General features: G+C 37.5%; 6 protein-coding genes across 7 annotated transcripts; 3 read left to right on the top strand and 3 right to left on the bottom strand.

The window, feature by feature from the left end:
• The first annotated feature begins 7,511 nt into the window (after positions 1-7,511).
• On the top strand, positions 7,512-21,758 carry LOC126695641 (uncharacterized). Of its 2 annotated transcripts, XM_050392463.1 has the most exons (19): positions 7,513-7,976; positions 9,363-9,437; positions 10,060-10,210; positions 10,665-10,733; positions 10,848-11,020; positions 11,490-11,627; positions 12,262-12,387; positions 13,572-13,670; positions 15,152-15,272; positions 15,432-15,495; positions 16,246-16,300; positions 16,374-16,498; positions 16,862-16,935; positions 18,596-18,645; positions 19,365-19,451; positions 20,306-20,356; positions 20,436-20,519; positions 20,889-20,939; positions 21,372-21,758. In XM_050392463.1, exons 1-19 carry the CDS (start codon positions 7,653-7,655, stop codon positions 21,453-21,455), a joined length of 2,001 nt encoding a protein of 666 aa, XP_050248420.1. In that variant the 5' UTR covers positions 7,513-7,652; the 3' UTR covers positions 21,456-21,758. The 2 variants fall into 2 exon arrangements, with proteins under 2 accessions (XP_050248422.1, XP_050248420.1); XM_050392465.1 differs by lacking the exons at positions 18,596-18,645; positions 20,889-20,939; positions 21,372-21,758 and having other exon boundaries at positions 7,512-7,976; positions 20,436-20,502.
• A 6,043-nt stretch (positions 21,759-27,801) lies between these two features.
• On the bottom strand, positions 27,802-29,244 carry LOC126696332 (uncharacterized). The gene is made up of 2 exons (XM_050393091.1): positions 28,809-29,244; positions 27,802-28,694 (listed from the first exon to the last, which is right to left on the bottom strand). The coding sequence occupies exons 1-2, from the start codon at positions 29,242-29,244 to the stop codon at positions 27,802-27,804; spliced, it is 1,329 nt and encodes a 442-aa protein (XP_050249048.1).
• Positions 29,245-29,594: 350 nt separating this feature from the next.
• On the top strand, positions 29,595-41,427 carry LOC126695640 (membrin-11-like). Its single transcript, XM_050392462.1, has 4 exons — positions 29,595-30,027; positions 31,031-31,151; positions 31,271-31,417; positions 41,020-41,427. The coding sequence occupies exons 1-4, from the start codon at positions 29,744-29,746 to the stop codon at positions 41,179-41,181; spliced, it is 714 nt and encodes a 237-aa protein (XP_050248419.1). The 5' UTR covers positions 29,595-29,743; the 3' UTR covers positions 41,182-41,427.
• On the bottom strand, positions 34,110-36,535 carry LOC126695639 (uncharacterized). The gene is made up of 2 exons (XM_050392461.1): positions 36,234-36,535; positions 34,110-35,999 (listed from the first exon to the last, which is right to left on the bottom strand). Exon 2 carries the CDS (start codon positions 35,067-35,069, stop codon positions 34,245-34,247), a length of 825 nt encoding a protein of 274 aa, XP_050248418.1. The 5' UTR covers positions 35,070-35,999; positions 36,234-36,535; the 3' UTR covers positions 34,110-34,244.
• Positions 41,428-45,920: 4,493 nt separating the features above from the next.
• Positions 45,921-48,967, top strand: LOC126695636 (ras-related protein RABA1f). The gene is made up of 2 exons (XM_050392460.1): positions 45,921-46,360; positions 48,067-48,967. The coding sequence occupies exons 1-2, from the start codon at positions 46,140-46,142 to the stop codon at positions 48,497-48,499; spliced, it is 654 nt and encodes a 217-aa protein (XP_050248417.1). The 5' UTR covers positions 45,921-46,139; the 3' UTR covers positions 48,500-48,967.
• A 1,311-nt stretch (positions 48,968-50,278) lies between these two features.
• Positions 50,279-52,855, bottom strand: LOC126695635 (uncharacterized). The gene has a single exon (XM_050392459.1). It carries the CDS (start codon positions 52,202-52,204, stop codon positions 51,524-51,526), a length of 681 nt encoding a protein of 226 aa, XP_050248416.1. The 5' UTR covers positions 52,205-52,855; the 3' UTR covers positions 50,279-51,523.
• Positions 52,856-60,948: the final 8,093 nt, after the last annotated feature.

The following is a 60,948-nucleotide window of genomic DNA, read 5'->3' as shown; positions in this document are numbered from 1 at the left end:
ATTTTAAAAATTCTACCTTTAGATTAAATGTTCTCATTCTTCTTAACATTCAATTAATTCGACATTAATCAGATTAATTATTTTAACAATTAAACATAGAAAACTTGAAATTCGGATGTCATGAGATTTTGTCAATATGAGGAGTATAGGAACAATATAATCTAACTATCAATTTATATAAATAGGGGTAGGATCAAGCTACAACTGATGTATCTTTAAACAAAGTTATACTATCTAATAACAATTTATTGAATGAGAATTTTGAAAATCTCATTGTTAGATTGCATGTTTTATGATTATGTGTTCTTAATACTGTGCCAATCAGATGCTATTTAGTATTTGATATAGAAAACCGTCTTTATCCACAATTTTATAAAATACAAAATTTTGAAATTTAAACATTTGATTGGTGACATAGTTATTAATCTTAAATTGTTTTGATAATTTGTAAGTATGCAAGGTATAAGAAAAAAGTCTAATCTAATGATGAGTTTGTCAAAATTCATACACATTAAAAAATATTGAGTAGTGTATTATTACTTAAAGTTACATTAAGTGTAACTTAAACATAACTCATCTATATATATATATATATATATATATAACTCGAGTTCCATTAGAAACTTAAAACAATATTATCATTTCATTATTTTCTTCATAGAACTCGAGTCTTTAAGTTCCCCCCTTTAGAATTTGAGTATTTGAAACTCAAGTTCTAAAAGTGGCCACATAACAAAAATGTTTCAAAATTGAATACATAACTAATATATTTAGGGAATTAGCCTAACTGCCAAAAAAGAGTATATATTATTGGAGTTTATGTTCTAAAATCAAATTTATTGGCATGTCATAAATAATTAAATTGTTTAATTATATGAGACTATTTATAAATGAACTAATGGGACATTATCTTAGTCCATGAGATGCATAATATCTGATTTAGTCACAGAAGATATAAATCACAAGTTCTTTGTAAACTCAGAATTTTAGTTCATAGTCGGTGATGAAATTGGGCATTTCATCTGCAAAGACTATAACATATTAACTAAGATGATTTGTCTTGATCATGGAAATTGAGACTTCTAGTTGATATGTTGATATGTTTTAAAAGTCAAGACATATTGAACTAGACCGATGTGAGATTTATTATTCTCCTAACGACTGTCAAATGAATAATAAATCTTGATGATGCCGAAAAATCGTCAGTGAGCTACACGGCACTCACGTGCTCGAAACAACGCCTACACAACACAAAAAGAGAAGACCTCGCAGAGAGTACCGGTGTGGTACCGGCCAAACACCCTCCGAAGGTTAAGTCAGAACTATTCACAACTCTAGAGTGCTAGAGAGGATAAAATTATGCGTACCTTGGTTGGTGAGGGTATTGGGGTTTTTATAGTGGTAGAGGGTTGACCTCTCCTTATTGGATTAGAAGTCTTTTCCTTATAGGAGTCTCTTTAGACGTATTTTGCGAGATCATTTCCTTGTAGGAGTCTTTTTATTTAACACCAAGCGTGGGGCGCAAGATATTTCTTTATATATGCAAACGTGGAGACCAAGCAAGGCCACGTCAGGGTCGTCAGCTTCGCCTACTCCCTCGTCGGGGTCGTCAGCTTCGCCTACTCCCTCGTCGGGGTCGTCACTTTGCCTACTCCCTCGTCGGGGTCGTCAGCCTCGTTAGGGTCGTTAGCTTCGCCTACTCCCTCGTCGGGGTCGTCAGCTTCGCTTACTCTCTCATCGGGGTCGTCAGCCTCGTAGGGTCGTCAGCTTCGTCTACTCCCTTATTAGGGTCGTCAGCTTCGCCTACTCCCTTGTTAGGGTCGTCAGCCTCGTCAGGGTCGTCAGCTTCGCCTACCCCCTCGTCGGGGTCATTAGCTTCGCCTACTCCCTCGTCAAGGTCGTCAGCTTCGCCTACTCCCTTGTCAAGGTCGTCAGCCTCGTTAAGGTCGTCAGCTTTGCCCTCGTCGGGGTCGTCAGCTTCGCCTACTCCCTCGTCGGGGTCATCAGCCTCGTTAGGGTCATCAGTTTCGCCTACTCCCTTGTCAAGGTTGTCAGCCTCGTCAGGGTCGTCAACTTCGCCTACCCCCTCGTCGGGGTCGTCAGCTTTGCCTACCCCCTCGTCGGGGTCGTCAGCCTCGTTAGGGTCGTCAGTTTCGCCTACTCCCTTCAGCTTAGTAGTGTCAGCTTTCCATTTATGACAAGTTAACCCCGTCTTCCTAAAGCTGTAGACGTCCTAAAGCTGTTCGACTGCCATTTATGACAAGTGAGGCCGACGGGTCTATTTTGAACGTCGCTTCATGATACTATATTCATGAATATTCACATTCACAATTTTACCCTTATCAGTTGCCCCCCACTCCATGATCTCGTCAGCTTAAACTGACAGGTTCATGGAGTTTAAGTCCTTTTTATTTGGATAATTCCAACTCGTCTCTTTAGTAGACTTGTTCATCTCGTTATCTTTTATGTTAAAACCATCGTCTTGTAATATTAGTCATATCCTTTAGTGGACGAACTCGTCAACTTTATGGGCTCGTCAGATTTGGGGACTTGGCGCAATCGTCCATTTCGTGGGTATTACTAAGTGACTCGTCCAATCTGTAGGCTTAATAATAAACTCGTCCACTTGTGGACTTAATAATTTTTCATTCTCTTAGGATTGGGTCGTCCACTTTGGACTTAGCAATGTCGTCCGCTTTGTGGATTTAGTAGGGTCGTCCAGCTTGTGAACTTAATAAGGTCGTCCAGCTTGTGGACTTAATAAGACATGGTTGTCCACTTTGTGTCCATTTTATAGACTTCATAATTTTTTTATCCTCCTAGGATGAAATCGTCCATCTTGTGGACTTAATAAGCTTGTCCATTTTATGGACTTGATAACATTTCATCCTCTTGAGATGAGGTTGTCCACTTAATGGACTGCATATTAGGGTCGTCTATTTTGTAGACTTGGATTCCTCCACTTTGTGGACTTGTTGAGGTGACTAAGTGTTGGTACCTTGTCACCTTGTGAGTTGTCCACTTGGGGTCGTGGACTAATTGAGGTGACTAAATTTTGGAGCCTCGTTACCTTTTTGGTCGTCTATTTGTAGGCGACTTAGTATGGTGATCATCCACCCATAGTCAACTTCGGTCACGCGTCTACCCGTAGGTGACTTAGCGTAGTGACCGTCCACCCGTAGGCGACTTTGGCCATGCGTCTACCCGTAGGTGACTTAGCATAGTGACCGTTCACCCGTAGGCGACTTTGGCCATGCGTCTACCCGTAGGTAAATTAGCGTAGTGACCGTCCACCCGTAGGCGACTTTGGCCATGCATCTACCCATAGGTAACTTAGCGTAGTGACCGTCCACCCGTAGGCGACTTTGGCCATACGTCTACCCGTAGGTAACTTAGTGTAGTGACCGTCCACCCGTAGGCGACTTTGGCCATGCGTCTACCCGTAGGTAAATTAGCGTAGTGACCGTCCACCCGTAGGTGACTTTGGCCATACGTCTACCCGTAGGTAACTTAGCGTAGTGACCGTCCACCCGTAGGCGACTTTGGCCATGCGTGAATAAACTCCTCTTATTAAAATAAACCATGCGTTCATAGAAAAAGTAGTTCTTAAAAAGAAAACGAAGACCTGCCCTTTGGGCTTTAAAAGAGTTATTGTAGGAAAAACTAAAGTAAATAGAAAAACTGAGGAGTATAGCTAAAATTCACTAAGGTAAACTAGAAATAAAGGGGTGCTGCTCTTCATGCCATCCTTTTTACTGGTAGTACTTCCGTAGGTGCTTGGTGTTCCACGGGCGGTGTAGCTTCTGTCCGTTCAGCGTCTCCAGTTCTTGCCATCTTCTGCCCTCTGTCCTGTCGCGTATCCTCTTGCCTTTCTCTCTTCTCTCGAGTCAAAAACGCGTCCTCAGCATTCATGTACTTGGTTGCCCTGTAAAGCACGTCCGACATAATCTTCGGGTCGTTCTTATATAGTGAAAATAGGAACTTACCCTTCCGCAGCCCATTTGTGAAAGCGGCTACAAGTATCTTGTCGTTAGCTTCATCAATTGAAAGCGCCTCTTTGTTAAAGCGTGCTATGTAAGACCTTAGCATCTCATCTTCCCGTTGCTTGATGCTTATCAAGCATGCTGTAGACTTCTTATACCTGTGTCCTCCGATGAAGTGCGAAGCAAACTGGGCGCTTAGCTCCTTGAAAGTACTGATGGAGTTAGGCGTCAGCCTGCTAAATCATATCCTTGCGGGACCCTTCAGCGTGGTGGGGAAAGCTCTGCATATGATCTCGTCGGGTACCCCCTGAAGGTGCATCAGGGTCTTGAAGGACTCTAAATGATCTAGAGGGTCTTTGTTTCCGTCGTAGTTTTCCACTTGCGGCATACGGAACTTTGGTGGAAGGGGGAAGGAGTTGACGGACGTGGTGAACGGTGAGTCGGTTCGGTGGACCAGATCATCAAGGTCGCTGGACACCCGTCCTTTGAGGGCGTTCATCATGACGTCCATCTGTTCATCGCCTGCATCTCCGCGACAATGTGGGGTTGAGCCATATCAGTGACGGATGGACAGCTCATATCTTGTCGCTTGGGGCATTACTACCTTCCAGCCCCTCTTAGTCTCTTCGCTCGGCACTGGTACCTTCTTGATTTTCCCCTTGGGTACCCATAGCGGCATTCTTTTGTCATAGCTGTTTTTCAAGGTCCTGATTCTGTTTGGTGAGACATTCCACTGTTGCCATAAGGGTTTGGACTTGCCTCTCCAGGGTAGTGGGTCGCAGCTCGTCTCCCTGAACGTTGTTGATAGTTGCCATCGAGTGAGTAAGTACCATGCAACTCTTTGTCCGGGAAGCGATAGGCTAAAGTACGCTTCGTTCCCACAGACGGCGCCAACTGATGATGCCGAAAAATCGTCAGTGAGCTACACGGCACTCACATGCTCGAAACAACGCCTGCACAACACAAAAGGAGAAGACCTCGCAAGAGTACCAGTGTGGTACCGGTTAAACACCCTCCGAAGGTTAAGTCAGAACTATTCACAACTCTAGAGTACTAGAGAGGATAAAATTATGCGTACCTTGGTTGGTGAGGGTATTGGGGTTTTTATAGTGGTAGAGGGTTGACCTCTCCTTATTGGATTAGAAGTCTTTTCCTTATAGGAGTCTCTTTAGACGTATTTTGCGAGATCATTTCCTTGTAGGAGTCTTTTTATTTAACACCAAGCGTGGGGCGCAAGATATTTCTTTATTTATGCAAACGTGGAGACCAAGCAAGGTCACGTCAGGGTCGTCAGCTTCGCCTACTCCCTCGTCGGGGTCGTTAACCTCGTTAGGGTCGTCAACTTCGCCTACTCCCTTGTCGGGGTCGTCACTTCGCCTACTCCCTCGTCGGGGTCGTCAGCCTCGTTAGGGTCATTAGCTTCGCCTACTCCCTCGTCAGGGTCGTCAGCTTCGCTTACTCCCTCATCGGGATCGTCAGCCTCGTTAGGGTCGTCAGCTTCGTCTACTCCCTTATTAGGGTCGTCAGCTTCACCTACTCCCTTGTTAGGGTCATCAGCCTCGTCAGGGTCGTCAGCTTCGCCTACTCCCTTGTCAGGGTTGTTACCCTCGTCAGGGTCGTCAGCTTCGCCTACCCCCTCGTCAAGGTCGTCAGCTTCGCCTACTCCCTCGTTGGGGTCGTCAACCTCGTTAGGGTCGTCAGCTTCGCCTACTCCCTTCAGCTTAGTAGTGTCAGCTTTCCATTTATGACAAGTTAACCCCGTCTTCCTAAAGCTGTAGACGTCCTAAAGCTGTTCGATTTCCATTTATGACAAGTGAGGCCGACGAGTCTATTTTGAACGTCGCTTCATGATACTATATTCATGAATATTCACATTCACAATTTTACCCTTATCAAATCTCTTCTATTTACATCAACTCTAAATCCTGAGAGAATAATGGACTTGATCATGAGGTGTAGATTGCTTTGATATATCAGGAATGAGATTTATAAGTCACGATTAAAACCTCAGTATGTTGGGCAGTCGTATTTAATATTGATGGAACATATATTCTCAAGATGGAATTCATAATCTCTTAACGGAGATATAAAATATTCCCTTGAGATAAGTTTAATGGGTTTGGTTATTCAGAGTGTTGGGCCCAACCACTTTAGTAAGAAGTTACTAAAGTATATATTTATGGAATTGGATTTCATAAATATATGATGAATAACTTAAAGGATTAAACCGAGTACTCAAGGATTAAGATGTAGTAATCTTCAAAGTGACAATCTACATTCATGACTTTGTATTACTACGAATATTTTAATGAAGAGGTTGCATGTATAATAAAGTCTTGAGATATAATTTATTAATAAGGCCTAGAGTACAATTATATTCTTATAGTGGTATTAAATATAATTAATGGTAACTTTAGACTTGTTAAGAGTTGATAGAAAAGCCCAAGACCCATTGGAGCTAGAGTCTTATTTGTTCCCTTTTGGTCCCACTCCAAACCACATACTAAAGTCCAATTGGAATTGCCCGAAAGGATAACCCAATTAGATAATCAATTATATATAAGGAGAGAAACATACAGAATTATATAAGTGGTTTTTATTAAGATCATATAAGGAATGAAATGGTGTATGTGAGTGTAAGACACTCTTTTATTCTCTCCTTGGAAATTGATTGAGATACCACACTTCTTGGGCATTAAGTGGAATTGGAGTGAAGATTAAAAGTGTTCACAATTACTTCTAATCTTTTATTTTGAATTTCACCGCACCAAGGTACGCTTTCTATTCTTTGTTCTATAATTCAAGGTTACATGTTATCTTTCATAAATGAAGTAGATCCGTATTTGTTACTTCCGTTGTGTGTTTTGTATACAATGCAAAACCAGATTCTCCAACATATATATATAAAAACAAGACAAGAATTCGAGAGCCATCCTACTTAAATTTAGACATAGACATAATCAGATTTTTTTATTATTTTAAACAAGAGAGCAAGATTCGTTAAAGTAATAAATAATGGTATTGTGTAAGATTAGAGAACTCAAAAGGCAGAATATAAAGGATTTATTTTTTATTATTATTATTTTGGGTTGGTCTTAGGATACATGAAAAATGATTTGAAGATTTAAAAAAAAAAAAAAATCATGTATTCTCTCAAAATTTTGGAAACTCTAAATTTTAGTAATGATTAAGAGTTGAAGTTTTTTCCAAAAAATTTGTAATTTAGTAATATTAATTGTTTTATTTTTATGAGAAAAATATGAGTTCAAATTCTTCTCTTCACTTGTTTGAATACTTAAACAATATAAATACCCATGAAAGGAGTTGGAAATTTCCCATTATTTGATAATTGTAATTTGAAATTACACATGCCTGTTCCGAAATGGTTGATAAACTTGTAGTAATTTGGAAGATAAAATTCTTAAAATATTGGAAAAGAAAAAGAAATGAGCAAGAGAGGGGAAAAAAAGATAGAAAGAAAGAAAGAAAAACAAACAAAAAGGAAAAAGAAAAAGGTGAGAAAAGTCTTAAACCCTATCACTATCGGTCACACCCCAGAACTCTTAAACCCTATCACTCACTGCTACAGATGCAGTACAACAACCACAGCTTAATAACTTGATACTATTACTACAAACACAAGGAGCTCTGCCATTTCTGTTATACGAAATGGCGGGTTCACTGCTCCGCTCACTCTGGTCCTCCACTCGCAGATCCCTCTCTTCACCTCCTCCGCTCAAACCCCACTCCCTCTTCCTACGCGCCTTCTCCTCTTCTTCCGCCTCCGCCTCCGCCTCATCCGCCGCCGTATCCCCAATCGGCGCACTCGACCCTAGCCGGCTCCGCAACGTGGCCGTGATAGCGCATGTCGACCACGGCAAGACCACCCTCATGGACCGCCTTCTCCGCCAGTGCGGCGCCGATATCCCCCACGAACGCGCCATGGACTCCATCAGCCTCGAGCGCGAGCGCGGCATCACTATCGCCTCAAAGGTTCACCAATTTTGATTCTTATTATTCAATTAGTGGCTTTGAATTCTTTATTTGGATCTGTTTCCTGAATTTGATTATATATGTGTAAGAAACTATAAAAAAAAAAAGTAGTGCTTGAAATGTGTGATCTTCATTTCCAATCTAATACTACGATAGTCTTTAAACCTGCTCAGAAAGCTTGTTATTCCAATTTCATGCTATGACAATTTGGGTAGCTAACTGATCATCAACCGTGAAGTGCGTTGTTTGGTTAGTAAATGAGATGATTGAGAGTTCAGATGCTCAGCATCTTTACTGTAGTGTAAAGGTCGGATCCAGTGCACAAAGCTCCCACTTTTAGGGGGTCTGGTGTGAGAGAGTTGATTGGTAGGTAGCCTTTACCCTGAATATTTCTTTTGGAGAGGCTCATTCCCAGACTTGAACCTGCGACTTGTAGCTTTTAGTGGAATGCAACCAAGGCCCGACCTCTAGAATCTTTAGTGTAGTATGTTTTGGTAAATAATTAGATTAACAAGAAATGCTTAATTTACATTTAAGCGATTAATGGAAAGAGTGTCCTATATCTGGTTGGAATTCATCCTTGTTAGACCCCATATACATGGCTTCCATGGTTCTACTTTTATGAGGAAGTGAGCAAGTGTGAGTGATGTTTCCCATATAACGACATAATTGAAGTTAATTTTGTGATATAATAGAGGGTGGGAAATTTTCGTTTTGCCTTCCTTAAGTCTAGAGACAACACCCTATGTTTTTCCATGGAGCACAGAACTTTGCTAATTGCAGTTCTCAGGCTATTTCCTCTTATATCAAGCACCATACTATTATGGTGCTATCCATTATCTTACTATACCTTAGTATGACTTATTCTGTATGATCTAAACAATGCAGGAGATATTCCATTACATTGAATCTTCGTGGTAAATATTGTTTAATACAGCTTATAGGTTTTCATACATTTCTAAATTGTTGTACTCCTTACATGGTGACCCAACATTCAATATTGCTGATGATAAAATATGTGTTTATAATTTATCGGCTTCCTTTAGAAAAATGGTTTTGTAGTTGACCCTTTGTTTTGGTGATCCTCTTCTCGAATGTCTGATGGTTTTGAAATATCAGTAATGAGACTAATCCAAGATCTCTTTCTGATTGGATGAAGGTGGGGGGGGGGGGGGGGGGGGCGGGCAGAGGGATTCTATTCTTCATCTTTCTTGGTCATCTTTGTAATTTATATATTTCCTGTTTCTTCCATATTTATTTTTCTTAAGCATATGCCTTGTATACTTCCTGTGTATTAGCCCTTTTAATTTGAAGCGATTTTTATTACTGAACAAATAAGATGTTTTCCTTAGAAATGCTTTCTGATCACATAATATTTCCATGCAGGTTACATCTATTTTGTGGAATGAAAATGAGCTAAACATGGTTGATACTCCTGGACATGCAGATTTTGGCGGTGAAGTAAGACTCTATTAGGATTTATTTACACTGCAAAGGCTTTAGGACTTCTAGACTATTTCTAGCTTAATGTTTGACTGATTATTTGTTATTTTTATGTGTTAAATCCAAGTAAAAGGAATTCTATGGTTTACTAATGTGGCATGAAACTTATAAAGGTTGATGATTTAAATACCTCATATAAAAGGAGCTGAGGAGGCATGGAAATATTAAAAATTCTTGAAATTTTAATTTTGGCAAACATTATTCTGCATGGTGATGCTCTCATATTCTTTGACCTCTAAATTATTCAAAACAGTAATAGGTTATGCATGCATTTAAGTGTTAGATTTAATAAAAAGTATGATATAGTCTCAAAGTCTACCTCAATGGGTAGAAATCGTAGGCCTTTCAAGCCATAGCTCAAGTGGAAAGGTGTGGGGAGGTTAGTTTTTAGGTTTGAATCTTAAAAGCAACATTTAAGGATTTTTTTTTCCCTTCTACTTGTAGCTAGCTAATCCTAAGGTGCTCCAAAAGTGGAAGGACCCATCTTTTTCAAATACACTTCTCTACTTTTTTTTAAAAAAAATTATATTGCTAAGCTATTTTTTTGATCTGAGTACAACTCTGGTTTGCATGGATATAGGTTGAACGAGTTGTTGGTATGGTTGAGGGAGCAATTTTAGTAGTAGATGCTGGAGAGGGTCCACTTGCTCAGACAAAGTTCGTTCTTGCAAAAGCCTTAAAGTATGGGTTGCGCCCTATTCTTCTTTTGAACAAAGTAGACCGACCTGCAGGTATGGTTCTGTTACTCATTAAGTTTTGAATTACAAAACGTGAAGTCATGCCAATTACATGATGTTACTAGTTGCATTATGTCCAAGGAAAAAGCAACAGAAAAGGGTCTTTAAAAAAAAAAAAAAAAAAACTTAAAGATGAAGAGTGAAGTCATTTTGATGATGTATTATGTTTTTGCCCATCCTCTCTCTCTCTTCCAGTTTATGGTTTCTCATGTTATTTTTAATCTTGACTACCCTTTTTGACCTTTTCCCTACCTTTCCATGCTTTATTAAATTGGGTAATTTGGCTAGTATATCTTACATGAAATTGCTCAAGTTCACGCTATTCTTAGCAGCTAAAAAAATATTATACCTCTTTTGATAAAATATTATTTATTTATCAGGTGAATTTTCTATTATCTGCGTACTTCTCTTTAGACTAGTCATTATTTTTATTGTTATCATTATGCAGTTTCTGAGGAGAGGTGTAATGAAGTCGAAAGTCTGGTGTTTGATCTATTTGCAAATCTTGGTGCAACAGGTGTGAGAAATATAGGAAGCTGAAAATTTTACTCTTTTTTTCTTTTCTGACTGTCGCCAGCTTTACAAATGTGCTATGGAAAGTTAATGTAGATTTTCTTATAATTTTTTCTAGAGGAGCAGCTAGACTTTCCAGTTCTTTATGCTTCTGCTAAAGAAGGATGGGCTTCTGCTAGTTTCACCAAAGAGCCTCCTGCTGATGCAAGAAATATGTCACAGTTGCTTGATGCCATCATAAAATATGTTCCTCCTCCTACAGCTAATATTGATGCACCTTTCCAGATGCTGGTTGGTATTTAAGCGTTCATGGGTTTCTTATAGTGTTTATCTTCGTGTTTGATTTTTCTTTCTTGCTGAACTTTTTGTCCTTTTGAGGTTGCATATATGAAAGTGGGAATAGAAATATTGGTGGTAGCTTATTTGTTATTTTCTCTATCCATGATTTGTCCTTGAAGTGCTTTTAAGTTGAGAAATTATTACACAAAACACGAGTTGCATATATTTTACTAGTGTTTGGTTGTGTGTTCAAAAAAAAAAAAAAAATACTGTGTTCTGTATACATGGAAACTTTATAGTACAACTTGCTTTAAAATTCTGGGCCACATGATGGGGATCTCTTTGAGAAGGAATAAAAGAATGTAATTCTTGTGGGCCATCTGGCATAATTTGGTTTCATTTTCCCCTTGACTTGGTTTGTTTATATTTTTTTCTTCCTTATTTGGAAACTGTGAGAAACACACATGACAGTGTCATTCAGGTTTCAATGATGGAACGTGACTTCTATCTTGGAAGAATATTAACTGGACGCGTTTCTTCTGGAATCATTCGTGTCGGTGACAGAGTCCATGGACTTCGAAATAAAGATTCTGGAGTTGAGAAAATTGAAGAAGCTAAGGTGTGTATCTATCCTCATCAGACCTGTCCTTTTATGGTTTGTTAACTGGATAACAATGAGGCATATAACTTCAGATTCACTGGTACTTGCCACTATATGAGAACCACAAAACCTTCAATTTTCTTCATTTTTCTGCAGTGGCGGTGAATTTTCAATGCTCTATAGTATTATTTCATGATGTGCACACACACACACACATATAACATTCATGTCTAGAATGTGGATCCCATAGTGAGTATGACCAACTTCAACGGACATCCTGATCTCTATTGTTTTAACTCCCCTCCACTTTCTCATAGTATGCTACACAAATGGCGATAGGGTTGTGAACCTTGTTTCTTCTACTGAAGTTATTACTTATTATTTCATTTACTTTAAGTAAAGTTTACTAATATGTGCAAAAGATTCAAAAGAGTAATTGAATTACTTAAGCCAAATTGCCATTTAAATACAATTTATATGAGATATCTGATATCAATTATAGTAATAAATTCATTAAATAGGTCCAAATTCCAGACAATATGCCAAAGACCTTAAAATTTCAATATAATACTCTATTTTTCAAACAATGTGTCTTGATCCGACAAGCATTACCGGTATCATATGGGTTGACTTTGTAGTTTTTGTCTTATAGGTGGTGAAATTAATGAAAAAGAAGGGTACGGCCATAGTTCCAATTGATAGTGCTGGAGCAGGTGATATAATATCAATGGCCGGTTTGGCAAGTCCATCAATAGGCCATACAGTGGCAAATGTGGAGGTAAATGAATGCAATTTTTATTGTTCCACAGAGTCATTTATGTTCTCTTTTTGCTTCTTTTCTCCCATGATAAAGCATGAAGAAGCCCCAACCTCGTATTTTGAGGTCATTGACAGTTTTTGTTATTCCATTTTGGCACCATGTTCTTTGAATTGGCTAGTATATGTTATCTTAGCACATAAGTTGATGTGGAATTTCAAATTAAATGAAAAAAGAAACTGACACTGTTATAAAAATATTATTTTCCTTATCTTGTGGGCCCAGACATGAGTATTGTGTTTATACAAGGACATGAGGTGTTGGACATGACCACTCTTGGATATTAGGTGCTACAGAATGTGACATTGTAGGAAAATAATCATTCTAACCAAAATAACTTCTAGAGTTCTGCCCAAACCAGAGTTCATTCTATTCATTCAGATCAATCCAATCAATTTTGGGATAAATGAAGGTAATTTTGTCATTTAACACATGGCTTATAGTTATAATAGGAGAGAAAAAATAAGGACAAGGAGGAAAGCTGAAAATTGGGAGATAGAGGAGAGAAAATGGAGAAAGGAGAGAAAACTAAAGATAGAATTAGGGATTTCACTATTATGTGTTCCTTAATTTTAATTCAAATTGAAAGATTATTAGTTACTATCAACCTTTCAAAAGACAAATGGATAAAACTGACCATGGTTCTAGTATAGTGGCATTAATGGAGAAAAAAAAGTTTGATAGTGGGGTTGGCTTTCTAAAATAATGTAATTTAGATCAGAGGTTTAAGTCTAAGGCACTCAAGAATTTCTTTCTGGAGTCACAAATAATTACCCCATTTGAGGATCTTTTTGAAAATTTAAAGATTTCTAAATATTTTCCATGTTTTTGTGCTCCCCATGTTCATCTTGCAATTTTTGCATTTAGGGTTAGTACCTTGTTCGCACACACAAATACACATGCTTGGATTTGTATGGACATATGGGCATTAATTTGGCTATGGAACCTGTATTTTTGCATAATGATGTTGTCATCTTCAACGTCATTTTTAATGGTGTGTATATATATATTCAAGTTGTAGATGATAGTCTACATTATAGTGTGTTATTTGCATTTTTCAGTTATAATCATTTCAGTGTTATATTTATTGATAATCCAAATAAATAATATGGATTTGTTTTGAACTTATGATTGCATTTGCCAAGGTTATGATGGCATTGCCCACTGTTGAGTTGGATCCCCCAACCATTTCTATGACTTTTGGAGTCAATGACTCTCCATTGGCTGGTCGTGATGGTACCCATGTGAGTCATCATTTTTTCCTTTCTTGTTTCTATCAATTGCAATATGTGTTGTTATTTGCTCTATTTGCTACCATTTATCATTTATGTCTCAGTAATGCATTCTGTTGATTTTTTTGTTACCATGTTCTTAATTTTCTGGGAAGATTTTCCTTATGCTAAGAGGAAAAGAGAGAAGTCCAAAACCTTTGTTCTGTAGACAATGCATGAACAAATATGATACTAAATTGGAAAATTTACAAAAGAAAAGAAGAAATGGATTTATACATGACAATGACATGGCGATTTGTGCTTGTGTATATGACAATGACATGGTGATTTGTGCTTGAGTTTGTGTGCGTACCCTTTCATTGTTCTGTACCTTTTCTCATTTGAAAAGAGAATGTTTTATTTTAGTTTGACCTATAGGGGAGTATACCTGCCAGTGCTTAAACAATACAATTAATTTTTATTTTTTAATTTTCTTCTATAAGAATTATTCTTCTCTTATTTCTAATATTTTCACCATTGGTAGCCTTGCTGTACCATCTTTCTCTTTGTAAAGCAATGTGATCAGTGTTGATTAAATTTGAGATTATCCAAGGACCTTAGGTCAAATGCATTTCGTGGTATTACCAATGGAGATGTTCAGGGTTCAAATTCCACCTAACACCCCCCCCCCCCCCCAACCCCCCTCTTTCACTTAAAATGAATAAAAAGAAAAGATCTGAGATTAATCAAAGCTAAAAAAGAATTCTACCACCTCTAGATCATACTTTTGGCATTATGGGAACTGTATGTGTGGGGAGCTTCCTAAACTGTATTCAGCCTTTTGGACCATATATTTTTTTCACTTTCTACTTGATGTATTAATTATTCTTATGCTTTCTTTGTTTTTGATTTGCTTCTGATGTCGCACCTGACCTGAGATTCTGACCACAATAACTTTCAAAAAAAAAAAAAAAACAAGACATTCTGATTGCAATAAGCATTAATTTGTATTCTGCTGAACAGTTGCCAAATTATACACAACCCGGCCATTACCACATGGAACTATTTTTATGCCATCCGTAAGTGAAGCTTTGCAATTTCTTTGTAAAGAATCCCATAACAGCTTCCCATGTGCAAATACATTAAAGAATTTGCAATTTGCTAGATACTAAACAAAACATAACCAGGCCTTTATACAAACTGAAGCATTGATAATGCAATCCTTTTTTTTCCTATCTAAAGCCTCTCAAGGTACTGTTTTCATAATATGTGACGTGGCTACATTTTACATTAGTTGTACTTGATCCTATTCTTGTGAGGCTTCAGATCTTGCATTGTTTTCTGTCTGATTTCACTTTGGGTCGCCCCTCTAAGGAATTTTTCGGTGCAGTACTCACCTTGAATTGAATGCTTTCTTCCTCAACATGAACATTTTAAGATATCTGTATGTTTTCTTGTGTGCTCTATAATATTGTTCTAAATGAGGTGATGTGCTACTGCTGATGTATTTGTAGTTGACTGGAGGGAGGATTGGTGATCGGCTAATGGCTGAAGCAGAAACAAATCTTGCCATAAATGTTCTTCCAGGCTTATCAGAGTCATATGAAGTTCAGGGGAGGGGAGAACTTCAACTGGGTTTGTTCCTATCTTTCTGTATAACTTCTAAAGATTGAACAAAGAAAGAGGACTGTTTTTTTTTTGGCCCACAAGAGTTTTTTGATCTTGCATCTCTTCTTTTGGATGTTCTTACATTTGAGTATATGTTGAATTTGGTTTCTTTTCTGGGTGAAACAGGTATCTTAATTGAGAATATGAGGCGTGAAGGATTTGAACTATCTGTCTCACCTCCAAAGGTCATGTAAGTTTTCAATATGCTGGCCTTTTCAATCTCATTCTTTACTAGTGCAGTTTGATTTATGTTGAATACACAAACACAGTTCCATGGAATAGACTGTTGACAGTATTGGAGACCTTGATGTTCTAGGACAATAAATGTGAAAGTTGATCACAGAAACATATTGATTACAAACATGTAGACATTCAATCAAACTTAGTTAGTGTGAGTTAATGTTCACTGCCGCAGGTCAATGTATAAATTGAGGGAACTGCGGGCCAGGGGGGGGGGGGGGGTGGGGGGGGCATGACAAGTTTAAGAGTTGGAAGGTTGATTTTATTACATCGATTAAAACTCTCTTTTTTTCTTTGTAGTTTTTCCCAGTTTTTGATATCATAAGGTGCCTAGATTTAGTCATATATTTACATAATCATTCTTACCAATAAGCTTCTTATTCTCAAATTCTCAATGTTCCTTGTAGACATTCAATCAAACTTAGTTAGTGTGAGTTAATGTTCACTGCTGCCGGTCAATGTATAAATTGAGGGAACTGCGGGCCAGGGGGGGGGGGGGGGGGGGGTGTGGGGGGGGCATGACAAGTTTAAGAGTTGGAAGGTTGATTTTATTACATCGATTAAAACTCTCTTTTTTTCTTTGTAGTTTTTCCCAGTTTTTGATATCATAAGGTGCCTAGATTTAGTCATATATTTACATAATCATCCTTACCAATAAGCTTCTTATTCTCAAATTCTCAATGTTCCTGTACTGTACCAGGTATAAAGCTGAAAAGGGTCAAAAGCTGGAGCCAATTGAAGAAGTCACTATTGAGGTAAGAATCTCTCAATTTGCAGCAGTTTTCTCTTTAGAATAGAGGTCTTTAACATTTAAAATGTGATTTATAGGTAAATGATGAGCATGTGGGGTTAATAATGGAAGCCCTATCTCATAGGCGAGCTGAGGTTATTGACATGGGTCCTGTCCCGGGAAATTTTGGCAGGACTAGGTTGTCTTTAACCTGTCCTTCCAGGTTAGTGCCTAGTTATACCTTTAGCGTTCACACATATTTAAAAAAAAAAAAAAATTAGATATGTTTTTAAAATATTTGTAATGTGTTGTGGGAATATATTACAAGTGTCATGTCCAATACAAATGGGGACATATAAATGACCAAAGAAACCCAGAGAGCATTAAAGCTAACTGGACGGTATTCTTTTTCTTTATTGCAACCCCTTCCCATCTTAGGGTTTGGAGGGATGAATATAAAACACCCTCCTAATAATCCAATCTTTTTGTTTCTAAGTAAAAGGTTGTTTCTTCATGATATAATTTATAGAGATTCTTTTTCATAGTCTTGAAAGGAAATAAATAATTTCTTTTTTGTGTTCTTCAGGGGTCTTGTTGGTTACAGAAGTGTGTTTAGCAGCGATACACGTGGAACTGGATTCATGCACCGTGCTTTCCTGAGTATGCATGTTCTGCTAAAGATCTTTTTGCATGTTCCTTTGAACATATTTATGTCTATTTCCTTTTTCATTTTCGTCCATCACCTTTTAGGTCTCCCTCATAACTTGGTATCATATCATTGGGTCATCAATATGGGTGCCAAATTTTCTTTCAACTGACCTTGGCTGACCCAGATTAAGAAACATCAAGTTGAGATACATGTGCGTGGGGTCTTACACACAGCAATTCCATATTAGATTTCAAAGAATCACTTAAATTTTTAGCACAATTCTTTGTAATTCTTTTAGGTTACTTTTGTCTTCATCCTCGTGAACATAAAGTAACTTAGTCTCTTTTTTTTTTGATAGGTAAACAGAAATCTATTATAAATGAGTAAAAAAGGAAAAGTACAAGTTGTTCATGATGATGAACAACAAGAAATAAAAGAACAAACAGCACAACAAAAAGAGAAATCAGGAAACTAAGCTAAGGGAAGCCATAAAGTCAGAGAGAGTAGAGCAATCCGTAAAACGCCAACAACGAGACCACTCAAATAGACTACGTTGGCATAACACCTTTAGCTCATCCAACGTCTTCTCATTATCCTCAAAGGAACGACAATTTCGTTCCAACCACACAATCCACATTAAGCATCCTAGAACCAAATTCCAAATGTCCGAATTAAGATTCCCAAGCCACTGATGCCAACAAGATAACAAACCCGCCACTGATCCTGGCATAATTCAATGAATACCAAAAGCCTGAATCATAGAAGTCCATAGGGAATGAGTAACAGGAGAATGAAGGAGAAGGTGGTCAACCGACTCCCCATCACAACAACACATACAACACCAAGAAGCCAAAGGGCAACCCCTAAGCATTAGATTATCCAAAGTGAGGATCCAACTATGAGCAGCTGTCCACAAAAAGGCCACTCGCCTAGGAATCTTCGGTTTCCAAACACCCTTCCAAGGAAACAAAGAATTCGAAGCACCCCGAATCGCATGGTAACAAGACCGGATGTCAAACTTACCATCACCTTTTAGCCGCCAACAAAGGGTATCCCTCCTATCACCCCGAGGAATACGAGATTGAATAAGCTGGAGAAGAGAATAAGATGCAGTTAACTCCCAATCTTCAAAAGCTCTATAAAACCTTAAATCCCAAACTCTAACAATACCCCCTTCTGGAAACCACAAAACCTTAGAGATACAAGCATTCTTAGCCGCTGATACAAGCATCCTTATAATATATCATTACTAATTAAAAAAATAGAGATACATAAGGCAGAAATTATCCGTAAATCTAATATGAGAAATTGGATTTGTAATTTATTTGAGTTCTGAGTTAGATTGGTTTTGTAAGTAGAAATGTGATTGTGGCTCTGGTGTGGTACCTGCTCATTACCAATCTGTCCCAATATTCTGTTTTCTTCTGTTTAAAACTGATTTGATCCAAGATGTAAAGAATAGGGTGATCCCCCCCCCCCCCCCCTCCCCCTCTCCACTACCCTTTTGTTACTGTCATAAGTAATTTCCTGACCTTGAATACTTGTGAGATTTATTAAGTTCCTTGTCTTCAGGGTTTATTTTAAATATTTTGATCTTCTCACTTTTTAGCTGTTTAGTGTTGTATCCTTTCTAGCAATCTTCTTCATTCCTACCACTATCTATTTTTTCAGCCTACGAAAAATATCGTGGTCCTCTTGGAAATGTTCGGAAAGGAGTATTGGTATGTTTATCTATTGCCTTTCTGTTATGTGATGGCTTGACTTGATTTAGCTTTTCTTTTTTTAATTACCATAGCAAAAGAATGAGACGGTATGAATTACTGATTGGAATATGTTCAGATTTCCATTGGCATTTACTTTACTGCTGCAATGTATCTCTTCTCATGCATCATGGATCTTTGGTGTTTGAATTTAAACGCCATAGCAAAAGAATGAGAGGGTATGAATTACTGACTGGAAGATGTTCAGATTTCCACTGGCATTTGCATTACTGCTGCAATGTATCTTTGGTGTTCGAATTTAAAGAACTTGCTCTTTTCTCTCTCCCCCCCCCCCCCCCACCCCCCCTTTACTTTTTGGGTATTTGGGAACGTTAGAGCATTAGATGCATAGATACATACATACATTTGTATATGTGTATGCCTTCTTGGATGTAATCTTTAATCATATTGATGACAGTATGATCTTCTGACCATGATATACAGTTTAAAACATAAAATATATTAAAAGGGAGTTCTAAATCCCTTTGTGCCTAAACTCAAGCTACACCTTGCTGTATAACTAAATTTATGATTGGGTCAATTTATGATTGTGGGGGGATATTTATTTTGTCGTATTATGGCATGGCTGATTGAAGTAGATCTTGAAGCTGATTGTGCTCAGATTTCTATAATTTTTTCAGTCATGAACCTGATTGTATTTTGTGCTCTACATTGTACAGGTATCAATGGGCTATGGTACAATTACAGCTCATGCACTGATGAGTTTAGAAGCTCGTGGAACTCTCTTTGTGACTCCTGGGATGGAGGTTGTTAGTTTTGCTAATTTACTTTTGTTTGTCCCTGTGCTTTCTAACTTGCATTAGTTGTTACCTATATGTGACTTATAGAGGTCTCCTGCTTTTACATTTTATTATAATCTATAACTACATTAACTTCCTCTGAATAAAATACAGTAAATTTATCTGAATAAAATCAAGCACATTCTTGCCAGTGAACTCTAGCTGAAATGGTGCTTCCCTTGTAGAGCAAGGTGGAGGGTGAGATCATAGATTCAAGACCCACTTGGTGCGTGCATAACTTATTAATAAATAAAAAAAAAATTCAATCACATTCCTGTGGGGGGTTTCAATAAAATTAAGTCCTGAATTTCTATAAAATTTTCCATAACATTGCAATATGTGCCTTGATTGACAGTACCATTGCACCTTTTAATTGCTATATGTGGGGTGGTCATGATCATGTATCTGAAATGCTGTTAGTTTTGCTGGTATTGCCATATCTTTTTACACCAGATACAAGGGGGACTCTTATTTGTCCCACAATGCCCACTTCATGTTTGAGAATGATGAAATAGCAATAGGAAGAGGCAAGGGCAGCATTATTAACTGACTGTTTACATAGCCAAGAAAATTATGACTGTCTGCTTGTTCTACACTAATTGGCTCATAATGGATGGCCAGGGTTATTGGTCCTCTTGATCTTCTTGCCTTCCTCCAATAGGATGATATGGATGGTATTTGGCAATGACATTTTAGTAAAAGAGATTAAACAACTCGAGGAAGTTTGAAATCCACAGCTAGCTTAATATGTAAACTGTCTTGCATTAATTCCTGTTCTCTTGTATGAAGCAAAGCTGATTGTTTGACTCTTTGGTGTACAGACATATGATGGCATGATTGTTGGTGAACATTCACGGGATACAGATCTAGATGTAAGGAGGACTTATACCTTTCATTATCTCCATTTGTTAAGCACTAGTGACTTAACTTGCAATGATTGCTATTGTGCAGATCAATCCAAGTAGGGCTAAAGAACTTACTAATGTGCGTGCTGCTAGCAAGGATGAGAATGTGAGGCTATCACCACCTCGTCTAGTACGTATTTATTAGCCATCATGTTATGTGTTTCTATTTCCTCCAGTGGTTTGTGTGCTAATATGCCTACAAATAAAAGCGTGATTCACTAGTAGATTGAACCCATTTAGGGCCTTTCGGTCCTCATTTATGCCAAAATAATTGACTGGATTCTTGATCATCCTTCATGAAAACTCTCATACAACATGAAGTGTGACTGTTTTGTATAATTTTTGGCAACTGTGTTGAATTAGTGAAGCTACCTTGTTATGAAGTTTTTAAGTTGATGTTGAAAGCAGTAAGAAACATTTTATGGTCATGAGTGAAAAGCTTCTCCACCTTCACATTTGACATGTACGCAGTTGCTAACCTGAATGTATTTGGGTGCAGATGACTCTTGAAGAAGCCATTGGCTATGTAGCTTCTGATGAGCTTATTGAGGTAAGTAGCAATTGAATTATTTTATTTCTCTTTTTTCAATTAATAAACGAAACTACTTCAGTTCTCATTTATCCGTTTTATACAAGAAATTAATTTTATTTCAGGCCTTTCCATTTCTTCATATATTTTTGTTGTTACTGTTATACCACAGATGTTAGTATCCTAGCTTTATTGCAGACCTCCCTAATTCTTTTTCAAATTTTACAACGAAAAATGTGTACCCTTGAAATGAGCCATGACTCAAATAACACAAGAAGTCTTGGGTTCACTGTAGGGAAAGGGTGTACGTTTTTGAGTTCTGGTGAATTTTGTTGCTGATAGTGGCTTTTTAATTTGTTTGGTCTTGTTATTCCTGGATTTTAATTTATTTTTTTGGGGACCAAATTACCGGCTATGATGCTTTTCTGATATCATCTTATGTTTTATGTGAAGGTAACACCAAAGGCCATTCGGTTAAGGAAGAAATACCTGGATGTTAACAAGCGTAAAACCATGAGTAAAAGGCCAAAGGAGTGAAGCATTTTTTCTTGATACAGTTTTGTAACCTTATTATTATTATTGATTGCACCATGAGCAAGCTAGCATCTCCTTCCCCCCCAACATAAGAATGAGGCGAAGGGTGCGATAGTGACCAGATTTAATGGATGCATGTGTAACTTACCAATCAATAAGAAGAAAAAAAAAAGAAAAAAAAAGAAAAGAAAAGTAGGGTAGTTTTTGTACTAAATTCTTTTTGTTTGCCACAGATTAGGTGATATGGAACATTGAAATCATATTTCATAAATGATGAGCGAGAGTTGATGTATTTATAAGAATCAATCATGGTAGTGATGAGATAGTTGCTCATTTTTTGTCATATAATAGCACACATCTTTGTTCAGAGGTATAGTACTGTTTTTTAGTTACAGGACAACCCTTTCCATCTGTGCATCTTTGCTGCAAACCATTAATGTGCTCTAGTTCAACTGACACTTTCTCCTCCATGAGTAATTCGTTGGTAAGGTTGTGGGTTCAAGACCTGCAGGTTACATGTGTAACTTTCCAATTAAGAAAATTAAAAAAAAAAAATTAAAAAAAAAAATCTTTGCTGCATTTCTTACCATAACCTTTAGTGTTGTAGTTTTTGTTTGTTTTCTAAAGATAATTTGATTTTGCCCATACATATTTACTGATTTTAATGCAAAGAAAAAAAAATAAAGATTAGTGCTATATTGCTATCAACATTGACGTTAGTATGAAGTGAACTTGCTGTTTCATTTCAGGACAAGGAAAACTGTAGGATAAAAATTGTCGGTCACTTGGAACCTTTCGCAGTGGAATAGCATTCATGTATCATATAATGATACCGGATATTGTGGTTGTAGAACCAAGGTTATATGATATAGCTTAAGAAATAGCTTAAGAAACTGCTGCAAGAATTTCTTAGATATCCTAGAGATTGTGATTGGATGAAATAATTTATATTTGAATACTCTAAAATGATGTGACTTATAACTTCATAATTCTAGAATATTCATTAATTTCATTCTTTAGGCATCTCATTTATTTAAGCTAATAAAAATTGCAGTAACATTTTATTTTTTTAAAAAAAAAAAACACCAACAATTTATGTACTTTGACAGTGTATATATATATATATATATATACCCAAAAAAAAAAACCATTCATAAGAAAATCCAAAAACAAAATGTAAATCAAGGCATTTGGAGAAAAAGAAACTAATAAAGAACCCTTTTTCTCTAGACTTACTACGGGATTCGTCGGAGTGAAAATAGAGAGTGAAAAATAGGGAAATAAGAAGGAAGAAAAAAATGTGATTTTTTATTATTTTATTAGAGTAAAAATAAGAGGAAAGAAAATGATGTGAATCAAGTTTTCCACTTGAGTCCATTTATTTTTCCTTTCAAATTGGATAGAAAAGAGGAAGGACAATGGCATAGTAAAAAAATTACTTGCACTTTTTTACTTTCACTTCTAATAATATGGATCACTTTTTTATCCAATTTGAAAGGTAAAGAGGAAGTTATTTGATTGGAGTAAAAGAAAGAGAGAGAAAATGACGTGAATCAAGTTTTTCAATTAAGTCCATCATTTATTTTTCTTCCAAATTGGATAGAAAAGAGGAAGAAAAAAAAAGTATAAAATTACTTGTACTTTTTCACTTTCTATTTTTAATAATAAGGGTAGAGTAGTAATTTAATTTTTATCCTTTTATTTTTCTTTTTTTTTTCTTTTTTTGATAAAGGACGATTTCATTAAACAACTAAAGGGATACAAGAGGTGCAGGACAAGTCCTGTTCAAACAGACTCCATAATAGTCATCCTCAAAAACTTTTAAAACATCCACAGGAGGGCTATTAAAAGCCATACAATCTGCTTCTTGGTTAAAGCTCATCTTAGTTAAAGTGTCTGCAACACGGTTCCCTTCACGAAAGCAATGCTTAAATTCTATTCGACTAAAGCAAGAGCTGAGTAACCTGCAGTCATCCAATATTGGAGAAATAATATTGTTCACATACTGATCATTCTTGAAGGCCTCTATAACAGCTCTAGCGTCTAATTCAACAATAAGAGATGCTATGTTAAGATTGCAACACATAATAAGACCCTCTCTTAGGCCCCACAACTCAGCACTAAAACTGTTAGTAATTCCTATGCGCCTGGTGAATCTCGAAAGCCAATTCCCACAATCATCCCTTATTACTCCCCCACAACCAGCCATTCCCAAACTGCCAAACACCGACCCATCTGTATTGAGTTTCATCCACCCAACAGGAGGTTTTTCCCATCTAATCCTTTTAACACATCTACGAATCATCAATCTAGGGGAGGCTATACAATGAATGAATTCAACTGTTTGATTCAGGATTTCAACATGAAGCTGCTGGTTCAGTCTTTTCCTTTGAAAAATGAAGTTGTTCCTACTCTTCCAAATATTCCAAACAGCGAAAGAGAACAAGGTATTCCACGGAGGATTCATAGTGTCTGGTGTGCTTCTATGATTCCCATTCCTGCTAAGCCAAACCAACAACTCACTTCTCTAAAACTCTTGGTCAACTTCTGCTCTTCCCAAATGATTCCATACCGCTTCAGCCCAAGGACAATCTCGAAGAGTATGTAAAATTGATTCCTCCGCTTCTTGACAAATAGGACACACAGCTTCTTCACACACACCTCTCCTCATTAGACAACTCCTAACCCCAATACTATTGTGAGCACACATCCAAAGAAATGTTTTAACTCTTGGAAGGGTGTTTGCTTTCTATATCCAGCTAGCACTGAATTTTGGGCTCTCTTCATGCTCCATCGCAATCCTGTAGGCACTCTTCAAGTTAAAGTTACCTTGAGGGGAGTCAGCCCATGCAATTTTATCACAACCTCTGCTTGTAACCGCAACAGGAGTAGCTTGTATCAACATTTTGATATCCAAAGGAAGCTCAAAAGAAAGTCCCTTCCAATCCCAGCCCGTGTCTTTCAAGAAATCCTTAACTACCAACTTATTAACTTCCCAAGAAAGTGGACCTTGAATAAGACTTCGAAGGGGGCCCTTACTCAACTAGCTGCTATACCACAAACTCAACTTACTTTCCCTTCCAACTGACCACCTACTGCCCTTCTCAAATGTGCCCATGCCTTTTTTCATTGCTGCCCAAACCGAGGAACAAGGGAGGCTGTTGGGGTTTGCAGCACTCAATCTTCTTCCCGAACAATACTTCTTGCTTAAAACTTGCACCCAAGGCGCATCTCCTTCAGTGTGAAACCTCCAATTGAGCTTCCCAAGAAGTGCAAGATTCATTCCTTTAGCCGCTTGCAAACCAAGACCCCCTTCTTCCTTCGTTTTAGTGACCTTTTGCCAACCAATCCAGTGAATTTTCTTTAAAGAGTTTGAAGACCCCCAAAGGAAGTTACGGTTTACTCTATCTATCCCATCCAAAATTCTGCCAAGAAGGTAGGAACACTGCATTACATAAGCTGGAATAGTTGCCGATGAAGCTTGAATAAGAACTTGGCGACCAGCCAAGGATAACATGCTTGCTTTCCACCCCGAGAGCTTCTATTTTACTCTATCAAGAACAAAGTTGAAATCCTGAGAAGACGAGCCAGGTTGTTTCAAAGGAAACCCCAAATATCTACCAAGCAAAGGAGTAGATGCAAATCCAAGGATATCACATAATGATTCCCTCGTATCTCTATCCACATTTGGAGAAAAATAGACTCTCGACTTAGCTTCACTAACAGGTTGCCCCGTGATACTACAAAAAACATCAAGCACATCTCTAATTTTTGAACAATTAATGTAGTCTGCTTTAGCGAACAGCAATAGGTCATCCGCAAAAAACAGATGGGAGAAAACCGGACCACTTTGTGAAGCCTTGACTGGTTGCCACATCTTAGCATTACACTTCTCTTCTATTAGTTGCCCAAGGAAATCCATGCACAATATGAACAAATACGGGGACAAGGGATCTCCCTGCCTTATCCCCCTAGAGGGGTAAATAGGCTCAAGCGCTTCTCCATTAAATAAGATAGAGGTAGACACGGTGGAAACACAGCTCATGATGATGTTCCTAAGATCAGGAGGAAGGTTTGCTCTAACAAGCATTTCTCTAACAAAACTCCACTCAAGCTTATCATAAGCTTTTTCCAAATCTATTTTTATGGCCATGTACCCAGTATTCCCCTTATTTCTGCTTAAGGAATGGATAATTTCCTGGGCGATGATCACATTATCCATACCCTTTCTACTTGGAACAAACGCCGTTTGGAGGGGAGAAATCAACTTACCCAAATACGGTCTTAATCTAGCCACAATGATCTTTGTCAACACTTTATACACAGTATTGCACAAACTTATGAGCCTATAGTTACCCAAAGTCTCCGGCCCTTGAATCTTTGGAATTAAAGCAAGATGAGTGGTATTAAGATAATCAGGAACTCTTTTTTCAGTAAAAATCCGCTTTATTTCCTCCATCACCGAACTTCCCACCACAAGCCAAAATCTCTAAAAGAAACCTGCATGAAGCCCATCAGGGCCTGGGGCTTTAAAAGGCTTTAAAGACCACAAGACTGCCTTAATTTCCTCATCTGTGACCCCCCCACTAATACTTTGCTTCTCTTCCTCCGAAAGTCTTGGCTGCCATTGGTAATTTAAGTTGTATGTGGCAGAGGCACTAGCTGAAGAAGTCGAAAAAACATCAGCAAACCCACTTCTAATGTACTCCTTAATCTCGCTTTCCTCAACAATCCATTCCCCACATGTGTCTTTAATGGCCATGATTTGGTTTCTTTTCCTCTTGACCAGCGTAGAAACATGATAAAAAGAGGTATTTCTATCTCCCTGAATCATCCAATTTACTCGGGATTTTAAAGCCCACAACTCTTCCTCCTGACTGATCACACTATCCAACTCCTTCAACAGCTCATTTTCCAGATTACATAAAAAAGAAGAAGGCCTATTAGCAATAGAACGCTGAATACCATTAAGTCTAGTCATTATATTCTTTTTTCGAGAGAAAATATTACCAAATTGAGTCTTGTTCCACACCTTGGCCTCCTTAGTAAAGGTGTCAATGGCATCAACAAGCCTGGTACAGTGCCTCCAAGCTTGTGTAACAACCTTCGGAAAGGATGCATCAGAAAGCTAGCAAGACTGAAACTTAAAAGGCCTAACTCTTCTATTCATAGCCCTTGGCTGCATCTCTAGCAAAATGGGACAGTGGTCCGAATGACATCTTGTGAGATGAACCACCTTCGCTTCAGGAAACAATACACACCAGCTAGGATTTACAAAAAACCTATCTATTCTTTCTTGAATTAGAGCTTGCACTTCTCTTCTATTAGTCCAGGTGAACCGAGGACCAGAAAACTCAATATCAATCATGTTACATTTATCTAGACACTCTTTGAACAAAAGTGATCATCTAACACTCACAGCTCTCCCCCCAAATTTATCCTCCTCCACAAGAGGCTCATTAAAATCCCCTGCTATCACCCAAGGCATGTTATGAAGTTCTGCAACGCTCATGAGGTTTTTCCATAAAATCTGTCTCTTAGCACTCCTAGGACTAGCATACACAGCAGAAAAAAGCCAACTAGAATTCAAAGAACGTACCTTAACGACAATGTGAATCTCCTGCTCAGTGTTAGCTAAGGAAGAGATTTCCACCTTGTCTGCATTCCACAGGACCCATAAACCACCGGCATACCCTATAGTCTCCATGTGTATAGCTCCATCAAAGGGAAGTTTGTCAATTATTTCCTTTGCTCTATCACCTCCAACTTTGGTTTCCATCACTACAAGAATTGTTGGATCATGGTTCTGAGCCAGCTCTCTAACATGTTTCTAAAACGAGGGCTCAAAGCACCTCTACAGTTCCACACTATAATATTCATCATAACAATACAATTTGAGAAGAGACAAAAATCAACAGGTGGCATTAGCTCCACCATCTCCATCAAAATCCATCTGATTACCCACCCAATCTTCACCTCCTCCGTTGGTGGCAACGCAACCGCCATCACTACCCACCACGGGTTCTTCACAATCCTCCAAAATGGGTCCAAGAACAGTAGCCAACATACCTTCACACCCATCGCCGTCACCAGAATCCTGCATTTCCGTGCTCTCCTCATGATGGTGTTGAAAACCCCCAAGGTGAGAACTTGCTTGGCTCAGCTCACAGCTTAAAAGTTCTCCGGACTCACCACGACTGTGCCCCTCAAAATGATAAACCCCCTCTGCCCACCTAGATTCACCAAATCGGAAATTGGAGGCCTCTCTCGGACTCAGCTCACCACCGCTCGTCTTATGAGATTCCACAGCTTGCCCAGGCCGGTAACGTGTCTGCACTGAAGCGGAGCTTTATGCTTTCCCATTTTCATCAGCGCCCTTACAATGAGTTTTTGTCTCCTTCAGACGAGCTAAGGCTCTTTTGCCTTTCATTGAAGCATGCCGTGTGGGCTTAACAACTTCATGTGGGCTTGCATTTTGGTTTAAAGGGGGCTGGGCCTGTCCCACGGGCTTATTGCTTATACTTTGAATAGCATTCAGCATTTGGGCTTTCTCTACTACTCTAACAAGTGGAAATTTCCTTTTGGACTCTCTGCTTTGCCCAATCAAATTTTCCTCCCGTCCCAGCACATATCTTTCCCTGGCATCCACTACATGCTTACCGTTACTATTAAAATCTTGTGTCTCTGTCTGTCCCACATGGTCCCCACTACTTCTGTACATTCTTGCCCCATTCTTTTTCCGTGCTACCACCATCCACGACCCATATGTACTATCCTGAGCATTTTTTGGCACATCCTTCTGCACTACCTTAGGTCCCACCTCCACAGCTGACTTGCTCTGATCACGTTCATTGTGTGCATGCTCATCTCCCTTATCTTCCATCCCCGTCTCCGCTTCCCTCGTCGGTGAACTTTGCCGGATAGTATATGGACAAACTTCACGTTGGTGACCCAATCTCCCACATCCAAAGCATAGCTTCTGTATTCCCTCATACAAAACAGGTTGTTCAACTTTCCCAAGAAGAATGGCCGTAACCAACGGTTGCTCAACATCTATTTGAATGCACAATCTAGCAAACCTGCCTCTAGTCTCAGATGCAGTGAATGTATCTACCCGAAGCACCTTGCCAATGGCATTGCCAATCCTATGTAATGCCTCAGCATTATAATACTCTATAGGAAGCTCATTTAGCCTTACCCAAATTGCAACTGAGGAGACGTTTGCCGACGAAGGCCTAAAATCTGGTTCCCATGGCCAGAGAGACAGAAAATGTCCACCAATGAACCATGGACCTTTCTTCAGGATGTTTTCAAAATCTTCCTTTTAGGACAACCTCACAAGAAAAAATCCATTACCCATGTTCACACAATCCATCCTACTCGCTGGTTTCCACAAAGAGAGCAGCTTACTTTGGAGAAAATGGAAGCCCACTGATTTCCCATACACCTTGACTATTAAAGCTCTAGCCCATGGATCTCGAATCTGTTGCTTTTCTTCCTTGGAGAACCTGACAGCAACCAGCCCCTGCCTAAGCGTTTCTATCTCCTCATCCGACTCAACATCATCCTCCATTAGATCCTCAAAGTTGAAGGCTTGAATATACGCACCTGGAATCTCGCCAACAAGTTTGTCTTTAAAAGACATACTCTGATTCCAAGGACCGAGACCTTTGACCGGTGACGAGGAGCCCGACTCGTTTCCTTCACTAAAACCTGCATGTTTTACATCCTTAACTTTTTTCTTACTCCTAGCTAACTCCTCCTGTTCTTCCCTTGAGAGCAAGAGAGACATTTTTGTCAATTAGATCCTTTTATTTTTCTATCATTTCTACCAAACAAATGGAATGTTTTATTTCCTCTCAACCAAATAGTTAGAATTTTTTTTTATTTTTTATATATAGAAGAAAATAGTTAGAACACTCATATCAGATAATATATATTAGCATAAGAGTAAATTTTGTACCTCCAACTATCCAATCACATTAATCCATATAAACTTATGTAAATTTGAATTGTCGTTATTGTTATCTTGTTAATATACAAAATTATTATTTACGTGCAAATATATATTTTAATGTTTTTTTTTTTCTCAAATACAAAAATACAAAAAGAAGTGATTTTTTTTTTTCACTACAGTATGCTAGACGTCATTAGACCAATCCTGGGACTGGAGATCATAATAAATTGGGTTTAAGAGTCTGAACAGTAAAATCGCAGTGTCCAGATCCCATCAAAACAAACCACCATTCTCAACATCTCTCCTTTTCTCTCTCTGTTGGTGTGCGTTCGAAATGGAATCATCATCAGCAGCAGCAGCACCATTAGAAGGAGGTGGAGGAGGTAATACGCTATCAGAAATATACCAGAATGCGAAGAAGCTACAATTGAGAACTCGAGACGCGCTGGAGCGACTGGAGCGTTTGGAGTACTCGAGCGGTGGCAATTTGGAGTCACAAACCCCAGAACTGTCTGCATCCATCAAAAGAGACCTCACCCAAATCCAATCCCTCTGCGTCGAGATGGACCGCCTCTGCCGCTCTCTCCCCTCCAAGTCCCACCGCGATCTCTGGAAACGGTACGGTACCCCCAACCCCAATTCTCTCGTTCTCTTCTCTCTCTCCTTCATTTCGCTTTCATACTTAGGGTTTCAATTCATTAGCCATGCATATTTCATGAATTATCATTTTCAATGTTGTTGTTGTTAGATTAAATTATATAAATTCACCTCTTTTCGTAATAATTTAAGCTTTTGTGACCATCGGTAATTTATCATGGTATCAAAGCACGAGATCCCGACATAGAAGTGTTATATTAAATAATTAAATTTACCATTTTCTAACGGCTGCTATGTTCAAATCAGTTGTTATTATTAGTACTGTGTATGACCAAATATGTCGTTTTTGAATGATAGTTGGCTTTCCTATATTTTTTTGATAAGTAAGTAATGAATTTTTATTGAGAACCAAGTAAGACCTTATGTTCACAATGATGAACACAGAGGGAAAAGAAGTACAAAAGTCTCAAAAGGAAAATCTAAGGGAAACTTGAGATTCTAAAATAGAAGAACATTGTGTAAAACCCCAAACCCAGGACCAATCAAAGAGAGTACGAGCAAACAGAACTATTAATTGATCCAATGAGTTTTCCATGTTGTTTCTGGAACATGGTGCCAGCTTGTTTGATGTGGCTTGTTTGGAAGGAGAAGAATAGTCGTACTTTTGAAGCTAAATAGCACAGAAACAACATTCCCTGGCATAACCCACCGAATCCCAAACATTTGAATATTTATTTTTATTAAGGCTAGTGCACAACTCTGCTGATGGTTGTTTTCCTAATAAAAATTATTACTTATCAAAAGTAATTTATGTTTTTATTATATTGCCATCTTTGCATTACCGGCATTGGATCTGAAATTTTTATGATACTTTACATTATATCGTAACTGTTTGATGCAGTTTGATGATATGATCTGCAGTTGTGTAGATTTGTACTTTATATTTCAACCAATGCAGTGTTGATGCAATTTGATGATCTTTTATCTTGACTGGATGCAATGCAATTCTTTTTGTATTATGCAGAAAAGTGGAACAAGTAACAGAAGAGGCTGAATCTTTGAAACAAAGTTTGGATAAGTATTTCTTAAGGAATCAGAAAAGAACAATGGAAGCCAAAGAAAGGGCAGAATTGCTTGGAAGAGCTGTGTGTATTTTTTTTTTTTTTTTTTTTAGTTGATGCAGCAAACCAGCAGAGAAAAATCTTTTTATTTGGAATCTAAATTTTTTTACCTTAGTATCTTATGGAAATATTATATGTTGTAGAATGGAGAGTCTCATATTTTGAGAATATTTGATGAGGAAGCGCAAGCCAGGCAGTCAGTTCGTAGTTCTGCTAGGATGTTGGAAGAAGCAAGTTTAACGGGAGAGGCCATCCTGTCTGCAATGTCAGGGTCAAGGGAACGTCTTAAGGTATTTGTCATTAAGCTCCTACATATCTACGTGTTCACAATTCTGCAATCACAGATACATGTGTACATATAGTTTTTTTTTTTTTTTTTTTGATAAGTAAGAAAGATATATATTAAAAGCTACCTCATGAAAACACAAGGCAGAACAGAGAATACAGAGAAGGAAACAAACAGAAAGAGAGAAGAAAAAGAAAAGAATAAGAAAACAAACGGAGACAACAAATAGCAAATTAATTACAGAGAAGAGAACTAAGGAACATAGGGATAGAATCACTAGAGGTGAGTCCCCAAGCCCTAGACCAATCAAAAAGAGAGCCACTAAAGTAAGCGAGCAACTGGTCATCAGACTTGTCCCTATCCTCGAAAGTACGCCAATTACGCTCTCTCCAAATACACCACATTAGGCACAACGGAGCTAGATTCCAAACGCCAGAAGAGTGCTTTCCAAACCAATTCCACCAACCGAAAAACATATCTGCAACCGATCTTGGCAAAACCCAAGAAATCCCAAAGGATCTAAAAACCATGCTCCACAACAGATAAGCTTTGTCACAATGGAGAAGCAAATGATTCACCGACTCCCCGTTACAACGGCACAAAATGCACCAATCAACAAAATCGAATCCTCTATACCGCAAAATATCCCTTGTAAGAATCTTCTCCCAAGCCGCAGTCCAAACAAAGAAGGAAACGTGAGTAGGAGCCTTAGCCTTCCAAATACCTTTCCAAGGAAAGGTAATAGGCAGGAAGGTTCAGAGCTTATTGTAGAACGAGCGGATGTCAAAAACCCCTTTCTTCGACAATTTCCAAACCATGCGGTCTCCTTGCTCAGATTGAGGTAAGTTAGAACCCATGGTTTGAAGGAAATCATCCACCACACCCGTCTCCCAATCATTTGGATTTCTAAGTAAAAGAACCTTCCAACTTCTCCGAGCCTCGGTCCCCAAACGTTCAAGAGATGCGGCCACCGAAGCCTCTCTATTAGAAGCAATCCCGTACACTACCGGGAAAGATAGATGGAGTGGTGAGTCCCCACACCACTGGTCTGTCCAAAGCTTCACTCTATCCCCCACCCCTACCTCAAACCGGATGTGTTTGCTAAACACCTCCCATCCTTTTCGGATACTTCTCCATAAACCACACCCATGAACACCCCTGCCCAGTTTGGAAGACCAACCCCCCCACTCTTCCCCAAACTTCAAAGCCACCACCCTCCCCCAAAGACGAGTCTCCTCAACCCCAAACCGCCATAGCCATTTTCCTAGTAAAGCTTTGTTAAACGTAGTTAACTTCCTTATACCCAAACCACCATTAGCCTTAGGAGCACACACCTTATCCCATCCCACCAAATGAAGCTTGGAATCCCCCCACAAGAAGTCCCTCTGAATCTTCTCAATCTTATTAGCCACATGCGAAGGGATGGTAAAAAGGGATAAATAGTAAGTAGGAAGGCTGGAAAGCGTACTCTTAATCAGCGTCAGTCTACCACCTTTTGACAAATACAACTTCTTCCACCCGGCCAACTTCCGACTAATATTTTCCAAAATAGGATTCCAAATAGAAGGGGACTTATGGGAAGCCCCCAACGACATACCAAGATAGGTCATAGGCAAAGACCCAATCCGGCAACCCAGAATCTCTGCCAAAGCATGAATATTGTTAACCTCCCCTATAGGAACCAACTCGCTCTTTAAGACATTAACCTTCAAACCTGTGACAGCCTGGAAACAAAGGAGAAGCATACGCACATGAGGGATCTGCTCCACATCCACATCACAGAAAAGAATAGTATCATCCGCAAACAAAAGATGCGAGACACACTCCCCTACACCTCGTCTGCCTATAGCCTGAAAACCCCTGATCAAGCCAGCACCTTCAACTCTTTTCATCATCCTACTTAAGACCTCCATCATAACTAAAAACAACATAGGAGATAGCGGATCCCCTTGTCTTAGGCCCCTCGTGCTCCTAAAAAAGTCAGCTGGAGCCCCATTAATCAAAATAGAGAACTAGACAGTTGAAATACAAGTGCGAATCCAACTACACCACTTCTCCCCAAAGCCCATTCTCTTTAAAAGATCCAGAAGAGCCTCCCAATTCACATGATCGTAAGCTTTCTCAATGTCTAGCTTACAAATAACCCCCGGGATCTTACTCTTCACACAACTATCCACACACTCATTAGCAATAAGAACTGAGTCAAGAATTTGTCTGCCTCCCACAAAACTATTCTGAGACTCAGAAATTAATTGATCTAAGACCCGTTTCATTCGATTTGCCAAAACCTTAGACAAGATCTTATACAAGCTCCCCACCAGGCTGATAGGTCGGAAATCTCTAATATTAGAAGCATCGATTTTCTTGGGAATAAGAGCTATAAAGGTAGCGTTCAAAGATCTCTCAAACTTACTGTGCTGATAAAATTCCTCAAAAACTGCTAGAACATCCCTTTCCACCACTCTCCAGCAATGGTGGAAAAAAGCCATAGAGAAGCCATCAGGACCTGGAGCTTTATCTCCAACCAGCTCATTAACAGCTAGAAGAATCTCCTCCTGCATAAACCTCCTTTCAAGCCAACCCCTCTCCAACCCATCAAGCTGATCAAACTCCAAACCTTCCACAAAAGGCCTCCACTCCTCTGACTCCTAGTTCAAATTTTTATAAAAATTTACTACCTATGCAGCCACCTCGGATTCCTCCTCATAAATCACCCCGTCCACCTCCACAAAACTCAGATGATTAAACCTTCTACGGGAATTAGCCACCTTATGGAAGAATTTAGTATTATTATCTCCTTTCTTAAGCCATAGCATCCTTGATTTCTGTCTCTAAGAGATTTCTTCCATAGAGAGAAGATTTTCCACTTCCGATCTCATCACAGCTCTCTCACAAATCTCTGCCTCTGAGAGGCCAATTTCCCCTTCCTTGACATCTAACAATTTCAAAGTCTCTAATAAATGAGTCTTTTTGCAACCAACATGACCAAACTCCAATCGGTTCCACTGAACGATGTCCTCTTTCAAAGCCTTCAACTTTTTGGCAAAAACAAAACTAGGAGTGCCAGAGAAAGAATGCCGACTCCACCAAGACTGAACTCTATCGGTAAACCCATCCGTCTTAAGCCACATATTCTCAAACCTAAACGGACTTTTCCCCCTCGCCATTCCCCCTACCTCCACTAGAATTGGAAAATGGTCAGAAACAGGACGAGGGAGAATCCGTTGGGTCACATCCGGATATTGCTCCTCCCAATCATGAGACACCAAAACTCTGTCTATCCTGGACATCGAAGGCCTCTCTGACCCGCTAGACCAAGTAAAGCTCCCTCCCTCCAAAGGCAAATCTATCAAATTAAGATCCTCAATGAACTCCGAAAAAAGTTCCATAGCCGGAGTAAGACGAGAATTACCCAACCGTTCACTAGGGAGGCGGACAATATTGAAACCCCCAATGCAACACCAAGGGACATTCCAGTAATGCTGAACACCTACCAACTCGTCCCACATTAACCCCCTCGCATTGTTATCTATTGGGCCATAAACCCCCGAACACGCCCAACTGAAACCGTCCCCCACCCCTTGCCACCGAATAGACACAGAGAAAGAGCCCACCAAAACCTCCGTCCTCTCTAAAACCCTTCTATCCCACATCATCACAACCCCTCCGGCCGTCTGGACAGCATCCAAGGCCACTCAATCCACATAAGGACAGCTCCACAAATTACCTACCATTTGTCTATCCATACCAGAAAGTTTAGTTTCTTGAAGGCATATAACATCACACTTCCACTCACGCAAACAATTCTTCACTATCAAACGTTTCCGACTGTCATTCAGCCCCCTAACATTCCAAGAGAGAATTTTTAAATGCATAAAGACATGAAGTCCCCGGCTGAAAAGAATCTCAGCAACCAACCACTACCTACCATCGTAGTTAACCGAAGACTGCAAGTTCCTCAGCTCTCTCTTTCCCTTGTCCTTATAGATAACCACTTTTCTAGATTCTGTAACTTTCCTGTTTAGCACTTTGGCAGCCTCCGTCTCCCTCTCAATCTTCTGTAACAAAGCAATGCATAATTTTTCATGATGGCACAAAGGCAGCCCCACCAGTTTACTAAAACCAGGGAGCCTATTCTTCACCCATCTAGAAGTATCCTGAGTATCCACACACTCCATTGCCTGATTATCACGGTTCAGCTCATCTGACAGAGGTAACCCACCGGGAGTGATAGCCAACAGAGGAATAGGTGAACTATCTTCACCACCCAAACCCATATCAGAAAAATTCACACCTTCCTCCACCAAAGAACACACCCCAGGGACAACACTCAATGCCATCGTGGGTAACTCCGCTGATCTGGGTTGCTCAAATTCAAGGGCCGCTTTCGGCGAGACGGCTCTATTGTCCAAGCCACCTTCATCCCCCTCATAGTCACCCAAAACCAAAAGACCAGCCCGCGATAAGCTCAGAAGAAAAACAGATAAAAAACCTTCAACCGATGACCACGGAAGCAAGTTATCTGACTTACCCAGTGTCGACGTGGACTCATCGGAGCTAGTTCCGACAAGGAAGGGGTCGTCGGCCTTGCCCATTAAAAACGAAGGCAAGGCAGGGCTGATTCCGGCGGAGATAGGGCCATCGGCCTTTACCTGAGCCACCGTGAGCTCGTCGGAGCATGTGTCGGCGCAGAAAGGACCGTCGTCCTTTCCCTGTATCGGCGTGGGCTCGCCGGAACTGGTACCGGTGAAGCCATCGGCCTCACCAGATGCTAGCAAGGGCTCGACGGAGCTAGTTCTGACAAGGAAGGGGTCGTCGACCTTGCTCATTAAAAACGAAGGCAGGACAGGGCTGATTCCGGCGGAGATAGGGCCATCGGCCTTTACCTGAGCCACCGCGAGCTCGTCGGAGCATGTGCCGGCGCAGAAAGGACCGTCATCCTTTCCCTGTATCGGCGTGGGCTCGCCGGAACTGGTACCGGTGAAGCCATCGGCCTCACCAGATGCTAGCAAGGGCTCGACGGAGGACGACGTGCACCGGCCCGACACCCCTAACTCTAAATCTGCTTCCAACGGGACCTGGGCTAAAGCTCCTTCACCAGCCCAAGAGCTCTCTCCCACTTCAACAAGTTGTGGGCCTAAAAAAAGACCCTTACTAGTGTCGGTCAGCTCTGGGCTTGTTCCAAGGCCCATAAAAGGCTTAACTACAGCCTGATTAGAGCTCCGTTGAATCCATTTAAAAGCCTTAGAAGTCTCTCTACCAGATTCACGTGAATCCCCTCTGCACTTCGTATCTCCCCCTTTCTTTCTATCCCAGAAAACCCGCCTCCTCCCCATCACATCAACCTCCACGACAAGACCTCTCCCAGACCAGCAAGATCTCCTAGCATCACTCTTCTTCCCCATATCAAAATCTTTTGAATTCAAATTAATACTAGGGAAACGTAGCCTAGTGTCTACCAGGTTTTGCTCACCAACCTCTACCACCTCATAAGAGCAAAGCTCCCTCCTAGCTCCTCCCACCTAGCTCCTCCCACCACCTCCATCCTGTCAGATTTCACCACCGGTAAATCCCCCTCTTTAACACCAAAGATTCTCAGATTCATTCCCATCTTCTCCTCCCCTATCTGTGGTAACTTCCTTTTGGCAATGGCTCCTAGTTGCTTTGGTTGCTTCCTTTCCTCTGTTCTTCCATGTAAACCTTGCACAACTTCAGCAAAAGTTCTAGAACCTACAGCCTCCAAGTTATACCTACGCACCTGAGGAATGAATTTGGGAAATCCATTTCCTCCCACTGCATATTGAGAAGGGTTCAGCAGTTTTCTTAGTTCAAGGCCAAAAGCTCTCCAACCATGTCTCTCTTTACCTTCCGGAATGATAATCGACCTCCTAGACCCACCAGCTTTGAGCTCAGTCAACAGCAAGAACTGACCAGCAGAGTTGTAACTCCATTGGAGAGTAAAAGCTGTGTCACCTTCTCTAAGATTAAAAAACTGTTTGGAACTCACCCCAATAACAAGGTGTTCTATGCTAGACATCAGCCATTGTGCTGCATTCCTGCCCATAAAGACTGATCTCATAAAGAATTTGCCCCTCTCAAAAATCCTTAACATGAAATAACGACCCCCTTCCTCTAAAACTAAATGAAAAAATTTTGACTCAATGAAGAATTTACGAGCTCCCCCCATGTAATCAGCCTCTTATTATATAAAAACAAAAGATCTGGGACCCAATGATACTATGTGGCTATCATACAATACAATAGATTACAAGCATGTTCCAGTTACATATAGTTTAAATGATAAAATATGGGATTGCAACCAAATAAAAAATGAAAGATGGGAGTCATGGGACTGTGATATTGCAATATAAGCAAAACATTGTCCTTATTCCATGATAACTTTTTCCCTTGAATTCCATTAAAAATTTATCATGATTTTCTGTAGTGACTAGTTTGACATGCTAGGTTATTAGCTAGGAATATGCTTCTGTGTTCACTTATCTATGGTCCAATGGTAATTGACCTGGTTGCAGCTTTATGATTTGGTAGTGCTAGTGTTTTTTTTTTTTTTTTTTTTTTTTTTCTTGAGTTAATAGATTTAAATTCTTTATGTAAATTTCTCTTACATTCATCAATAGATTTGATGGTGTTCGTGTTGAAAATATACAACACCCCCCCCCCCACAAAAAAAAAAAAAAAAACACCCCCAAATGGGAAGTGCAAAGAAAGCTTTATCTTAATCTAGTCTTGTTGAATTTTGGAAGTCAATTGTATTTTTATTGGTCACTTAGATTTTATTTTAGGTCTTATTAGTTAATTAGGCTATTACTGTTTCATTTAATTTCCTAGTATTGAAGTTATTTTTATAATTCAATAATTTGGATTTCCTAAGTTAACTAGAATTTGGGTCAAGTCATAGTCTATATAAGCATATTACTGTACTCCTAGGGAGACAGTTTACAGTTTGATTAATAAAACTGCTCTTGGAGCTTCAAAGCAAAACCTAAGTCAGTCATTGAGCCCAAGCCACCCCAAGAGCCTAGATTACAACCCAATGTTTTTTATATTAAAACACATGCACACACCAACGACTAAGACTCAAATAATCACCCTCTAGCCACTGCAACCCAATTGCCACAAAATCGACCATCAATCCACACCCAAGTCGAAACCCTTTCAATCACCAAACACCTTACAATTCACTCCACTAAACAGCAAAAATACCAATCTTTAAAGACCCCAAATCAATGATCTCGGGCCTTCCTCACATTGGCGTCCTGCTTTTCTAATTCTCAGTGCATCACAGTGGCTCCAAACGTTGTCCATGAGCCCCTCCACATATTACTGATTCTTACCCTAGATCTTGGCACACTGGTAGTCACTATTTTTGGACATTGTGCGCTTCTCACAAGTTTTTGCACTCAAGGCTATATACACCACTCAGGTTTTAAGAACCTAACCCGACAAGTTGCAAGCCCAGACCCTAACCCAGAGCCCAATCTACTTGCTGGACCCAGGCCTGCAAGCAGTTGAACCGGTGAGCCATAGCTATTATCCTAGCCCTATGAGGGCACTAGTGAGCATTAAGCTGAGGCTGAGGGGTCTTTTCCAAAGCGCTTTTCATTGCAGGATTTGAGCTTGGAACCTCCCACCTCCCAAACTACATTGGAGCAAGAACGATGGCCGCTAGACCACCACCCTTTGTGGTGGTTACATCCTTTATTTTTATTTTTCTTCAATTTTATTATTACATTGTTTTCTTCTTCTTGCATCTCAAATTCCTCCCCCACATCCCTTCTTCTCTCTTCAAAATAGAAGCTTACAGAATTGGCATGCTTTATTTTTGTGTGTATGTGGTATTTTTGGTACCACTGGACTTTTCTTGGATAAAGCCATAAATGATTGAGATTTTGAATATTAATTGGGTATCGATAGATATGCTGCATGAGAATTTGGAATTCTTTCAATGGTTACACATTTTTTAGACCATTAATTACTATTAGATCTAAGGGTCAAAAAACACTCATGATAATGGCATTATTGCTCTCTAAAAACTCGCCAATTAAGCATTAACTCTTTTTAAATAAAAAATAAATAAATAAATAAAAACAGCATTAACAATCACTCATATCTTCCTCATCATCATCTTCCTCTCTCATATCTTTCTTTTTGCAGTATCTACTTTCTGGCCTCCACCACTGATTTCTTTATGGTACTGTCCTGAGGTACTAGAAAATTTTAGAAATACATGGCCAAAGTCACTATTGTTTTAGAGAATGATTGTTGAGGCTGAGTATTTCTAAGGATTAAAAACACGGACAAAGTCAATTAAAAAAAATTAGTGCTCTAACAACATTATATTTCAGCCATGTCATCATCTCCCACCATGGTCTTTCGAAAGATCATAAAATATGGGCTCTCTTCCATCAATGCAAAGCATCATGGTTTATGGCAAAATAGGCTAGTACTTTTGTGGCATTATTTGTCTTTGGATAATCAACACTCAACAGCAACATTCTAAAGACCACCATGGTTAATTTCCTCCCTGATAATGATATGGCCCCACAGTCTTCTCCAATGCTCAACACACCCTAAAATAACAATTCAATTGCTAACCTCTACAACAAAAGTCACGGAAAACCTAAGTAGCTAAATATACAAACAAAATCTATCTTGCACCCTTATGATTTGTTTGCACGAGAACAAATAGGTGATATGAGAGAGGACAGGAAGAATATGATGACAAGGAGAGGAGTGAAAGTTAACGTTGTTGTTGCTGTTGTTGTTGTTGTTGTTGTTGTTGTTGTTGTTGTTGTTGTTGTTTTTTTTTTTTTTTTTTTTTTTTTTTAAAGAAGAATTAATGCTTAATTGGCTAATTTCTAGAGAACAATAATATTATCATGAGTGTTTTTTGACCTTTAGATAAGTGAATAGTAATCAATGGTCCAAAAAAAGTGTAACTCTTGTGAAGTTACACATAGTTTAACTCTATGCAATGTTACACAACCCAATTGTAGAATATATATATATATATATATTTTTGAGAATCCCACCATTGAATTACATGTTCAATTTGATCTTAATATTCATGCCAATTTTTATGTTATTTGGATGACATTTACCGTTCGATCTATAAACTTGTCTTTTATGCATTATTTTAAACTGTCAAAATTTGAATTTAAACAATTGATTGATAACATGAATATTAATTTTTGATCACTTTGAAATTTTGAAATTTTTGATCACTTTAAAATAATATAATCTAATGGTGGATTTGTCAAAATTTGCATCTAATTAACAAATATTAAGTGGTGTAACATTGCTTTAAGTTACTCTAGATCTAACTTGAATCTAATCCATATATATATATATATATATATATATAAAAGGAATTTGGATATCTTAATTATTATGCATGATTCAGTTTTGAGTAGTATGGTCTTTAATCCTTTGGACTGAGGTAGAATACCTAAAAGGAAACAATGGTCTAAATTGTTGGGATAGCTCGTCTTTCAATAAATAATGGTTTGTAATGCATTGAGATTAGTGTTGCTTCTGAGTCCTGATGCTATTGAGTACTGCTGATATGCTTTTTCCTTGGTCCAGAATGCACAGCGGAAAGCACTGGATGTCCTTAATACAGTGGGGCTCTCGAATTCTGTATTGAGGCTGATTGAGAGGCGGCACCGTGTTGATAATTGGATCAAATATGCAGGCATGATTTTGACACTCGTCATTGTGTTCATCATTTGGAGGTGGACACGATGATCTACTCTTTTGGCTGGTATAGTTTATGTGAGATGTGTTCCCTCTAGATGCCTTTTAATTTTTTGTTTTTACTTTTTCCCCCTTCGGAGTGGAAGATATTAATTGTTTCCGCAGTGTTGTATTGGAAAGGTAATGAGGTTGTACAAAGGCCAATTATGAGAACACACTTATATAAAATTGATTTACAAATGGGTCAGTGCTCTCTTCAGAGCCTCCACAGAAAACACAAACCGTTATTCATTTCCAGACCGATTTTGAGCAATTCAGTTTCCTGAGGTAATAATGCATAGTGGATTAATTGCACAAGAAGAGGGTAAGTTCAAAAAGAAGTTTGGAAACTCAAGGGGTTGGCTGAGTTGTTGAAATCCTAAATTCGAAACTTCTTGCTAGTATTTCAGGGCCATTCTTCATGGATTTCTCTATGTAATAACTTAGTGCATGTAAGACGAAGAGACCACATAAACCCGAGAGAATAGTTTGATACTCAAAAAAGTTTGAATATCTTTGTTTGTCAAAAAAAAAAAAAAAAAAAAAAAAAGGTTTGGTGCGATAGATCCTTGAACTCTATAAACTATAAAGCACTAATATGGTTAATCTCAAGCCATTGATCCTTGAACTCTCTAAAGCACTCTTCCTCTTCGTCGCCGTCGTTTCAAATTTTGGATATTTGAAAAGAAAAAGTTTAGTTATAAAATTAGTTGTAATATAAGACTACAACTTTCTTTAAAAAAAATTAAATTATTATATATTTTAAAAATTTAACTGTTGGATTGTATGTTTTTTACGTTTTTAATATACATGTCTAATTTTATGTTAATTAGATATCATTTATCATATGATCTATAAGTTTATATTTTATGCATAATTTTAAACTGTAAAAATTTGCAATTTAAACAATTCATTAATGAAATAATTATTGATTTTTAATTTTCTTTAAATTTTGCAAGCATGGAAGATATAAGAAGAAAATGTAATCCAATAATGGATTTGTGAAAATTCACTTCCAACAAAAAAAAAATTAATAAGTAAGGTTACAACAAATTTTGTAACTAAACTTTGTTATACTTCAAATCCAAAACTTTTGCTACATCATTCCAAAACTGGCTACAAGTATTGAAAGCTTAGTATTACATTCAATCTCATATTAAAGTACAAATTTTAGTTACAAAATTAGTTATAACTTTCGACTACAATTTTACTCAATATCTTTTCATTGGAGGGGAATTTTGACAAATTTACTATTGAATTACATCTTCTTCTTATACCCTCTATGATTGCAAAATTTATAGAAAATTAAAGATTAATAACTTTATCATCAATAAATTATTTATATTGCAAATTTTTGTAATTTAAAATTATGCATAAAATTTAAACTTATAGATTATATAGTAAATAATATCTGATTGACACAAAATTTGACATATGTATTAAAATCATAAAGAACAAACAATTCAATGGTTAGATTTTTAAAATTTATAATAATGTTTATTTTTTTGAATAAGATTGTAATTTTATTCTACAACCAGTTTTGTAATTAAACTTTGTCCCAAATTAAAATATATAGAACCAAAGATAGTTTTTTTTTTTTTTTTTTTGGTAATAATCACTGATCAATTAAATAGTAACCATTTAATGATAGATACAAGTTTTAATTTGTCATGTCTCACTTTGAATTTTTGTGTCCATTCTTCAACCCGTTAAGCTCACACCTTGAGGGGTGAGCTTTTAATTTGTACTTAAAAATGTAATGAAATAAATTTGGTTTTTCATGCAAGCATTATCCTATTTTTATTCCAAATTTTAAAGAAATTCATTATTATTTTTTAAATTTGATTTTTTTTTTTTTTTTATAAACAATAGAAGTGGACATATCAATTGTTTTTAAGTTTTTTTTTAAAAATAAACAATAAAGGACATTTGCAATGCCTATATATGGCTATGGGTTCTGGTTGTAGTTGCAATTTGCATGAATCAAAAGACAAAGTTAGCTCAATTGGTAAAGTCTCTAATGGCTAAATAAGAGATCTAAGGTTCAATCCCTTCCTACACCAAAAATCAATTTGTGTCTTGGTCTAATGAAATATACCACTTAGAATAGAATAACTAATCATATATGGGTAACCAATATACGGAATATATATATATATATATATGAGAAATGTTATGTTCACAATATTTTTACAGTAGTTTCATAACAAATCATAAGTGGCACTATGACAAGTTGTTACAGGATATTATTGGCGGAAAAAAAATTATAATTTTAGAGATAGATGTAAATGAGAACTAATAACAACTTACCAACTATGATTTATTGTAAAAGTGTTGTGTTTTTTTATAAGATCGTGAAAATGTTGTGAACCTTCTTATCATTCTGACTGCAATAAGCATTAGTTTTGGAAAACAAAAACATAAAAATTATATTTAAAAATATTTTCATTTAGGATTTTCTTGAAATTTTTAATGTCAATGTGAATGGAGTTCAAGAAAAATATTTATTTAAGACCATTTGCACTTGAGTAATTAGGGTAAAATGTATGGCATAAACATAGTTTTACATAGCAGAATTCCCATTTTACACATAATATAAGTGCATTGAGTGGACCAGAGTGGTGATTAAATTTCCCACATGCAAATAAAAAAAAATTCTATAATTTTTAAATTTATATGCTTCCATTATTGGACATTTTTTATTATTTATAAATGGTAATTATGATAGAATTTGTCCTAAACCACTAAACAATTCAATAGTAACCATTTTTCAAAAAAAAACATTTAATAATAGATGCAAGTCTTAATATGTCATGTCACTTTGATTTGTTTGTCTATTCTCCAACCTGCTAAGCTCACACCTTGAGGAGTGATTTTTTGCCCCCCTTAAAAAAAGGGAAAACATTGGTCTTTCATGCAAGAATTACCCTATTTTTATTCCAATTTTTAAAGAAATTCATAATTATTTTTTAAATATAATTGTTTTCCTCAATGTGTTATTTAGGTCAATTTTGCTGAAGTACATATGACCTTTCTATAATAAACAGTATAAGTGGACATATAGATTGTTTTTCATTTAAAGCAAAAGGAGGAAATATTTTAGTCCTTTAATGTTGATGCAGTAATGCCAAGGTTAATAAAGCATTTGTGATTACCGTATTTAGAGTCAGATTTGATTAACCATTTGGAATATCCAGGGGTAAGTAATTATTTTTACTCTTCCAAGAGAAATTATCAATCCTCTTGCGAGGTGGGTTTTACTAATCAAATTTATAATATGACCAATCATTAATGTGGGAGGAGGAAATATTTTTCTTGAGTATTAAATAATTTTTCTCCAATGATTGAGCATAATCTAAGCCTAAAACTAGGGGTGGCAATTTGTGTTCGCGTGTCGGATTCGTGTCGTGTTAACTCATACGTATCCGACTATATGAATCAACACTAACCCGATATGTTTATTAAACGGGTCAAGATTCCTCAACCCTAACATGACCTATTTATTAAATAGGTCAATCGTGTCGACTTATTTATCTGATTTTATCAAAATGAAGAAAAACATTTATGAAAAAACAAGCAAATAAATATTTTAAATATAAAATTCAGAACTCGACTCATACAAGAATACCTATATATTTATTATGATAATTCAGAATTGTTACATTTTTCAATTACAAGAATACCTTAGTGTGATGAGAATATTTTTAACTTTATTTTTGAATATATATTTGTGGAGGCTAGTTAATCAGGAGGTACTATTAAGGCTATACTAATTGGGCCTATGGCCCAATCCGAGGACATTAGCTAATCCGAGGATGGCCAGATAAGATTATAAGGGGAACTAAATAAAGAGAAAAGTAAAGATAATATGAGATAAGTCCAATGAATGTCCGAGGAGAAAAGCCATCTCGGAAACAAGGGTCCAAGTTCAGTAAGAGTGTCATATCATCATGGACTTTTTTCGAAATTATATCACAACTAAGAGTTGGACGTTGGACAAAGGGTAAGAAAGGAGAAGGGCAACAAATATCTTCAAAAAGCTGTTACTTCCGCATTAAAATGTCTCCCAACTAACTCTCTGGTCGCATTAATGTGGAGATGATGCCTGAACAGTGGTGAAGCAGCCTTACAGCTACTAGTTGATGGTTCTAGGAGTTGTTGGATGGGACAAGAAGGAGTTCCCAGAATCTAACCTACACGTGTATGGTAAGGATGATACTAAGATTGTAGTATATAGCATGGAAATATGGACTAAAAAGAGAGAGGAGAGAAAAAATCAAGCAATTTTTGCAATAAGACTACGAACTCTTGTAACTTTGTTTATGAATAAGACAATATAGTATAAGCTCCTCAAGCCACTCTGAGGACAGATTTTCTTATCTTACTTGTGTTTAATAGTCTTAAATTAGCAAATTTTATAGTTTTTATTTTGGAATAGATCTAGTTCTTTCATCCACGCTCTACAAATTTATTGTTTGGGCTTTTTGGGCTAAAACTCAATCCTATATTGGGTCCAATCCAATTTGAGCCCTTACAATATCTATTTATATAAATTCTTATATATTTTCTAATCACAAAAATATCTATATATTTATTTTTTTTTAATCGCAAAAATACCTATATATTGATTATGATAATTTACCATCATCATAATTCGGAACTACTATCTTTTTCTATCACAAAAAATGCTTATATACTTATTTTTAACTTTTAGCTTTGAATTTCTCTTTATTTTTAACTTTAGCTTTGAATTTCTCTCCCTCTTCCATCGTAGTATTTTACAAATACAAGCATCCTCTCTCCCTCTCCCTCTCTCTCTCTCTCTCTCTCAATCTCAAATGCGAAGAAATTCAAAAACCATTTCCCGATCCCATTGAAATCAAATCCAAACATATTTTGATATTCTGATCCTTCAAATCCTCGTTTCCTACCTCAAATTTCAAGCTCAAAAGACAAACGAACAAAATAAAATGGGGGCGTATAGAGCGGATGACGACTACGACTACCTATTCAAGGTGGTGCTAATCGGCGACTCAGGCGTCGGCAAGTCCAATCTGCTTTCCAGGTTCACGCGAAACGAGTTCAGCCTCGAGTCCAAATCTACCATCGGCGTCGAATTCGCTACGCGTAGCATTCATGTCGATGACAAGGTCGTCAAGGCCCAGATTTGGGATACCGCCGGCCAAGAAAGGTCAACCCCATCCCCATTTCTCATTTTTCTTCTTTGTTTTTCGTAATGGGTTTCTTATTTTGGATCTTGGGTGTGTTTCACAATATTGAATGTGGGTCATGGCGTGTCTTGGATAATTGGAATGTGGGTTATGTGTCAAATGTGTTGTTTTTGTGTGAAGGGTAATGGGTGGTTAATGAATTTGATTCATGCTTTATAATTCTCCTTGGTTTTGATTGTTTATATTCATTCTTTCTTTCTTTCTTTTTTCTTCATTGGATTTGGTACGGTTGATCATGGATTTTGATATTGTTCAAGCTGGCAACGTAGGTTTTTTTTTTTTTTTTTTTCGTTTTTTTGGGGGTGATAATTAGATTGTGTTAAAGGAAGCAGTAAAAAAGACATGTTAAGGAAGCTATAGAGAGTATGACTTTTGATAGAAGAGAATGGAGGAAAAGAATATATGTGGACGGCACTAACTAATCTGTTTTGGATCCACAGCTGACCCCAAAATTTTGGGAGTAAGGCATGTTTGTTGTTGTTGTAATTCAATTGTGTTAAATGTAGGAAAGAGGGTTTTTGTTTTGTGTAAGAGATGGTGGGGAGCGAGTGGACGTTAATAATGCTTATAGTTTAGTTCTTGGGCTGCCGATGGTGTGAAATGCTGTGCTTCATGAAGTGATTAAGATGAACACACCTTGCTTATATTTCAGGGGCACACCTAATAAGTATTCAAATGGGGGATGTTTTAAACCAGGTAAGTCAAGGAGCATATGATTTTCACAAAAACATGAGACAAATTATTTAACATTGTAGAACAAAACAATTAGTTCATAAAGTTGTATGATATCATCCAATTCTAAGAGACAGATTAGTATATGTTCCTCTGCACTATTTTTGTCTCACCAAGGGAAAAAAGTATTAAAAAAGGTTTGAAACACATTCTCTTATCTTTGGAACCTAGTTAACAGAAATTTCCAACAGCAGGTGATTATTTGTTGTTTCTCTTAATGCTATGGATTGATTGCTCAATTTTGAATTTAGTGGAAAATTGCTACGCACCTCATACTTTGGAATGGGAAAGTACAATTTAACCAAACTCTGTATCTTCTTTGGAGAACTGTAAACTTTGGTAAATGACTTGAGGATCAAATCAATATAGATATATCACAAACATATGACTATGTCATCAAAGTTTTATTTGTTTTGTTTATCTTTCAGAAGTTGAAAGGAAGGATTATCTCATCTTAAAAATAAGTTGAATTGTTTTGAAGTAATTGTATTTGCCTTTTTGAGGTTTGAAAATTCCTTTCTTTTTCTTGCATGTCACACAGTTCCTAATTTAATCTCTTTGGTTCCCGAAGCCTTTTATTTATTTTACATTTTCTCACTTTTTGTGGGTTACTAATTTCCATCTTAAGCTAATCAATGACTTTGATACACTAGCTTAATTTTTTTTTTCCCAGTATGGAAACAAAGAAAGATAGAGAAGATAGAGTTTTTAACTTTTTATGTTTGTATTTTAATTTTATAAGTTATTGGATCTGTTTAGGTTGGACCTTTTCTTTCTCTCTATTTTTACAAGGAAATCACCTTTTTCTGATTTTTACTTTTTGCTTCATGTACTCATTTTTTTTTATTTGTGGGACAAAATAATTTACTCTCTGTTGATTCCATGTTATCATTCATTGTAGAGTAGACTTCTCATTTTACATTCTGTGCTACAGATATCGTGCAATCACAAGTGCATACTACAGAGGAGCTGTTGGTGCATTGCTTGTCTATGATGTCACTAGACATGTCACTTTTGAAAATGTGGAGAGATGGTTAAAGGAGCTTCGTGATCATACTGATTCCAACATTGTCATCATGCTTGTGGGAAACAAGGCAGATTTGCGTCACTTGCGTGCTGTTTCAACTGAGGATGCCACAGCTTTTGCTGAGAGAGAGAATACCTTTTTCATGGAAACCTCTGCCCTAGAGTCCTTGAATGTGGAAAATGCCTTCACTGAAGTGCTCTCTCAGATATATCGTGTAGTCAGCAGGAAGGCTCTTGATGTTGGGGATGACCCAGGAGCCTTGCCCAAGGGACAGACTATTAATGTTGGCTCTAAAGATGATGTATCAGCCGTGAAAAAAGTTGGATGCTGCTCTGCATAGCCTCTGCAAATGGTGAAAGCCCTGTTGGTATAAAATAGTATCTTTTGCTTTCAATTTTTTTTTTTTTTTTTTTTTTTAAAATTTCTATGTGGTTTAGAACATCTAAGTCTTTGTTACACGATAGAATGAGACCACATGGGAATGCTTAGTGAACAAATCATGTCTATGACGTATCATGCACCAAGGCTTTAGAATCTTGTTGGAGTTACGATGAAGGCCCTGGTATTTAGATGTAAAGTATTTTTTTTCCCCTGCATTTGTTGCACGCTCATTCTCTCACTTTTTGCTTCTTTTTCTTTTTTCACATTCTCTCAGAGTATTATTCTAGTTCATAGCTGGTTTGTGTCTATTTGATTAGGTTACATTTGATTGTGCAATTTGGAGTTTTGAGGTTTACTACGATATTTGTGTTATTGTATTTAATTGATTGACCAGATGGTATTGAAATTCAGTTTGCTTTGTTTCCTCTGTTCTTTTCTTGTTTGATGTTGAATTCAACAGCCAAGATTCCTGTTGCCATGCCAATCAACATTTGTTGCTCTGTGGTGTGGCTTGGGATGGTGATCCAATGAATGCATAGATTTTATTATTATTATTTATTTTATTATTTTTTAATCTTAAACCATCGTAATTGAACATTGTGGATTCATTTAAATATGCGGATGAGATACATCTAGATGGTAGACAGGAGCAATTGAACTCCAATCCTGTCATCAGTTATTACCAATGTTGTTGGTGGTGGTGAATGAGAAATTGTTTAACATGTGTTCGATGAAGCTTTAAGATGGTTTTGAGTAATAAACTTCGCAGTTTATTTAAGGTTCCATATCCACAATATTTTTCTGGCCTTGCTTTCAGCTTTATACTGGTGTGTTAAAGGTTAACTCTTCTTTTAAGTCACTCTTCTTCCATATTTTTCCAAACTGTTCACAGAATACCAAAAGTGTTATAAGTTGGTTTAATTGAATAATGATGGAGGAGGTTGCAGCCTCTTGAGATGAAAGCCATTTTCATCATAGACAGTGAGAGGGCGTGTATCATACAGTGATAAAAAAGGTTTTTACAGTTGGTGTTTTATACACATGAAATAACTTTGCACAATCTATTAAGCCACTCTTCTTGGGTACATCACTAATCTGTTCCCTAAGCCAAGTGTTATAAGTTGGATTTAGAATATGCGCAATACCTTAGGTATTGCCACCATATGCAATTGTTCTCAATATCTGAGATTGAGAGTTAAAAAAATCAACCTTCATTCCCGATCCTTGAATAAAAAAAATATAAATAAAATAGAGGTTAAACGTAAAAAAATTATAAAGGAGCTTGGGGCATTTCCAACCTGAACCCGTAGAGCCAATAGGAAGAAGGAACCTTAAAATCGTGCCTTTTCACTCAAACTCACTCCTGCTAAAAAAGTCTATCTTATCTCACAACTCTTTACTCTTAAGATTCTAATCCCCTAGAGCGTCTGGTTTATATTCCAAAATAAAAAACAATATGTATCAAAAGAAACAAGATAGTTGCTCATGCTCTCAAGCCATTTAACTGATTCTGAATGAACATTTTATGAAGTGTAGCATAAAATAATGGGTAGCAATCATCTTTGATCTTGTTATGCATGTAATTAGCTTCAAATTGATACATTCAACCATAGACTTACTGATCTTTTGTCAAAGCTTCAATCAATTCTTCTACTCATGTAGGTTATGTACGTAACAATTAGTGGAAGAGCTGTCACTGTAGCTTAGAATCTAAGAGTTTTTTTTTTTTTTTTTGGTATAGAAATAAGCGAAACATGTCATTTAACTAACCAAAAGTTACATCTTTAGAGGCTGCATTGCAGAAACAGGAGCCACCTCCAACCAGACAATAAATACATAATGTTTAGCATGGCGAGCACATGAACAACACCATTACCTTCCCCACTGACATGATTAAAGAAAATCTCCCTAAAAGATCTACCCATGTGTTTAGCTAAATCCAGCTAATGGCCTACTTTAGATAAATTTGGCACATCAGATTTCAAAGCTTCGATTACCATAAGAGAATCACCGTCTACAACCACTTCAAAAGGACACACACAGGCAGAAAAAAAACAGAGTACAAACAGCAGCAAGAGCTTCAGCTTCCTCAGCGTAGACCTAAATTTTCCAGAGAGCTTAGAGCAGCAATAAACAAGCCTTGATCATTCTAATAAATACCCCCATCCCAACTTTCTGTATCTCTTCAAACATAGCACCATCAAAGTTAACCTTGAAGAAACCTCGATTTGGAGGCAGCCACTGAGTTTGGGTTCTTGAAGAGACAACATGTGAAGCCATCACTGCGCTTTGAACTCGAAAATACTCCCTTGCACGCTGGACAACCAAATGAGGCAATTGGATAGATTCATTAAAGAGAGCTTTGTTTCTTTGATTTCAAATAGACCAAGCTACTGTAACTACTTGTTGCATTGTCTCCACACCATCCTTCTTCAAAACCTGCCACAAAAAATCAATAGAAGACACCCCCACAGTATTATGAATTATAGGACCTAAATCACAATCCTCCCATACTTTTTCTGCATAACAACAGGACCACAGAACTTGTTCTGCAGATTCAGTCTCGCTCCCACAAATAACACAGCAGGTTGTGAAACAACACCCCTCCTATGCAAATTAAGCCTAGTATACAGAATAATTTGACAAACTCTCCCTGCAAAATTCTTTCTAGGTAGATTCAGATGCCACAAGGAATGCCAAAAGTAGCTCATACCTGCATCATTGGATAAATTCCCAGTTTCCTCCTTACTCCCCATTGACATGGCCACAAGATATGCACTCTTTTCCCCAACAAACTAACAAAGCAACCAGAACTACTCCTCATGGACATTGCCACATCATATGTTCATAGGCCTTTTAAACTACTCAACTCTGTCTAGCATCATCTCCACAATACAATTCTAAAAACTGTCTTTTCTTATAACTTATATTCACATCGTTTTATTTGACACTCTTTCCTTCTGCTCATTCCACGTTAATTCGATCACTTTTTACATTGACCATTAAGCCTCCCTTGAAAAGTTCTGGCCGCACATCTAAACCGTCTGACTCTCCTTAATTTCTCAAAAAATGCATCAACATCTATGAAAGAATTTGTTTGACAAGATGATGAAGTACCTGGGCCTTCACATACCGGACCTTTTTGAACATAAGAATCCTGATTATGGGGTGCAATTCCCAGTCTCTCTCTTGCTATCTTCAAGAAGGAGTCGAGGGCTTGATCAACAAGCCCTTGTATATGTCGGATCAGGCAAATACTAGCAACACTTGCATATGTTTTTGTGCCTTTTGCAGGACCATGTTGCCACAGAAGCACAAATATGCAATAACACTCTTCTTCTCCATTCTTAAACGAATGTTGGATCTTTTGCACCTCGTGAACAGTAGCATCGTAGAATTTAACTTCCCCACTATCAGTATAATGCGTGGCGCAAACTTTCATGCCCGCGACGACTTTCCTGCACTCCCCATCTTGCAACTGCACGCTACTGCGTCGAAACCTGGCCCCGAAATCCTCTATCTCTTTGACAGTATCGAATCTCCCCACATGATATATCTCATCCCATTCGTCCGCAAAGTTCTTGTACTTAATGGTGAGTATGTCACCATTGCTTACCAATTCAACCTCGTACCAAGCATTGTCCTGGAATGCTTGGAATTCCATGAGTGTTTTTTTTTTTTTTGGGTAAGTTATGAACTATGAAGCAAAGGCCTTTGCTTTATAATTATAGGTAGCTAGTGTGCTTGTCTGTTATAAGTTATAACCAAAAAAGGGAAAAAAGGTACACATAGCAAATCCAGGCTGGCAAAGTCAGAAATACCTTTGGAGCAAAATACCCATGAGAATTTTTGTCAAGTTTTCATATTGCAATGGGTTGAATTGGAATCTGATCACCTTGGTTTAAAGACCAGGAAATGGGAAATTTTTGGGTTTCAAATTTCAGAGAGAGAGAGAGAGAGAGTACCTGGAGGTGGTCAGAACCGGAATGGGGAGGTCGGAGCGGAAGCGCGGCAATGCAGGCGGTGGGGCAGGCGGCAGTTGCGGGTGGAAGGCAGTGTGGGTAGGTGAGAGAGACTGGAGAAAAACATGGTTTTTTGTACTTTTTTTTAGAGCCGGAAAGGTTATTTTTGGGGAAATAGATTTGTTGGAACTTTTGAGACGAGAAGAAATAAAGGGAAGATTTGGCGGAGTTTTGAAAAAATTTGCAGGGACAAAATTGTCTTTTGGTTTGGGTTGGTGAGTAAGTTGAGGGTTTTGAACAGCTGTTATTCATGTTGAAACACAGAAATCAGATGCCGATTCGGTATTCCGAGAAAAAATATCTGGAAAATTGTAGTGACAAGAATGAAACTAGTACAACAGAAGATAAAACGATTGAAGAGAAATTCCTTCAAACTCCGCTGATATATTCTTGTTACATGTAAATTTTAAAAATCTAATAGTATCTTTGTATATTCTTATTATAACAAAGTTTTCCCCCTACCTAATTTGAAAAGAAATTTTTCAAATTTTTTATATATATCTTTTTTTTAATGTGAATTTTGAAAATCTAACCATTAAATTTCATGTTTCTTAAATTTTTAATGTACATATCAAATTTCGTTCAAATTAGATATTATTTATTATTTAATCAATAAATTTATTTTTTATACCCAATTTTAGATCATAAAAATTTGAAATTTTAACATTTGTTTGATGAGATAGCAATTAATTTTTGATCTTCTTGAAATTTTACAATCATGGAGAACATAATAAGAATATGTAATTTAATAGTTAGATTGGAGATTCTAGCCTTTTGCCCCTAATTCTTAAAAAATTTAGCAATGTGCCCCTCTTTCGAAACTATATAGGGATATGCCCCTGTTTCGATACTCGATTACCTTAACATTGAGTTTCAATGAAATACTCGATTCGTAGAAAATCGAGTTATGCCGAATAAAACTAAAAAAAAAAAAAAAAAAAAAAAAAAAAAAAAAAAAAAAAAGCATGGAACTCGAATTTAGGGAAGTCGAGTTCCAAAACGCCGCTATAGGGCTTTAAAACGTCACTATAGGGCTTAAAAACGCCACTATAAGGCCCCTTGAACTTGATATGGGGACTTATAAAAATTTTTTGCATGAAAACACCGCTATAGAGCTTAAAAACGCCACTATAGGGCACCTTGAATATGGGCCAATCACACTTATAAAAAAATTTGCAGGAAAATGCCGCCATAGGGCTTTAAAACGTCATTATAGGGCTTAAAAACGCTACTATAGGGCTCCCTGAATATAGGGCAATTATACTTATAAAATTTTTTTTTGCATGGAACTCGATTTCCTAAAACTCGAGTTCCATGGAATTTTTTTTTTTTTTTTTTTTAAGTTTGATTGGGCATAACTCGATTTTCTACAAATCGAGTATTTAATTGAACTCGATTTTAGGATAATCGAGTATCGAAACAGGGGCACGCTCCTATATAGTTTGCAAACAGGGTTATATTGCTAATTTTTTTAAAAAATTAGGGGTAAAATGCCAGAATCCTCCAGTTAGATTATCAAAATTCACACTTAATATAAAGATATAAGAGGAGTTTATAAAGTTTTTCTTCAAAATTTTTTTTTTATATAGAAGTTTCTCTTCAAACTAGTTTGGAAAAAAAAAACTTTGTTCTTAAATTTCAAATTATTAAAAATGAAATTTTCAAATTTTACATCCAATTAAAAGATATAAGAAGTGTAATTTGGAAATAAATAATATTCTTACAAAAGCATGCACAACTTTCCACTTGATTTACTATGATTGGTGAAGAAAAAAAATCTACAACTTTAGTATTCGTGAACAAAAAACTAGTATTATAAAAAAAAAATTATAAAAATTATAAAAAAAAAAAAAAAGAAGAAAAAAAAAGAAAAGAAGGCACAACTTTAGCCACAACTTTTCACGTGGCTAATTGAAACATGTAGGTTTTTTACTGTACAAGATGAGTTATTTTTTAAAAAAGAAAATTGAAAGATTTTTTTTATTAAAAAAGGTGGTCTATTAAGGAGCGTTCTAACTCACAATGGCACAAATTAAAGGTTAATAAATGTTTAATTATGAGCTATAATGCACACTTTTTAAACAATAAATATACACGTGTTAAGGATTTATTAGCTTACATGCACAACTTTATTGTGACTTTTATTTTTTGAAAAATGTATAAAAATATTATTTAATAAAACATTAAATACATTTTAACTACTATCCTTAGGGCATTTTGTAACAAATTTCCTAAAAAAAACCTAGATAACTATCTGAATGGAGGTTAAAAACGCAAATTCCAAATGTTGTAGGAAAACTAGAGTAATTATTAGTTAATCCGGAAATATGGTGGCATGGTATCCTCACTCTTACTTTTATGATAGATCTTACTAATTAAATTTATGGTTGGATCCATCATAAATGTGGAAAGAGGAAGTATTACATTATGGGTCATGCTAACAAGTGCCCTAAGGGCACTCGTTAAGAATCTATTTTAGGAAATTTTTGACATCACTTTTATGGGAAATGAAAAAAACTGTCAAAATATTTATTGTTTTTTTTTTCCTATAAAAACTTTCTTTAATTGAATTCTTAACGAATGCCCTTAGGGCACTCGTTAACATTTTCCTTACATTATTATACTCTATGAGTGCTTAATAATTTTCCAAACACCAATTGGTTGTGGGAGTATTCATAGTCTAGTAATTTACCTTTTTCTTTTTCTTATCATTTTCTTTTCCTTTCTTGTACTTTCTTTATAACCAAACACATCAAAACAAAATAAATTAATTAAATGTCTTTCTTGTATTTTTTTTTTTTTTTCAGGAGAACATGTTCATGTTCTTTGTGTTCTTCCCTATAATCAATTGACAGCAAAAAGTAAACCCTAAACCCAGATCCTAACCAAACCCCAAACCCATATCCCCAATAAAACAAACCTCAGTTTTTAAACCCATAAATTTTCTTGGCAAACAAACACAAAAAAAAAACCCACTAGAAAAAAAAAAACAAAAAACAAAAACCCAAATCACCACCACCGAATCAAAGAACATGAAGATCAAACCCAAGCAAAAGAATAAAAACCTAGCAACCAACAAAGCACCACCACCAAATCAAATCATCCACTACCCCATCAACGAAACCACTCCCAAACCAAACCATCCAAAGAATAGAAACCCATATATATACACAAACCAAATTATCCAAAAGAAAAAATAGATTTAAATTTGAAAATTAAATCAATACAATCATTAACAAAATCTCTACATCCATCATCAGCCCATAACCTAGAAAATCAATTACCGAAAAAAAATCAAACCCAGAACAAATACCCAAACCCAGAAAATCAAACTCGAAAATCAAATACCCAAACCCAAAAAATGAAACCAGAAAAAAAAAAAAAAAATCAAATCCAAGAAACAGTAAACTTTCTTGAAATAGTAAAGGAAAGAAAGGTAGGGAAAACCCCTCAGCACCAGCAGCAGAGGGCTTCGTCGTTGACGATGGCAACGATGATTACGGGGGCTTGTTGTTCGTCTTCTTCTTCGTCGTTGTCTTCAACCTCCTCGCCTTTGTCAAAGTCAGATTGTTTGGTGGTTCCAAATTCGAGTTTGGGTTTGGGTTTGAGTTTGAGTGGTTCCGGAGAAACGAATTTGGATCGGTTCTTGGAGCACACTACTCTGGTGGTCCCAGCCCAGTATTTATCTAAGGTAATTTCTACTATTCAGGGTTTTTGTGTGATTTTGGGTAATGGGAGATGTGATGTTTGCCATGGAGCTTCAGCACAAAGGAAAGGAAAGATTTAGTTTGTTAGTGTGTTCTTTGTGTTTTTAAATTTGAGTTTGTGTTTGGTTCTGGGTTTGTGTTCTTATGTTTTTGTATTGATGTTTAAATTTGTGATTATGCTTTTGTGTGTTCTTGTTCAAAATGAATTAAATCTAAATTTATGTATTTTATTGTTTTTAATTATGTTTTTTCTTTTTTTTTTTTAGTTAAAATTGATAAATTATTTTTAAAAAAATTAGAGGCTGATGTGGCATTTTTATAATATTTTAATTCCTTCGTCAGTCATGTCAGATATTTCCGTTAGTCGACTGACGGAAAGAATGAAAATAATACGCATTAATTGGTTTAGAGAATAAAAGTGGTAAAAATAAAATGTAGGAACTAAAATGAAAAAGTACAAAATATAAGTAGTAAAAATGTATTTATGCCTAAAAAAACTGTAGGGTCTCAATTCGTAACAACCCCAAGGTAATGTTGGGTTCGTACGTAAAGGACCCAAACAATATAATTTGTAGAGTGTGGGTTTGAAAGGTTAGGCCTTGGTCATGGGACAGTGGTTTGGGTGGCTCCGGTCATTGAACCTCATCCGAGGAGTATATGGAGCTTTGTGTTCCTATTATCCTCCTTTTTCCAGGAATCCAAGGTTTGGGAGAGGGGTTGTCCCCCCCCCCCCCCCCCCTTTTCTTGTATTGCCTCTCTTTACTTTTTATACTGGCATTTACTCTCTCTCCAGCGTCCACGTGTAAGCTCAATTTTCTAGAGTTTAAGACTTGTCCTGTCAGCCCATACCTAGAGTGGTTAGGGATGGTTGTAAAAGCTAAAGAGTATGATCTTGTCAGGTGCAGAATGCTTTATTGCAGTACTAGCAGCCTTTTACTTGGGCTGCTCCTGCACTGTGCTCGCCCTTCCTTTTAGGGGCACTATGGGATGCAGAGCACAAGGTCGCCCTCGGCCATATCCTTAGGCCGTTCTAGACTTCCATGGTGCGTCCTCAACAATATCTCTCCTCGGCCCAAGCCTTGGGCCTTAATATAAAATGGGCCGGGGTCATAAATTCTCTGACCCCACAATGGTTTAGGGTAGTAAAGTGTAATTTATTTTTTGTGTTTAAAGTATTGAGAAAAGAGGCAATTTGGTCTTTTCATATGGTGTCATTTTTTTCCATTCAAGTTTACAACAAACTTAATGTCGAGGTGTAATGTGTAATAAAGATTGTACTTTAAAGTGCAGAATATGCATTTAAAAAGTTTATAGTGCAAATTAAGTGTAATAAGAGATATAGTTTATAGTGATAAAGTGTGACTTTTCCAAATTTTTATGTCAGATCTTTTTCTTCCAAATTTTTTCTCTTCCCTTTTTTTGAGAAATTTTGTTTTCTTCTTCTTTGACATTAGTTACTTGGTTATTTGCTTGCTCATAGCATGAAAATTCACCATGGGAGCTTTTCATAGGTCATGTAATTATTTGGGGGAGAACTCATCATAGCTACTTAGTGAGTTAGCTATGATGAGTTCATCATCCTTGCTGCACGTGGCAAAACGGGCGGATCGGGTTGGGTTTGGGTCGGGTCAATTAGGTTGCAAGTCGGGTCGATTGACCCGTATTTTTCACATGAATTTTTTATTTTGTATTTTTATAAAGAAAACAACATGTATTTGCCATTTGAAAAATTATGCAACAAATTACTTAATGTAAAATACATTATTTTAAATTCATCACTTATATCAAGAATTAATTCAGTTAAACTTATTGATACTAATTCAATAATTTTAAAATTATACAAATCCTAACATTGCTATCTAAAACAAAATAACACAAAGATAAGTAAAAAAAATACACAAGTTTTATTTCTATACAATATCAACATTCCAAAATATAAAACAAAATTACAAATGACTTATTGGATAACTCATTTGATAAAGAATAAAAACATATAAGAAATTTATAATATTGAAAATTAATTTTATAATCTATTATCAATTGTGGTTGACACTCTATTTTAATTTGAGATATACATTAAAGTTTGATTATTTATGTGGGGTCAGAGAATTTATGACCTTAGCCCATTTTATATTAAGGCCCAAGGCTTGGACCGAGGAGAGATATTGCCGAGGACGCACCATGGAAGTCCAAAACGGCCTAAGAATATGGCCGAGGGCGACCTTGTGCTCGGCATCCCATAGTACCCCTAAAAGTAAGGGCGAGCACAGTGCAGGAGCAACTCAAGTAAAAGGCTGCCAGTACTGCAATAAAACATTCTGCACCTGACAGGACCATGCTCTTCAGCTTTTGCAACCATCCCCAACCACTCTAGGTATGGGCTGACAGGACAAGTCTTAAACTCTAGAAAATTGAGCTTATACGTGGAAGCTGGAGAGAGGGTAAATGCCAGTATAAAAAGTAAAGAGAAGCAATACAGGAGAGTGGGGGGACAACCCCTCTCCCAAACCATGGAGTCTTGGAAAAAGGAGGATAATAAGAACACAAAGCTCTATATACTCCTCGGATGAGGTTCAATGACTGGAGCCACCCAAACCACTATTCGGTGACCAAGACCTAGCCTTTTAAACCCATGCTCTACAAATTATATTGTTTGGGCTCTTTACGTACGAACCCAACATTACCTTAGGGTCGTTACGAATTGAGACCCTACAATTGGCGCCGTCTGTGGGAAAGGCTTGTGCGTTGGCCCAGGCAATGGAACGAGAAGTCCTTCCATCATTTCTAGCAGCCTGTTGTTGCGTCTTAACATAAAGTTTCACTAGGGGCTGCGCGTCGAAACGTTGGTAACGCGGACGATTCTAGGGGCTTTCAACGTTGGACCAATGTCCCACACCTTGACTGAGGGGCTAATCCCCCAAGGGGCTAACCCCCCCATACTTAAAAAGCTAAGTTTTGGACAGAAGCAAGGTATTGCATGGTCCTTGGACTCAAACCCATGGGGAAACCAACTACTTAAAAGGCTAAGTTTTGGACAGAACCAAAGTATTGTATGGTCCTCAGACTCAAACTTATAGGGAAACCAACTACTTAAAAAGCTAAGTTTTGGACAGAACCAAGGTATTGCATGATTCTCAGACTCAAACCTATAGGGAAACCAACTACTTAAAAAGCAAAGTTTTGAACAGAACCAAGGTATTGCATGGTCCTCGGACTCAAACCTATGAGGAAATCGACCACTTACGGAGAATTCTATATTGCTCAGACCTACGGGAAGATTACTTGCTAAAAGTCGGGTTAAGTCCTAGACGGAGTGAAGATCCCAACCTGTCCTCAGATCCTCAGTTCCAAGGGAACTGATGCAAACGAGCGTTTAAGTTCGGTACGATCGTACCTCGGTCCTCGGACCGGATGTCAAAAAAGACTAAAGCTATGAAGGTTATTTGGAAGGTGGTGAAGCACCCTAGTACCTGGCGACCCGCATGGGCAGTTCATTTCGGGTTACCCGTCCTCGGATGATTACCTCCTACACAGTACCGAGCATTCAGCTGTCATCTCGGTTAGTCTGAGGTATCGTTTTTTCAAGTCGGCATTATTGTGTCGGATAGTTTCAATAAGCTCGAAATAATTTCTTTTTCTTAACAGGGGTTTCAGCCCTAAGTATCGTTCAGAATATAAAAAATAAAAATAAAAATAAATGTCATATGATAGCACATTTATTCACGGCATAACCATTGCAGAAAAGAAAGAATACATGGAATAAAATAATGTCAACTTTTATTAATATAAAGAAGTAGTACAGCGTACAATGAGGGGCTTAAACAAGCCTATACAAGAAGCTAATTACAAAAGCAAGAATAAGAAAAAAAAAAGAAAAAAAAAAAGGAAACCACAAGTCTTTCTAAACTCCGTTCTAATAACGATCATATACGAAAGGGTGACCCCCTTTGATGGAAGAGGAGAAGAAGAAGAAGAAGTAAAACACCAGGATGGACCCGGTGATGGGAAAGAAGAAGAAGGGGAGGCAAAAGGAGGCACCAGTGAAGGAAGAGAGGAAGAAGCAAGGATACTTAATCCTTGCGTCAGCCCTAACTCCTAACACGCTGGTGCCATATTAGCTATGCTCGAAGGAGAGCAGATGGTACTGATGGTGAGCAACCTCGGCTCAGTTGCACCAAAAACCTGATACGACTAACACCTACTTCGGATTTTGACTGAAGGAAGATGAAAAATATCTTAAGTCTCTACCTACCCTGCCCTGACCAAGCCATCTTAAGTTTCGGAGGGACACGGTGCTTTTGGAAAGGATGTGGTCTCTTCACCCCTGCTTTTACCTCGGACATATCACACTCTAAGGTTTAATTGTACTGATAAGGAAAACTTTGAGCGTAGCTGGAGGTTTAAGACTTTAGAAAGATGAAAGGGTCTCTATGTAAAGGAAGTAACCTCTTGCCTTGCTTCTTATATGGAAGGTAGGTTTGGTGGCATTTAATCCATACAGATTTCCAAGAAGAGTTGCAAACCAGACAATATCCACTTAACTACCCAACGCCGTCTATAACCGTCGGATTTGAGTGGCCTCGTAAAGGGAAGTTATTAAAGACATGCCTTGTACGCTGAAACGGCAGGAGTGCATCGTGAGTAAATCTAGAAGAATGTTTCGTAACCCGGCGCATTTC

The sequence above is a fragment of the Quercus robur genome, chromosome 8, assembly GCF_932294415.1.
Source record: "Quercus robur chromosome 8, dhQueRobu3.1, whole genome shotgun sequence".
NCBI lineage: Eukaryota > Viridiplantae > Streptophyta > Magnoliopsida > Fagales > Fagaceae > Quercus > Quercus robur.
This window is presented reverse-complemented; position numbering and strand designations above follow the sequence as displayed.

Coding starts and splice junctions, on each gene's coding strand:
- LOC126695641 (XM_050392463.1), top strand. CDS start 7,653: ATGGCGGGTTCACTGCTCCGCTCACTCTGGTCCTCCACTCGCAGATCC. Junction 12,388..13,571: donor ATACAGTGGCAAATGTGGAG/GTAAATGAATGC, acceptor GCATTTGCCAAG/GTTATGATGGCATTGCCCAC. Junction 16,301..16,373: donor TTGAAGAAGTCACTATTGAG/GTAAGAATCTCT, acceptor TGTGATTTATAG/GTAAATGATGAGCATGTGGG.
- LOC126696332 (XM_050393091.1), bottom strand. CDS start 29,244: ATGTCTCTCTTGCTCTCAAGGGAAGAACAGGAGGAGTTAGCTAGGAGT. Junction 28,695..28,808: donor GATGGATTGTGTGAACATGG/GTAATGGATTTT, acceptor CATGGGAACCAG/ATTTTAGGCCTTCGTCGGCA.
- LOC126695640 (XM_050392462.1), top strand. CDS start 29,744: ATGGAATCATCATCAGCAGCAGCAGCACCATTAGAAGGAGGTGGAGGA. Junction 31,152..31,270: donor CAGAATTGCTTGGAAGAGCT/GTGTGTATTTTT, acceptor TATATGTTGTAG/AATGGAGAGTCTCATATTTT. Junction 31,418..41,019: donor GGTCAAGGGAACGTCTTAAG/GTATTTGTCATT, acceptor TCCTTGGTCCAG/AATGCACAGCGGAAAGCACT.
- LOC126695639 (XM_050392461.1), bottom strand. CDS start 35,069: ATGATGTGGGATAGAAGGGTTTTAGAGAGGACGGAGGTTTTGGTGGGC.
- LOC126695636 (XM_050392460.1), top strand. CDS start 46,140: ATGGGGGCGTATAGAGCGGATGACGACTACGACTACCTATTCAAGGTG. Junction 46,361..48,066: donor GATACCGCCGGCCAAGAAAG/GTCAACCCCATC, acceptor TCTGTGCTACAG/ATATCGTGCAATCACAAGTG.
- LOC126695635 (XM_050392459.1), bottom strand. CDS start 52,204: ATGGAATTCCAAGCATTCCAGGACAATGCTTGGTACGAGGTTGAATTG.